This window comes from Panthera uncia, chromosome D1 (genome assembly GCF_023721935.1).
Source record: "Panthera uncia isolate 11264 chromosome D1, Puncia_PCG_1.0, whole genome shotgun sequence".
NCBI classification, from domain to species: Eukaryota; Metazoa; Chordata; class Mammalia; order Carnivora; family Felidae; genus Panthera; species Panthera uncia.
The window spans coordinates 89,743,550-89,795,910 of NC_064808.1; the positions used below are offsets into that span (position 1 = coordinate 89,743,550).

Below are 52,361 nucleotides of genomic sequence, written 5' to 3' on the forward strand. Positions count from 1 at the left end.
TTTTTTTTTTTTTTTTTTGGCACAGCTTGCTATAGTAAAATTTCCAGGAATGCAACTCAAATGTAAATCAAGGGGAAATTATACTTACTTGTGTTTTGGAACTTTAACAAGAGTTGTTCATCACTTGAGAAGATCGCATAACCGAAGGCAGCCCAGCTCGTGGTATTTGAGTTGCCATACAACACACCTGCATGAGCCTGCATTTGTAGCTTTTGCGTTCGTGGCGATTCTAAGTTTAGGTGCAAGCATCTGACTGCTGTACTTCATTATGTATTCTAGTGTAGTCAGCCTGAACATTTGTATATTTAAGCATATGCTGCTTTATTATGAATTACTTTCCATTTAAAATTGGCTCATATAGGATATAAGGTAGAGGTCGAGTATTACTCTTTTCTGATTGGATAATCATTTGTCCCAACACCATCTATGAAATCCTTTACCTGCTGAAGCCAAGCCGACTCTGTCCTGTACAAAGTTCTCATAAATACACGGATCTGTTTCTGGATTCTCTATTTTATTCCGCTGATCCATGTGTCTTTATGCCATATCACACTGTTTTAATTACCTTGGTTTTATAATGTGTCTTGCGGCAGTTGGTAACAAGAAAGGCAAGTCTCCATCCTAGTTCTCAAAATTGTTTTCACTATTCTTGGGCTTTTGCTCTTCCATATGAATTGAGGATCCGTTTTCAAGTTCCATGAGTTCCACAAAAATTTATTTTGAGATTTTGTTTAGAACTGCATTGAACTGATATTGAGATCTTTTAATATTGAACCATTCTGTCCAGGAAGGTAGGTTATTTCTCTGTTCAGGTCTGTTTTGTTACTCTCCTAGGGCCTTTAAAAATATATACCTTTTAATAAAGTTGAACAATTTTTGCTGTAAAAACCATACACACCTTTTTTTTGGATTTATTCCTACTTAAACACACACATATCTTTCTATTACAAAAGTTTCAAATACATTCAAAAGTATAAAAAATATTAGAGCCAACACTTGTGTACTCATGATCCAGCTTCAACAATTACCCCACGACCAGTCTTATTTCATGTTACCTTCCCCTCCCCTCCTCTCCCTGGATAATTATGAAGTTCCCAGACACAATTTTCTGTTCTCTGTGTTATGTGTATGTATGTATGTGTGTATGTGTGTGTGTGTATATGTATATGTATATATATAAATGTGGTCACATGGCTAAAAGATGGTGATAGATAGATGTAAAGATGGTGAGATATATATATATATATATATATATATATATATATATATATATATGTATTTTAGCCATGTGACCACAATGTCACCACAGTTTAACAAATAAATAATTATTCCCTAATACCATTGACTATCCAGATACTGGTCAGCTTTCCCAAGTTGTGACACTTGGTTTGTTTGAATCAGGGTTCTAATTTCTCCATGTCTTTGTCAACACTTGGTGGTGTTGCCTCCTCCAGAACAAAAAGATAACAGATGATTTAATTTTGAACTGTCCTTTCTCATCCTCCACACAACTGTTGACAAATATTTTAGCACTACCTTTTTTGTTTTTATTATTGAAGTATAATTGGCCTACAATGTTATATTAGTTTCAGGTATACAACGTATTGAATCACTGTGACTTATTTATTTCATACTGGAAGTTTGTAGCTCCCCAGCCATTCTGGTGGCTATCTAGAGGGATTGCAATTTGGTTTTCATTTGCAAGTTCCTAATGACTAATGTAATTGAGCACCTTTTCACACATTTATTGGCCATTCATATATCCACTTTTTCTGAGAGAGAGGTACTAAAATCTCCACTAAATTTGTGGGTCTGTCCATTTATTGCAGTGATTTTGGCTTTATATATTTTGAGGCTTTGTTTGAGATTCACATTTGTCCTGAGTTGTATCTATTCACTATGCTCTTTGTGAATATTGCTATTAATACTTTTCAAAGCTTTCCATTCTATTTTGCTCGATACTCATTGTTTCAGTAGATTTTTTTAAAATTGTGGTTAAAAAACACATAAAATTTACCATCTTAACCATTTTTAAACGTTCAATTAAGTAGTCTTAAGTATATTCACGTTGTTGTGCAACAGATCTCTAGAACTTTTTCATTTTACAGAACTGAAATTCTGTATCCATTGAACAACATCACCCCATTTCCCCTGTCCCCTTGTTTTTGTTTTGTTTGTATTTGCTTTTTCAATCTGTTTATTAGCAGCCTTTGCTTTCCTTGCAAAGAGCTGATTTAAAAAAAAAAAAAAATCTAAGGGCACCTGGATGGCTCAGTTGGTTAAGCATCTGACTCTTGATTTCAGCTCAGTTCATCTCATGATTTGTGGGATCTTAATCCCCTTCATCTATTTCACCCACCCTCCACCTACCTCCCCTAAGGCAACCACCAGTTTGTTCTCTGTATTTAAGAGTCTGGTTTTTTTGTTTGTTTGTTCACTTGTTTTGTTTGTTCAATTCCACATATGGTGACATTATATGTTATTTGTCTTTCTCTAGTTTATTTCACTTAGCATAATCCTCTCTAGCTTCATCCATGTTGTTGCAAATGGCAAGATTTAATTCTTTTTTATGGCTGAGTAATATTCCAGTGTGTGTGTGTGTGTGTGTGTGTGTGTGTGTGTGTGTCACATCTTTATCCATTCATCTATTGATGGACACTTAGGTTGCTTCCATATTTTGGCTACTGTAAATAAATGCTGCAATAAACATACGGGTGCATGTATCATTTCAAATTAGTGTTTCCATTTTTTTGGGGTACATACCCAAATATTAAGTCATACGGTCTTTCTTTCTTTCTTTCTTTCTTTTTTTTTTAGAGTTTATTTATTTTGAGAGGTGAGGAAAGAGAGATCATGAGAGCATGAGCTGGGGAGGGGGCAAACAGGGGAGAGAGAATCCTAAGTAGGCTCCACAGTGTCAGCCAGAGCCCAAGGTGGGGCTCGATCTCCTGAACCATGAGATCATGACCTGAGCTGAGATCAAGCATTGGACACTCAACCGATTGAGCCACCCAGGTGCCCCAGATCATATGATATATCTATTTTTGATTTTTTGAGGAACCTCTGTGCCATTTTCCACAGTAGTTGTACCAATTTGTTTCACCAATAGTGTATGAGGCTTCCTTTTTATCCACATCCTCACCAACACTTACTATCTCTTGTCTTTTTAATCCCAGCCATTCTGGTTAGTGTGATGTCGTATCTCATTGTGGTTTTGATTTGTATTTCCCTGATGATGAGTAATGTTGAGCATCTTCTCATGTGTCTGTTGGCCATCTGTAGGTCTTTTTTGGAAAAATGTTTCTTCATGTCCTCTACTCATTTTTTTTCTTTCTTAAAAATGTTTTTATTTACTTATTTTGAGAGAGAGAGAGAGAGAGAGAGAGAGAGAGAGAAAGAGCATGAGATGGGAAGGGCAGAGAGAGAGGGAGAGGGAGAATCTCAAGCAGGCTTGTTGTCAGTGCAGAGGCCAGTATGGGGCTCAATCTCATGAACCGTGGGACCATGACCTGAGCAGAAATCAAGAGTCAGAGGCTTAACTGACTGAGCCACCCAGGCGCCCCTACCCAGTTTTTAATTAGAGTGGGTTTTTTGGTGTTGAGTTATAGTTCTTTACATGTTTTGGGTATTAACCCCTAATAGGACATATCATTTGCAAATATCTTCTCCCATTCACTAGGTTGCCTTTTTGTTTTGTTGATAGTTTCCTTTGTTGCACGAAAGCTTTTTATTTTGGTGTAGTCCCAATATTTTCTTTTTGCTTTTGGTTTCCTTGCCTGAGGAGACATATCCATAAATATGTTGCTGTTGTTCTTTGTTTTTAACTCTTCAAAAAGTGTGCCCTTCTTATCGTTACAGAAATCTTTACCATCAATATTTCCCAGTATCCTTCTCACCATTACTCCTTACATCTCATGCCTTCTTTCTTGGTTCATTTTTATGCTTGCACAGTACACCTATGACAGGTGAGCTCCATTTCAGTCTTTGTATGTCTGAAAACATCTTTATTTTATACCCAGTCTCACAGGAGCCTTGCATGCCGACTTGTGCAGCAATCCCTACGGAAAGGTTTCAGTTGTCTCTGCCGGGCTCTTATGGGTTTCTCACTTTTGGACTGGTTTTATGTTGACCTTACTACTTGCGATTCCCATAGCACTTTGGTAGTATGATTTGAACCCCACACCTGCATGTGGTGTGGGATTAGGAATCAGATTCCTCTTGGGTTATTCTTTTTTCATCCATGGCCTGAGGTCCTTGGCCAACTTTCTTCCAACCTAAGTCAGCAGCAGATGTTTTAGTCCCTATTTCAAAGAGAGGTGAGCCCTTTCAGGGCTTAGCTTTAGGCCTTGATCTTTTCTTATTTTTTCAAATTTTTATTTAAATTGTAGTTAGTTAATGGGGCGCCTGGGTGGCTCAGTTGGTTAAGTGTCCCACTCTTGATTTCAGCTCAGGTCATGATCTCAAGGTTCATGAGTTTGAGTCCTGCATCAGGCTCTGCACTAACAGTGTGGAGCATGCTTGGGATTCTCTGTCTTCCTCTCTCTCTGCCCCTTCTCCGCTCATGTACACTGTCTCTCTCTCTCTCAAAATAAATATTAAAAAAATAAATTCTAGTTAGTTAACATATAGTGCAATATTGGTTTCAGTAGTAGAGTTCAGAGATTCATTACTTACATACAACACCCAGTGCTCATTATAAGAAGTACTCTTTTTCATACCCATCACCCATCTGCCCATCCCCCCACCTCCCTCCATCAACACTCAGTTTGTTCTCTATCATCAAGAGTCTCTTATGATTTGTGTCTATTTCTCTTTTTTCTCCCCCCTCCATATGTTCATCTGTTTTGTTTCTTAAATTCCACATGTGAGTGAAATCTTACGGTATTTGTCTTTCTCTGGCTGACTTATTTCACTTAGCATAATGCACTGTAGCTCCATCCATGTTGTTGCAAATGGCAAGATTTCATTCTTTTTGATGGTTGAGTAATATTCCATCACACACACACACACACACACACACACACACACACACATCTTCTTTATCCATTCATCAGTCAGTGGACACTTGGGCCTTTCTGTAGTTTGGCTATTATCAATAATGCTGTTGATGCCTTGTCTCATTTTCAGTTCTCTGTATCATGGGTCTAAGACTTCATCTGTCTAGGAGAGGACCACTGCAAAGGTCTGCAGCTGGTTTTGGTACCCTGTAGACCTTTGGGCTCAGCTCCTGCTTACACTCAGGCTTTGAATTACACTTTCATTTATAGCGCTTAAGGATTTTCCTTTATTGCTTCTGAGCTCCACTGTGTATTGAATTCTTTTTGCTCTATTTTATTAAGCATTTCTATGTGTTCACCGTTGTGTGAGGTACTTTCCCTGTTAGGTCTGTCCAGCATATCGACCAGAAGTTACAGTCATCTTTCTAAAGCTAAGTATGATCCTATCACCCCCTTACTTGATTTCTGTGGACTTGTTAGCACTGCTTCATTTATTCATCCAACAAATATTTCTTGCTCATAACATCAGTGGTGAGAGCTGGGGATACTGTGGTGAGCAAGAAATAATGTCTCTGCCCTCCTGGAGTTCACCATACTGGCTGGAGACACAGAAAGTCAGCCTGTAAACAATAAGTAAAAATGAGAACTACAGTTAGTGAAACGTCCCCTGAAGGAAATAAGGAGTGATGGAGAGCAGTTGTTTGGGGGTTACTTTAGCGAGAGCCGACACGTGAGACCTCTCTGAGGAAGTTACATTTAAAGCTGAAATCAGGAGGATGAGGAGAGGCCAGCAGTGCAAATACTAGAGGGCTTGTTGGGGGCCGGGGGCTAATTCCAGGTAGTGGAAACAGCAAGTACAAGGAGCCAGAGGTGGGGAACACCTGGCAGTTTAGAATTACTGAGATGAAACCATGTGCTCGAATGGGGGGGGGGGGTGTGCCCCAGTTAGAGAGGCAAGTGGGCCAGCCTCATCTGCTGCCACTCCTCTCTCTGCCCACCCCATTCCTACCCGTCATCTTGCCGCACTGATTCTTCCCCAAAGGGGTCTGTGTGAAGTCACCTCCCTGGTAAAGCCCTCCTCACTATCTCAGTTCCCACCGTACTTTGTCTCCTATCACACTATGGTGTGGAGAGCTGTTCACATGGCGGTGTTCTCCAGGGGGCCTGCAGCTTCTGTCACAAGGTATGTCTTATTTACCCTCATGATCCCCAGACTGTGACACAATGCTTTACATGGTAGGCACATAATAGATGTTGATTGAATAAGTGTTTGTTTGGTTTTTTGACAGTTCATGCTTAGGGCTTCCTTTCTGATCTTTCCAATGCCTTTATAACAGAACTTCTCATAGATCATAATTTTTGTGGTATTTAGACCATCAGGGTAAAGAAAACCATCAACTGAGGAGGAATTTATTTGCTTAAGATTTGTCTCTGATCCGAAGGGGAAGATCGGGGGAGGTGCTATAAGAATCAGTGGAGTGGGTCCAATGGTGGCCCCTGAAAAGATTGTGCCCACCTCCTAATCCCTGGAAACTGAATGTGACTTTATGTGGAAGAAGGGTCCGCACAGACATAATTGATGATCTTGAGGATGAGATCAAACCAGATTCTTCAGGGGGACTCTAAATCCACCATAAGTGTCCTCATAAGGGACAGAAGAGGAGGAGACAGAGACACACAGGAGAAGGCCATGGGAAGACGGAAGCAGAGACTGGAGCCATGCAGCCACAAGCCAAGAGATGCCTGGACCTCCAGAAGCTATAAGAGCCAGGAAGCATTCTCCCCTAGAACCTTTGGAGAAAGCTGGGCCTGGCTGACACCTTGATTTCAGACATCTGGCCTCCAGAACTATGACAGAACAATGTTTTGTTGTAAGCCACTGGTTTGTAAACACATATCCCTTCACCTTATACCTCAGTTACCTCTTCTGTAACGTGTATAATAATATCTACCTCAGAAGCCTGCTTCCATGATTAAATGAAATATGTGTGTAAGGTACTTAGCAAACTGTGGATGCTCAAAATAGGGGCGGCTCCTCTCTTCTTCATCATCGCTGTCTTTAAGGACTTAGGAGTTTGCTTCCTTTTATGAATAAAAACTCAACCATAGAGTGGGACAGTTCTGTCTTATGACTGTCTGGGGAGTCAAAGCTCACACCACAGACTTGGCCTGAGGGCTTCAACTTCCACATTGGCTCCGTAGTGCTTGACTTGAGTCCTGGTGCCTTCACAGCCCTCTGTTAGCATTTTATATCAAGAGTGAGTTCAGCTTGATGCTGTGGGTTGGGGAAGCCAAACTAGAACTCACATACCAAATTTGAAATGACCCACACGGAGCAAAAAGCAACCTCTCTGTCCTCACTGAAAAGAAAGGTTTGGGGATTTTAAATTTCTAATTCCTGTTGAGGGATTGGACATTCCCAAAGACCCGTACTGATGCATCCTATCACACCAGTCATCAGAAGTTCATCATGAGTTTGGACTTTCTGTATTTGTATTTGTGTTTATATGTGTATTTGTATTTGTTTTTGTCTGAACACCATTATAAAAGCAGGGAGTGTGTGGAAGACTGGCAGTACCTGCACACAGAGGGCAGACACTTTATGGTGGTGGGAAGGCCCCAGGGCTGAGCTGGGGTGCAGTGCTTATGCTTCCTTTCTCCCACAGATGGCTGGCACAGTGCTCGGAGTGGGGGCTGGCGTGTTCATCTTAGCCCTGCTCTGGGTGTTAGTGCTGCTGCTGTGTGTGCTGCTGTCCAGAGCGTCCGGTGTAGCGAGGTAAGGCTTTCTCTCCAGCTGAGAGTCCAAGGTAAAAGCAATTAGAAGCGAAATCGCTGATGCTTATTAAACATTTAGAATCCAGAAGACCATTTTTGCAATTACTGGCAGTTTGAATGAATTGTATTTTAACCTGTTGTCATAAGCACTGACTGTATTATTGATGCTTTGAAGCAGAGGTGAGAGAAGGGAAGTGGTGTTTTCTAGTTTTCACGGTAGAGGAGATGGGGGGACACGAGAGATGAAAAGGAAATCTGCTTTTGCTGCCTGTGAATTTCTTGGGGTGTGTGTGTGTGTGTGTGTGTGTGTGTGTGTTTCTTAATTGTTCAGACTTAGGGCACATGCAAGTCCAGTCTTGAGGCTCTAACCTGGGCCTAGGGACACTTCAGGAGCACCAAGGGCTTGGGCTGGCTCTCTCTCGGGCACTGGCCTCAGAACACTGACTTTAACAACGCTATAGAGCTGTGCTCTGGCCAGACAGTATCGGTATGAAGCAGCGAACTATGTGATTTACCAAAGTATTCCAGTCTGAAAACAAACTGAGAGATTGAGAAGAGGGGAGGGCTGCTTTGATTTTTCATGATTATGACATTTTTTGCAGAGGCAAAAATTAAAACTACCAATTCCCATTCTTAGGAATTGGGAATTATGGGAATAAATAGGAATGAATCCAGCTGGGGACCTGTCTAGAAAGAAGGGCTTTGGGATGAAGGAGAGACCATTTCTAAATTCGCTGGACAGTGTGGACAGCAGGTCTCTAGGCCTTGTTAATAGACTGAAACTTAGAATATTGGCTCCAAGGAAGAGCCAGTCCAGACCTCACTGATTAGAGAGGAATCTGTAAAGCGTGCTTGTGACATTCTGTCTTTTGACCCCAGGTTCTCTGTCATTTTTGTATTCCTCGGTGCTCTGATCATCACATCAGTTCTGCTGGTCTTCCCTCGAGCCAGTGAAGTCCCAGCCCCAGAGGTCGAAATGAAGGTAAAACTATTGGTTTTATTTTGCCCTCCTGAGTTATAACTCTTGCTTCTCTCAGTCTAGACCTCCATCCTGCCCTGAGGTGTTCCCCAATGTCAGGTCGGCCGACATGTGTTAGAAGTGTAAAGTTAAAACAAAGGTGGGGAAAGCCGAGAGGGAGTTTTGAATTCCCCTCTCCTTCCACCCAGACTGGGAATCTCACTCTGATTCCCACGTGCAAGACCACTGGGCAGTTATTTGCCTGATTGGAGTGCATCCCCACTGTGCATCGAGTTGAACAAGCAGTGTATCCAAAAGCCACCTGATCCTGTGGGGCTAGAGAGGAGGCCCTGAGTTAGGAACAGGAACAGGGCCTGGCCCTGAAATGAAAGCATCCTCATCCTGGTAGTCTGGGCTCAGGAAGTCAGATCCTGGCCAAAGTGTATGCAGTGCCCTCGGGGTTGCCCTCCCCGTGTTTGATTTTCTCCACTTGTGATGTGAAGAGAGTACTTTCCGTAGAGATCAGTGGGGAAAGAGAATTTCTGTGGAAAGCAGTAATTGTAGAGACAGGTGAATTCAGTACTGACAGTAGTCTGGGAGATCAGCTGGCCCTAGTTCCTGGAACACCATCCGCCAGCACCCACCTCTCTAGGGGGCTTGTTAACCTCTCTCTCATAGCCCTTCTCTGGAGACCCCACCTATTCTAGTCCATTCTGGGCTGGGGCTCTGACTTTACCCTCAGATCTTGGTAATGGCACTGACTTCCTACCTCCCATCTACCTTCTAGCAGCTCCTCCCAACCCCCCATTTTCATTTTTAAAGTGGTAATAATAATAATAGCTAATATTGTTTAAGGGGTTACTGTGCGTGAGGTTGTTTGCTAAACACGTTGTTTGCATGATCTCACTTAAACCTTAAGACAAGCCTAAATAGTATGAAGTAGGTGCTGTTATTATCCCCATTTTATAGGTAAGGACACTGAGGCTATAAGAGGTTAAAGTAACTTGCCCAAGGTCATACATATTTGGGAAGAGGCAGAGCAAGGATTCAAGCTGAGGTCTGTCTGCAAAACCTTCATTGTTGGGGACTCAACAGAATATTGGGGGCCATCCCAGAGAGTTCATGGGTGAGTATTTGACACCAGACAACAGTACACAAAATTATACAACTTCTGAACTAAAATTGGAACACATTTCTAACTCTATCTAGGACTAGTCCTGGCAAAAGGGAGGCAATTTGCACTGAAAAGTCCAAGGAACATAATACCACACAGATTTAAGGAATTATTTCCATACACCTCAGGTGTTTATCAGCATTTGAAAACCACCCTGTCAGTGTAAGTACCACGTGTGGGAGCCAGGAATAGACTCCCACCTCCATTTCCCTGTCTGAAAGGGAGAGAGTGATGAAGGCAACTATATTTCTGGATTGCTGCAGATGTGAATATTCGAAGAAGGACACAGAGCAAACACTGTTTCGAATTTAATCCCTCTATCCTCTGTCATAGGAGTTTCAGACCCAGGAGACAAGAATGAGGTTTGAGCAAAATATGTCCGTCGGCGTGGCCAGCAGAATTGGTGTTCTCATTTTCAGGTTTTGAGAACTGGCCCCTGCAGCAGCCTGGCTCAATACTCTATCAATAATACATGACCTGGGCCTTCTGCACCCAAGGCCTGCTAATTGGCTAATTAAAAAGTGAAACGTGTCAAACGAGCAAACACGTAGCCCGCAAGAGACTTGTTCAGTACTGGAGCCAAGGTCAAAGTTATGTTAAAGCTGTTTTATCAAACTGACCTTTGTTGTAAGTTGGCTGTTGGGGTAATCTCTGGAGCGGCCCTTTTCTTCTTGGTATCTTTGGATCTCAGCAATCAGAGCAGCGCTAGGACTTGACAGGTACTTTGTGTATTGCCACTGTATTAGTTTCCTATTGCTGCTGTAACAAATCGGCAACTTAGGTTTGCAACACAGATGTACTGTCTTACAGTTCTGTAAGTTAGAAGTCCAAATGCAGCTTCACTGCGCTAAAATCAAGGGGTTGGCAGGGCTGTACTCCTTCCTGGAGGTTCTGGGGAAGAATCTGTCTCTTTGCCCTTCCTAGCTTCTAGAGTCCACCCTTGGCTAGTGGCCCCCTGGCTCCATCTTTAGAACCAGCAAGGTAACATCCCACTGACTCTACTTCCATCTTGACATCTCTTTCTTTGACCACCTCTTCCACCTCGCTCTTCCATGTTTAAGGACCCATGTGATTAGACCGGGCCCACCTGGATTGGATAACTCAGGCTAATCTCCCTATTTTAAGGTCAGCCAATCAGCAACCTTAATTCCTTTGCCATGTAATCTAACATATTCACCATTTCTGGAGATTAGGATGTAGACATTTTTGGGTCACTATCCTGTCTACCTCCATTGCCTTTCAAGTATTTGCGATTCTATTCCCTTTGGAAAGCTGTGAAATCACCCTGTCATTTGGTTCATATTCCCTCTCCATTAGATCGATAAATTCAGTTGTTTTTTTCCTGTCCCAATTTAAGCACCACCATTTGGGTCTGGGGAGAGTAGAGCCCTGGCAGTGGACGGTGGACAAGTGGGCAGAGCCAACTCTGAAGTGTAGGTTTTGTCAGCAAAGACCAACAGCTTTGGGGCCTCAAGTATGACTGGTTGCCAGACAGCCAACTGTATGATTAGGGCACGTTATTTATCCTGTAAGGATTTTAGTGTCTCAGGCAAAAGGCCATTTAACCTAACCCTTAGAGTACTGGGTTATGAATGTTAGGGTTCAGGACACTTCTGACGAAAATTTTCAAGAATCACCTTTCCATTTTGAAAATGAGCCCTCCTGAAACAGCAGCAGGTTGATGAGTTGGGGGCTTCGATCTTGGATACAGGGGGGTTTATTATGCTGTTATATTTTTATATATATTTAAAATTCTCCATAATAAAAACTTAACAACAACAAAAATGAGACTTTCTAAGACCAAGGAAGCAAGCTTCTCATGAACTCCTTCAGATAACTGATTTCAGAACATAAAAGAGCTCATCTAAGGTCTTTGGAGTGTTTATGAAACCTCCTATATCGAGCCTTTTTTTTCCCCCCTGTACTTCATTAATCTTTTCTTTATCTTATATTTCCAGCTCAGGGAGTTATTTCCCAACCATTTACAGAAGAGACTCAGATCAGGATGTTTCTGGAAGTCACAAATACAAACAGACTCTGGGCCCATTCATCAAAGATTCCAGATGAGCACAACCAGGGTGCTGAAGTGATAGTAATTTCCTTTTTGATGTTTCTTTCTGCAGATTGTGGATTCCTTTTTCATTGGCCGCTATGTCCTGCTGGCTTTCCTCACTGCTGTCTTCCTTGGAGGCCTCTTTTTGGTTCTCATTCATCATATCCTGGAGCCAATCTATGCCAAACCACTGCGGTCCTACTGAGCACTATTCAAGAAAGCCAAGACCTGTTCTGTCCTTCGCTTTTGATGTCATTAATGAGCAGAAAGGTACTGTTCAGAGCCTTGTTTTGACAGCCTTCATGCCTTAAGATCAGAGAAATATCCATTCATGACTAGGATAAATCTCTTGAATCCTGGATTCCAAAAATGGGGTTGCAAAATTGGCCCTGCAGAGGCGATTCTCACCATCTTCCGAGGGATACTGCTATCTTCTTAGCACTTGTTCCTCAGGTTTTCTGTTTTGACAGGGAAATAAAGATAGTGATGTGCTTCTGGTAGATTTTCAATCAAGACATCATTAAGTGGATTTTGGGAAAAGGAGCACTTTGGCTTCCCCTGTCCAGTAGACAGAAGAATCTCATCCTTTTGATAATACACAAGATTCTTAGTTACAAGGTTGGGATCATTTGGAAAGGAAAGGCACTCCAAGTTCGAAAGCTTATTTTAATGTGATGAGTTGGAAGACTTACCCAGATGTTGGTTGTTGACCAGTGTGCATATGGTGTCACAGAATCTATACAAGCAATGGGTGTCATTTCTCTCTGCTATAATAAAGCAATAAACAACCGAAGGACCGACTTTCACCTCAGACTCTTGGCCAAGACTTTCTCAGTCTATATTCTATATTTCAAGTTTGCTTGGGGATTAGAAGAAGGGTATGGAAATGTTGACTGTTTGTCTTGTTTCTGTGGATCTCTGGATTCTTTCAGGATTTGGTAGCCTTTGTGTGCCTTCTTTAATTACTATAAAGTCCATTTTGGATTATTATCATTTCTTTTCATCTTTGTAGCTCTTTCTGCAAAGCTGGTAAGAAATGTATGTTCCTAGGAATAGATACAACTCTATGCCTATCTGAAATCCTAGATCACCCAAGATTTGTCATTAAATGGAGGGGCTCTGGGCTGTTTCTACTTTGGAAGGCTCTCCTGACTCCCTAGAACTAAATGAAGAAGGATCTTCTGACTTAAAATTAAGAACCAGAAAACAAGTTGGAAGGAGAACTTTGAGCACGTACTTTATGCCAATATGACACTAGTTACCCTGAAACCCAATTTATTTAAATTTTAGGTTTAAAGATTATATATATAATATATATGTTATATATGTAATTATTATAGATTATTATCTATTTTTATCATTCCATTTTAAAGTAGAAAAAAATTAAGGCTTAAGGAGATGAACTAACTTGCCCAGGCATCATATAACATCCAGTGTGTGTGCCCAGGCGTAACAGACTCCAGGGCCTGTCTCTGGACTGAAAAGAAAACACGCTGAGCTTTATGGGACTTTGAGAGCTTGAGGAAGTCAGGGCCACATCTCCTTCACTTTCTCTCCTGGATCCTCTTGTCAGTGTAGAGAAGATCCAATCCACCACCCCAGTGGGGGCTAAGTTCTAAGTTAAAAGAGGAGAGAATGGGTGACTTTTGGGAGTCATGGGCTGGTGAGGGCCAGATATATTTATTTCTGCATTTGAACTGTATCTTATTCAGTTCAGAAAACCTTTGCAGATAAGGCTTTGCCATAGAACCATTCAAAGGAAATCGTCTCTTCATCTAGCCTAGGGCCCACAGGTAAGGAAAGAAGAAATATCCCTCCAACCAGATTGGAGGGGAGAAAGGAGAATGCAAACATATGGAGGGAAGTTGGGCAAGCTGGGAGTCAGGCTTTGTCCTCCTCTCTGAACACTTGCACTGAAGCTTCCAGATACCTGTGAGTCTCTGTGCAGAGACATTGAACCAGCCCAAGTGGAGCACGGACTCCTAACAAGCACGGGCTGCCATTTGTCACCTCCTGAGAGACTTGCTGACAGATCAAATCTGGGAAAACTTGTAGATCTTGACCTTGAATCATCCTTTTTTATTCCCAAACAAAGGTGTCCAACTTTGAGATCAATGGATAATAGCTATGAAGTTTTGGGTGACTGCTTACACAGGGAAAAATGTGTGAAGGTTGGAAACTAAATCCCTTCCCAAATACCACGGCTACCTAACGCGCGCGCGCGCGCGTGTGTGTGTGTGTGTGTGTGTGTGTTTTGCACAGATATAAATGACAGGGGAAAAAATATATACTTTGTACAAAGTATTTTAGGTTGGCCTGCCTCCTATAGATCCCAAATCCATAACTACCAAGTGTGGGGAAATGATAGATTACTCTCTACCTTCATGCTCAGAGCAAATATATACTTTGTACAAAGTATTTTAGGTTGGCCTGCCTCCTATAGATCCCAAATCCATAACTACCAAGTGTGGGGAAATGATAGATTACTCTCTACCTTCATGCTCAGAGCAGTCGTGGCCAACCCCCTGTGTGTGGGATAAGAAGTAGAAGGCTGAAAGGTGAATTTCACTGAGAGTTCTACATGGGCCACCCCTACAATGTCTAATATGGCACCCCTTGTGCCCACTGCCTTCCTAGAGACAGGGCTTAGAGGTCATCTTAATGTCCCATTCATCATTCTTTGATCAATGGCCTTAGAGCAGGTTGTGCTATACTGTTCCTTACCCAGAGGGGATCCTGTAGCCGAGAGACTTGTGGTGATCCCCACTGTTTACAAGTTGGAGAGGGAGAGCAAATCAAGAGTTCCACATAAAAAAGTAGATGATTTCATAGCCTCTTAAAATTGTATCCTGACAAAAGCTAAATTAGCTAAAATTGTAACCTGACAAAAGTGATGCCACACTACCCCACAATGGAGACATTGATCTAGTCTGCTAGGTGGTGCTGTGTGATATATGTTAGAAGTCCCTCAAGCCCCCAAAACACACCTCCTAGGTCATTTTTTGACAAGTTCCTTAAATCTCTCGTTTATAAAAATGGGAGTAATATTAACATTCTTTACTGACACATGGTATCAGCTATTTGATCTAAAAATTCATCAAAATTATTGTACCAATGTTCAGGTACGAGAGAATGCATAGCCATTCAGTCATGCTTCATCCAGCATGCACTGCCATTCATTCAATATCTACTGTGTACCTGTTGGGTATAAAGCATCAGTCCTGGTGGGATAGACTAGCCTAAGAAGTAGCCTCTGAGCTGTCTAGGCTGTCTTCCTAACCATCCCTGGATAAAAGCCGCCAAATTATTTTTTAATGTTTTTATTCTTTTTTTTTTTTAATTTTTTTTAACATTTATTTATTTTTGAGACAGAGAGAGACAGAGCATGAACGGGGGAGGGTCAGAGAGAGGGAGACACAGAATCGGAAACAGGCTCCAGGCTCCGAGCCATCAGCACAGAGCCCGACGCGGGGCTTGAACTCACTGACCGCGAGATCATGACCTGAGCCGAAGTCGGCCGCCCAACCGACTGAGCCACCCAGGTGACCCAATGTTTTTATTCTAACATAAAGCAATCCATGTCTTGTTCTAGAACTTCTCTAAGACATAAACTGTTCCATCAACCATTTCGTTGCTGCTTCAGTTGAAGAATTTTTATTTTACTTTGATTTTTATTCAACATGTAAAGAAACCTGCTGCAATTATTTTACGGAAGAGCAACAGGCAGAGAGGTGAAAGTGATTTTAAAAGTTTCCCTAGTTAGTGGGGCTCAAACTTGACATGGGGATTCCTGACATCTCCCTCTTCAGATAACTTAAAGATCATTTTTGGCTGTCAAACAACTCCTTGTTTCTACATTGGTTAATATTATTTTTTTTAGCTCTTGGTACCCATCTTTTCCCTAACCCGTGTCTAAAAAAGGTAAAACTTTCATTAAAGAATCTCTAGTTAACATCTACAGTATGAATAATAAATATTTTGTCATAACTTCTTGGCTTAAACCTTTAAGTATTTGGCTGTTGTCACATAGGAGCAAGTTTCCAGATGTGGAAACGGTATGGAAATGAAGTGTTGATTATCCTCACAGGAGCACAAAAAGTCAAGGTTGGACAGGATTTCATAGTTCATAGGGTTCAATCTTTATTCTCTGTTTCCATCCCAATGCTTGGAAATATTCTATTCCTCACAGGCTGAAATCACAATTTTCATTATATTTACCAAATGTGTTCTAAGCATTTTCCTAAATGCTTTGTAAATATTAAGTCATCCTCATAAGCAACCCTATGAGGTAGGTACTCTTACTATCCCCATTACATAGATGGGGACAGGGTACAGAGTGGTGAGGTGATTTGCTTGAGGTCACTTAGCTCAAGGTTAAATAGGAGTCAGGATTTCAAATCAGATGGTTTGGCTCCAGTCTAAGCTTTTACATACTTTATATTACACTATCTTGCTCCATAAAATAAAAATAAAGAAAAACGAGGGACCAAGGTCAAGTGATGTAAATCCAGTTGATAGAAATACCAAAAAAGCAGCAACTGAGTCTAGTGGAAAACCCAGAATCTTAAGATTGGGCAAGAGTCCGAGACAAAGAGACAAAAGCTACACAGGACCTCACAGACAAGTGCTCTCATCCACCCTGTGTTTTTGGTGGGTCTTTGCCCTGTTGGACTTGGCTCCTCAGTGGCTGAGAGAGAGATTCAGTGGAGCAGCCCATAGATGGAGTTTTCAAGGACACACACAGCCATCTCTCTCTTAAGCACGGTCCACTGGAATGTTTGATACTTGGGTTGGTTTTCAGAAGCGCCACTGGAAGAATCAAAGCCACAAACCAAGAATGTATTTGTTTCTTGATCTCTCTTTCTAACATCATTATTGGTGGTTGCTGTTTACTCAAGGAAAAAAGTTTCCAGAACCCCAGCCCCCAACCCCACCCCAACACACACCCTTCTTGTCTCAGTTTCTTGGGACCGAAGAAATGACAGGGATCAAAATCTGGGCCCAACACCACAGAACAAGAAAGTTTCTTTTTCTGGTATTCATCACATCATGTTGGGAATCCTGAAGAATGTGCATTTAGTACAGGCCCTGCCTTCAGAAGAACTCAGGGTAGTTAACGTGGGTAGCGTTTATGCTGTACCTAAATGCTACATAGCCATCCCCTCCACTTGTTTTCTTTTAATCTTTGGGGATTTCTTTGGTTTTTCTGTCTTCAAATTGATGTCCCAGTTTTACACTGGGAACACGTAATAACTTCCTACTGCTGTAGTAACAAATTACCACCAACTTGGCAGTTTTGAAGAATACAGATTTATTATTGTACAGTTTGGGAGATCAGAAATCTGAAATAGGTTTCACGAGGCTAATATAAAGGTTTTGGAGGCTCTCGGGGAGAATCCCATTTCCTTTCCTTTTCTAGTGTCTAGAGGCTGCCCACACTCCTGCACCAGTATACCCTTCTCTGTCTTCAGAGCCAGCATCTTCTAATCCGACGACACTCCTGCCTGCCTCTTTGATTGATTAAGGAGCGCACCCTGATAATCCAGCATAGTCTCCCCATCTCATGGTCCTTAATCACATCTGCACTTAACATATTCGCGGGCCCGGAATTAGGCTGTGAGCATCTTTGGGGGCGGGGGCATTGTTCTGCCAGCCACAGAATATCAGGCCCCACCCTCTATGTCTAAGGATCGCTTCCTTCCACCCTCCCCACCTCACTGCCCCCTTATCTCCAGGAGCACTCTCTGGTCCCCAGGGCCCCCACCCCACATCCATGATGTGTTGAGTCTCCTTTCCCCCAACTTCAGTCTTGCTGAAAGCCTCAGAGTGCCAAGGGTTCCCTTTCTTTTCATTACTTCTTTCCCCCCCCCCCCCCCCCCCAACCACACACCACCCCAGCCTCCCAATGGCTCTCTAAAGGAGAAATGCAAAGAGTTATTGCTTTTTAATTACAAGTGCTATTGTAACATCTATAAGGAAGAACACTTTAAGCTTAATTGAGACCAAATGTGAAGTTAAATTAAATGAATAACTAATTAACGTAATGCTCCTGCATTAGCCCCAAGTGAGTGCTGAGGCCCAGAGAGAAGGCAGGTAGCAGGCTTGCGGGGGAACGGGTCCGAGCACAGAGCTGAAGCAGGGCAGGGAACCTGGGACCTGGGAGACGAGGGCAGAGGGACAGATCTCAGGGCTGGGGTTTTTCCACCTTTGGTGTTTCCCCCAAACTCCCTCCCACAGCCCAAGTCCTCATTTCTGAGCCAGGCGTTGAGCTCCACAAGCCTTCTGCTGATCGCGGGTGCCATGCCTACCCTGGGCCCAGGCACCAGCTGGCACCTCTTGTTTCTTTTCCAGTCCCCATGCTGCACTTGTAGGGGCTTGCTCTATATTGGCATTAACTCCCTTCCTCTTCCAGGTCCCCTCCAGACCTCATCAAACTGACCACCTGCCCAAGTCCCAGGCATTCCTCCTTCTGACACCTTACACATTCTTTCCTCCTGCCCCGGGATCACCCACCCTCCGGCCCCTCTCCCTTCAGGCATAGGGAGGGATGTCTCCGCTCCAGTCACTACCTCCAGTGTTTTTCTCCTATTGTTTTCATATTTCTCACTTACCCCTCCCCCAGACAAGCTCCTGGGGGGGGGGGGGCGGAGTGTGTTGACAACTGACTCCTCTCCCTTCACACCAGTCCTTCGAGGTAGGCAAGGGTAGGACTATTTTCTCTCCATGAGGACACAGGCTTAAAGGTAGCCAGTGGTGGGGCCGGGGAAGCGGAAGTCCCCCACCACCAGAGGAGGTCTCCCAGGACTCCTACCCCGACCTGGTGCGGTGGAAAGAAGGCCGAAAGTTGGCTAACGAAGCACCCTCTGCTCCCGCCTCCCCATCTGGAAGCAGGAACGGTGTGTGGCCCATGCCAGGCTTTGCCGGGGGATGGTGGCACCATCTAGCGTCTGCTCTGAAAGAAGCATCTGAGAATGCTGGACGTAAGGCCTGGCCCTGGGGCTCCCGAGGACAAGGTCCCTGACTGGCTCCAAGTCAGGGTGAGCGGCAGGCAAGTCGAAGGCTTACCGGTGTGTCACCGCAGCAGTGGGCGCCACCTATCTCAGTGCTGCCCTGGCCCAGGCGTCCCAGTGAATGTGACAGCTGTACCTGGTATGTGGCTCCAGCTCCCCATTTGACTGGCGGGTCATCAGTGTGGCCATGAGCATCTCCCCAGGGAATGCCCGCTGTAAGCAGCCCCAGTACACGAACCCCGTGGTCCCAGGACCCCAACAACCCATGCGACTGGGCCAGGCCCTAATAAGGGCGAGCACAGGCACAGTGGGCAACAGGAATCTGTACTGTGCTGATGGGTGGCTCCGGAGGACAGGGAGAAATGCCAAGAGCTGGCCTGGCAGGCAGCATTCCAGGATTGGGGCGGGGGGGGGGGGGGGCTGGGATAAGTACATGGGGAACATGGGGGAGAAAAGGCAGGCTGCAGAGAGCTCCAGGCATCTACACATGTGACAGCTGCGGGAATGAACCACGCAGCCTTCTTTCCTGCTAGTCTCGTCGCGCTGGTGCCTGTGCTCAGGGCAGAAGTCCTTGCTCTGTGTCCACCGTCTGCTCCGTTCCTGGAGTAGGGCTAGCAAGCAGTGAGCACTCTGCAACTACCATCCACACGCTGGTGTTTTCAGTCATGCCTCCCTCCCTCCCCAGCACTGCACTGGTGTTTGCTCTTCCCCTGGGGACGCAGAGGGCTGGCAGGAGACTGAGGCAAGGGAGGCCTTCACTCTCCAGGGCGGCACAGGCCCAGGCCCAAGCCCAAGAGTGATGCCTCCCTAACTTTTGCACCATTGGCACCTCCCTTGCGTCTCCCTAGTCCTGGCCCCGGAGGATATAGCAGTAACACTTTAATCGACTCAGGTCAGGAGTTAGAGACAGAATCAAATGCAAGGGAGAAGAGGTTCCAACGTGGGGGAATACACGAGAAAACCGGCTGGTGGATAAAGAAGCCAAGTGAGGCTGGGCAGCTCCGAAACAGGGTCAGAAACCCACCGACAGGTACAGGCTGGTCACAGAGGTTCAAACTGAACACGGGAAGGAGAACACACCTTTGCCAAGCCTTGGTCCATGTCAACCCTCTGCCTTCGGTCTTGGAATCTGAACAAGCTAGAGTCTGAGCATATCCTCCCCTTAGCAAGCTGGAGACACCGCTCAGCTCTGATCCCCATCCTTTCTGCTTGCGGCTTCCAGAGCGCAGGCCCTTGAGTCTTCCATTCCCCATGTTGGCGGTCCCTTCCCATGGAGAATCGCCTAGCCCCTTAGCAGCCCTGTGGGCTGGCTGGTGTTAGGTCAAGAGGCTTCCATCAGCCATCGCTGGCAGTTTCCATAGTCTTGCCCCCGGTGGCAGGAGGGGGAGAGCTCTTTGGGAATCAGCTGGGGCCCTCCGTGCCTCTCTTCCAATCAAGGCCTCATATTTCTTTATACCTGCAGGAGAGAGGGGCAGTGGAAGAGAAAGTGAGGCACAGGTTAATAAGCCAATGGTCGGAGCAGGGAAGATGGGTTTGTAGGGTCCCTTAATAATTGCCTCTCATCCCTATTCTCTACCATTAGGGAGCCCTCTCACCTCTTCAGCAAGCCAGGATAATAGCGAAAACCTTACAATGTTTGTACCACATCTGACAGTTTTACAAAGCAGTATCACATATCCCGTCTCATCGCAGCCTCCTATCCATCTTGTTGGGTATTTAGGGATAAGCATCTCCATGTTATACACATAAGGATGTGGAGGCTCAGAGGATACGCCCAAGGTCTTATAAATGAAAGTGAGCAGAGAAGTCAGGATTGCCCAGGGATTTCTGGTTCTAGGCCCAGTGCTCCCTCTACCCTAGTACGTTCCTCCGCTCCCCCACACACTGGCCTTCTGCAGACAAGGCCCAGCCTAGGATGGCAGCAGTACAGAGCAAAGCAGACTCTGCTGGGACAAGCTGAAGGCCTTACGCACATTCCATGAGTTCTGAGCCTCTCATCGAGAGATCAGAGAACCAACCTCACGGTTGCTGAGAGATAAGTGGGGATGTCTGAAGTCAGACTCAGTTCCAGGCACAGAGCAGATGCTTACCAAGTATTCATCCCCCTTTCCTGCTTCCTTCTTCCTCTCCCAGCCTCCCCTCAGCCTGGCCTGGGGAAGGCAGAAGGGAGGAGCACCGATCCCCTGCCCCTTCCTCCAGGGCAGGCAGATAGATACTCTGCTAATGCCTCCTGCTCTCAGTTCCTCTCCCCCTGAACCTGGAAGATGCCATCCTTAAGTGGGAGTGCTTCCCCAGAGACGATGCTGGTCACCATGACCCCAGGGGCTTCTTCCACACATTTACCATCTAGGACCAGGTCCACGGCTCCGGCCAGCTCATTAGCCAGAGCCTCCTGCTCAAAAGGAGAGCCAGAAAGGCCAGAGAGAGCATTACCCTCAGCACCAGCACACGGCCCAACCTCTTGCTGCCTCTGCCTCAGCCACTAGCCTATCTGTGCGGCCTCCACACCCGCCACCACTGGGCAGTACAAAGAGAACACACCAGGCCAGCCACCGAGACTTGATCGGAATTTTCTCCCAGAGGCTTTGATTGGTAGTTGCTTTTTTCTGTACACCCCAGGCAGAGGGGCCAGATGATCTCGGTTTCTGAACTTCAGGAGGTACGTACGGCTCAGAGTCCGAGTTCAGAGGGAAAACTATTTCCCTGGATCCTGCCTCTGTCCTCGGGGTACATCCAAAGCCCTAAGGAGAGGAGTCTGCCAACCTCTATGGCAGCTCAGGCTCCTTAGGAAACAGATCCCAAGCACCATGCTCTGCTCGGAGAGAGAGTCTTTGGAGTTGGCCCCCAAGAAAAACAAAAAGGAAGTTGGAAAAATCACAGTGGAGGAGAGAGGATTTGCATGCAGGCCCCATTCTAATGGCACATTAGTCACCGACTTGAAGAAAATACTCACAAAAGTCATGGGACTTGAGGAAAATACTATCGCGGGTGGGTTAGGGCCAGACTAGAGCTATGGAGACATATGGGGACAACAGAGGACACATTAGCAGGGTTGGAGGTAGGGGTGGGGGGGCCACGGAGCACATCCAGGGTCTGGCTCCACTCTGGGCTACAGGTGGACTCAGACTGGGTGCTGAGCACCAGAGCACTGGTTTTAATGCCCACAAGAGGTAAGGTTGGGGATACAGCTATAGCTGTCTGGAGGACTCACCCTCTGTCTCTGCCCAGGGATGACTTCCAGGCTAGGATCTCTTTGTACACCAACCGGCAGAGGAGCTGTGGGGAGTTCGAGTACCCAAGGGAAGGGAGGGAAATATTAGCAATGAACACATGGTTAGTCCCCGGTGCTAGGTGACCAGGGGGCTGGCAGGAAGGAAGGGTGTGGGCACAGTTTCACCTGGCAGGGGCTCACTCATGGGAGGAAAGTGGTTCTGAGTGAAAGGCAGCTGTTCTCATGTTCCAGAGCCCCTCACGGCCAACGATTTGGACCTCCCGGGTTCTAGCCTGGCAGGACAGGACATTCACTCCCACCAGTGCCCATGTGTGTACCCCAAGAACTCGTACCAAGCAGGCCAGGATGTCGGCAGAGATGAGCATGTAGAAGACATTGTTCCAGCCTGTGGGTGAAATAAGGCCAGCCAGGAGGGGCCCCAGAGCCGCACCTGCAAAGAACACAATGTCAGAGAAGGGAACCCAACAAGGGGCCCTGAACCTCCCTGCCCACCTGTGGGCAGCATTCTAAGAAATGTGCTAAAAACAAGGCTCAGGGCTCAGCTGCCAGGAGCCAAAAGCTAGAGTCACAGACCTATGGACCCAGTGCCGTCGATGATGGCCGTGACGGTGGAAAGTGCCTTTGCGTTGCCTTTCAGGCTCTGGTGAGTTCCCTGGGGAGAGAGAATGAGAATGGAGCGGGGAGGCCCAAATGGAGAGGCAGCACCAGGCAGGACCAGGGCTGGGAGTGGGGCTAACTTGGGGAAAGGCAGCAATTGGGCTTGGAGTTGAGAGAAAAGGCCAGGGGCCGATGGCAGATTCTGAAGGACTTTGAAGATCTCATATGCCAGGATCTCTGTGCACTGGGAGGGGGTAGGGATGTTGAGAAATGGATCTGGAGCCCCCAGGCCCTGACCAAGCCCCCAGAGTCGTCCCCGGCCCCAGGGGGGCAGCCCGCTTACCAGGTCAGCAGAGACTGCAGTGGTGATGAGCGCATAAGGGCCATTGACCAAGGCCCCACAGATGATCAGCATTACTGAGGCAGTAACAGAGACAGCTGGTTAGGGATGAGGGACCGCCACCAGCCCCAGCCCCAAAGAAGGTGAGACCACCCCCTCCAGACATCAGGCTGAGAACCTCCACTTCCCTGTGCCTCCCACCGATGTCCCCAAGCCAGCTTCCTGGGGTCCCCAATGCAATGCTTTTCCTGTGGGCTGCCAGGACTTGAATTCACGCCCTCACCTATGGAGTTGATAATCCCACTCTGACCAATGAAGTTATACAGGAACATCTGGGAGGGGACAGGGGAGAGACAGTCACGTCCAGGCTTCCTCATGGGCTGCCTGGGTTAGATGGAGCCCAGAAGTCTGGCACACTCCCTCCTGCCAGGGAACCTCAGAGGTCACCTTACTCCTTTTCTTTCTCGAACCCAGACCTCTTGGTCTTTAAATGTCCCAGGGATGGAGGGTCCAACACATGGTAATATACTGTTGCCCCTTTTTTCACAAAGATTTCTCTCTTACCTAACCTTAATTTCCTATACTCTCCTTGACCAAGAACTTTAGCAGCTGGCCTCCCCTTTCTCCACCAAGACCAAGTCGTCATTAATCCCTTTCCAAAATTCTCATTCCAAATCTCTTTCCTGTGTTCACCCTGGCTTCTCCCCCGCCCCTGGGTGTGCACAAGGATGGACACACACGCAAAGAGACAGGCGTGTGCATAAATGCCCGGGTGTGCACACATTTCAACAGCCCGCACGAGTCCACGTGAGCACATGTGCTTCACTCTTGAGGTTATACACACCATGGGGGCAGCCAAGATCAGCATGATGCAGCAGGTGGTGGCCCTGCCATTGGTGTAGTCAGAGATGAGCCCCGCCATGATGCCGCCTAGAACACAAACCAACTCACACGTTGCTGCCCCAGGTATGGCCACAGCCTCCCACTACATGGCACCCCAAGCTTTGCCCCATCCTCTACCTGGTGCTAGCTTGGGCATCCAGAACCAACAGAGCTTCCCCCTCTCAAGCCCTCCTGGCACCCATTGCTCATGAGAAGATCAAACTCAAGAGCCAACTTTCTTAGGGCCACCCAACTGGGCAGGAGCTGCCCAGGTCATGTCGCATTGGCCCTGTTCCGTCCTTCTGCACCCCCACAAGAGAAAAGGAGAATGAAGCCTGAGGCAGAACAGGGAAGGGCCTTACCCATGATGCCACCAACATCGAAGAGGGTAGACAGGTCCCCAGCCTGTTTGGCATTGAAATGAGCTATGCAAAATACAAACATGTGGTCAGACCTGGGGGCTCGGAGCAAACGTCCTGGAGTGCCACTGCCATAAGAACCCCTATAGAGCACCTGATTCGGTCCACTTCCTCCTTTTTCAGATGAAGGAGTGAAGACTCACGGGGAAGTCATTGGCCAGGGTCACAAGTAAATTTGCAGCACTTTTGGACTGGATACCCTTTCTGCCCCTCCATCCCATCCTGTAATTCCTTCTCCCCCTGCAGGTTGGCCTTGACCCCTTGGAAAAGCCTTCCCCTGAAAGCACTGGGATCTGGCCCATAAGAACCCTGTCCCACTGGGCCACTTTTACCCTGGGGACACAACTCTCACTGAGCCGCAGCTCAACCAGCCACATTCCTGCTCTGCTCCTGAACAACCGGCCTCCCCTGCCAAGAGCCTTCCCACCCATTTGAGGCCTCTGCTAATAAACAGAGCCAGGAAGGAGACTCACAGGCAAATGGGGACCTCAGGTCTTAGCCCTTGTCCTAGGATTAGAAAAAGGAATGTCCAGAAGCTTGAGTTGTAGCTTAACCCTCAAGGTTGACTCATACAAGGCCACAAAACAAAGAGTCACAGTGTCCACGGAGCCACCCTGATGCTCTACTTCTATCTTTGAGAGAGGCCCTATGACAGGGCTGTTGGGCAAGATATGAGCTGGGATTTGGCCTTGCATAATCTGGCCTTGCAGCATCCCGTTCAGAGCAAGTACGGTGCATGTAAAGCAGCCTTGGCCCTCCCACAGGGCTTGGAGGGAGCAGCAAAGCCCTGGAGCAGAGGGCCTCAGCCCTGCAGGGCTCTGCGGTCAGGGGCAGGGGAGAGGGGGCCCAGAGGAGGGCAGTGCAGCTGACCCAGGCACAAGCCATCCATCCCAGGAGGCTCCCGGCAGCCCCTGGGGTGAGAAGAGCAGGCGGTGGGTAGCTCACTAGGCCCTCTTCCTGGGGTTTGGGGAGGCATTCAAAGGCAGATCCTTCCTAGCACCATCTATCCACTCATCTGGGAGCCAAGCAGGCCTGAGGTGGGTGCTCCTGTACTTAAGGCTAGAGAAGTTAGGCAGGATTACAGAATAAAACTTGGGTGTTCCTAATCTCCAAGGAAGAGAGGTGGCTGGCATTGGGGTCTCCGAGGCTGTGTACAAGGTCTAACTTCCTACTTAACCAAATTTTTTTTTAAGTCTCCTTTTGCCCTACGAGAGGTTCAGCAGACATCCTGCCCATACTCTGGAGTCACGCACATCCCATGACAGGTTTCCTCTCCCTGCCAAAGATGGCCTTGGCCTCCTCAGAGACCCCCATCCTCACCTCTTCTTCCCCTTTACTTACCCACATTGAAGATGTAGAGGGGCAGCCAGTAGAGGAAGGTGTAACTGACCAGCTTGGCAAAGAGCAGACACAAAGAGAACTCGACCACACCCTAGAGAGCATAACAGAAGGCATGAGGGAAGAGATACAAGAGATCCCTGGCCCAGGGTAGCCCCAGGGGCTGGCTCAGCACCCCAGGGCTGCCACCGCTTAGCCACAAAGCAACCTCAAGTACACCTCCATCCAATCCCAGTAAAAGCGATGTGCCTATGCTCCAGTGCTGTGTCAAGGCAAGCCTCCCATGTTACTCCCCCCAAGTTGGCTATTCACCCTAAGCATCTCATGTAAAGAAATTCTGGAAGCCATAGGTCACCCCGAGCGTCCCCCCATCTCCTGACATCCAGCAGAGAAATCTAGAGAGCCTCTCTCTTCCCTCCATCCCGCAAGCTTCTCACCGGGATCCGGAGCGCCCCGAGGAAGCTGATGGCGGCAGGCTGAGCGCTTGGCTCCTTGGAGCATCTGGCAGGGGTCTCCAGGCTGCTCTCCTTGTTAGTGTAGGGACCACTCCCAAGGTCCTCAGGGTTGTGCTGGTTCTCTTCCAACCCATCCTGAACAGAGATGAGCCCTTGCTGTGAGCACATTTGCGTACCGCCTCCCACCAGCTGGAGGTATAAGCCACGTGAGAGGTAGGGGTTCCCAGGCTGGAAGAGGTACGCGCCCCTCTCCTGGACTGAACTACCATCCGGCGAGGCCCAATCAGGCTGTCGGGGAGCCAACCTGAGGGCCTGACACTGAGCCCGTGAGGTAACCCACTGAGCTCGTGGGTGCACGAGCCCCTCCTCCAACTCCCTAGTCCCCTCTGGGACCTGTCTCTGAGGATGGATTGGCAAGGTGGGGGTCGGGCTGGGGGCACTCACACTCGTGTGGTGCTGAGGAGGCGTGCAGTCCACATCTTCGGGGTCTGAAAAAAACAACCCGCTAAGAAGCTTCCTGGCGGGCCAGCCCCCGCTCCCTAAGGTGGCCAGTCTACTTCCCAGCGCGAGGGAGCCTGCAACCCAGGCTCGAGAGACACATTCTAGGCCTGGCTCCCCTAACAACCACCTGGGTCACTACTGCCTTGAGGACTTCCGTTCTCTTGCTACAAAGTGGCCACCCTGCCCGGCCTAGCTCTGTCTCCGAAGGCTGTCAGGGAATGGGGAAGAGGACAGGGAATGGGGAAGAGGACAGCGGATGGGGAGTGTCCCATCACCCCCACTCTCCCCTTCTCACACTTCAGAGTCAGCTGGCACTTGCCGAGCACAACTACAGGCCGTGCGTCCCAACTGCACGTCTCACTGACACCTTAACCAACCCCTAGCCCTAGGAAGTAGATGCTATTATTCTTAATTTACAAATGAGAAAACTGAGGTCCAGAGAGGTTGTCTGTCCCGGGCCACATACAGATCCTCCAGCTCCACGACCAGTAATCCTCCCCCTCGAGCCAGCTGCCTTCTCTCAGACCCCGAGAGGAGAAGTGGGAGGCTCAGTTCTGAGCCCTGTGGGGAGGGAGGGGTCCGCTCACATTCGATCAGGAAGAGGAAGGTGATGACACCCATAGCAGCGGTGATGATGCCAGGCACCACAAACGACAGGCCCCACTGCTCATTCACCCAGATGCCAGCGATCAGGGAGCCCAGGATGTTGCCCACAGACGTGTGTGAGTTCCAGATGCCCATGATAAGCCCCCGCCTGGAGGGGAGGGAGCAATGGCGGGGAAAGGAAGGGGAGGAGAGTAAATAAATAAATAAATAAATAATAAGTCAGAGAAGCACAGGGTTCATCACAACTGCCCTGGCCAAGTGCAAAACGCTGGCTGCCTCCAGCCTCCAAGCCCAAAGACAACCAGTCAGGGAGGAGGCGGAAGGCTTGCCTAGTGTCAAGCAAGTGACAGCAAGGCCTGGGGTCCTGCTCCCCTCTGCCAGCAACCAGAGGCAGCACACGCAGGGGCTTCCACATGGAGCTCTCCCTGTCCTGAGGACATCAAGCCCCCCACCCCCACCCCCACCCCCTTATCCTATGGCTGCTGGTCCTCCACCAGGGTCACTCTGCCTCCAGGGGACATTGGCAAAGTCTGGAGATTTTGCACTGGCCCAGCCCCAGGTGTGCTACTGGCATCTAGTGGGTAGGTACTGCTAAACCCCCTACAGTGTGTCAGGTGGCCCCACAGCAAAGAATGATCCAGGCCCGAATGTCGGTAGAGCTGAGCTGGACAATCTCTCTGCTCTAAAGCAACATTTTTTTTTTTTTTTTTTTTGCACGAAAGCCAGTTCAAGTACAAAATAATAACAACAACAACAATAATAAAGTTTTAACAGTCTCCATTTTTATCTTCATGCAAGATGAGAATTTGTCTGTTATGAGGCGAAAGCATAACTAAGGTCGCCTGTTTTTATGGATTAAAACCTTATCAAGGAGCAAATCAGCACTGCTTTTTAGTCACCAAATGTGACTAAACGTGAAAGTCAGCAAGACAGACACAAGGTTCTAACCCTTCTCCCTGAAATTATACCGGGACCGTGAGTGACCTCCTCACTCCCCGCAGCCCTCCCAGGGTAACCCCCCTCTCCTCCTCCCTCGCCACACTCACTTCCCCTTCCCGAACCAGTTGCCAACGCAGGTCACCACAGAGGGCCAGCCTGTGGTCTGGACAAGCCCATTACAGATCTGCAGGGAGACCAGAAGTTAGTGGGACAGGCCTGGGCCGGGCAGCAAACTCCCAGCTCTGACCCCTCCCAGGCCAAGGGGCCTCCACGGCCCGCACTGCAAGTGCCCTCTTCCCTCACACACACCCTAATGCCACAGGTTGGTTTCTCCTCTGGCCCAAGATCCTTCCCTGCAGAGACCGAGCCCCTCAGGCATCTCAGGGACCTCGGGGTAGTGCTCAGTGCAGACTTAGGGAGGATCTGTGTGATCCTGAGAAGTGGGAAGTAGGACCCCAAGGCTCAACAGAGGAGCACTGGGCTGTGAAGAAGTTATCCCCAGCCCAAATCTGCCACCACCTGGGGGTGTCTGGGAAGGACTAGCAGCCTCCGCAATCCTTCCCATGATGGAGCGGAGGTCTGAATGCAAGATGGAGGCTCGTACCTGGATGAGCACAAAGTACCAGAGCATGTGGATGTTCCAGAAATATCCTAGGCCAAAGAGTGAGGTGAAGAGGCCACTGAGCAGCATTCCAGCTGAAAGGTAATAACGGAGGGGGAGCCGCTCCCCAAAAATCCCGCTGGAGAAGAGAGAGTAGGATTTGTGGTTAGTCACCATCTGCACTCCTCACCTCTGCCACATACTTCCTCCCCCGCCACACCACTGACACAGCTCTGGCCCAGGTGACCACCAATGACCTCTGTGTTGCCTGCCACACGCCAGGGATGCTCTCCGGCTTCCGCTCACTGGACTTCCCTGCCTTAGCTGCCACTGCTGAACATGCTCCTTGAAGTGTCTCCGTGGCCTCCTCCCCTCGCTCCCCTCGGCTCACCACTGGACATTTACTTTCCCTGGGGCACAGTTTCCTGCATCAGTTTTATGGTTGTAACTACCACCTAGATATAAAATAGCTCCAACCACATATTTTCCATCCTGATCTCTCACCCTGCAGGATCACACCCAGGTGCCTTCTGGACATCTTAACTTGGGTACCCCCAAAACATCTGCAACTCAACACTCTGAACTCTCCCTCCTCCTTCCCCACTCAGTCCCTTGGCCTGAGCCCCTCTTCTGAGTGAGTGTGGTGAGTGAGTATCTTCTGAGTGAGCCCCTCTTCTGAGTGAGTATCTTGAGCCTCTCCAGCCAGAGACCATGGAGCTTCCTGCTTCCTGCCTCCCCTCCCATGCCTCGCAATTCAGCCTCCAAGACCCTACCTCTTAAATAGTTCTCCAGGACATCAGCTCTCTTCAGCTCTATTACTGCTGTTCTAACTCAACTTCTCAAAGCTCATCTGGGCCATTGTCAAATCTGTTCCTAAGTGTGAGCGAGCAGGCCTTCAGTCTCGTCCTCCATCTGTACTATCTTCCATCATGCGCAGAATGATCTGTCGGAAATATCTGGCTATATCCGAACATGACACCCCTGGGTACCACCTTCAATGGCTCTCCTGTGCCCGCATCTGGCACACAATAGCCATGTGTGCCCCTTCAGCCTCTTCAGCCCCATCTCCTGCCACTGCTTCAAATTTTACTCTGTTATTAAAGCTCTTAGGAGTACACCCCCAGTCAGATCGTGCTGTTTCCCACCTGCCTTTCTTTGCCCATGCTAGTCCTTCTGCCCAGCTACTTCTCCACTGCTCTTCCTCAGTATCATCTCCTTCCAGAAGTCTTCCCTAACCCCTCTTCTCTAATCCCAGCTGGCATGAGGTGACTACCCCTGAGCCCCAGATCGGCCTGTAGCCACCTCCCTCAGAGAGCCACCATACTGGTTTGTAACCAGCTGCTGATGAGTTGGGCACCTCCATTAGGCTGTGAGCCTTTGGAAAGCAGTACCCTACCTTTTCATCTTTGGTCCCTGGCAACAAACACCAGGATTGCTATGTAAAAGCCACGCTCGTTGGGCTAATTTAGGCCCAGGACAGGAGAGTGGTATTCCTTGCCATCTCTGTGTGCAGGGCTACCTTTGAAGGATCCCAGTTCAGGACAAGCCGTATTTGTCCAGCCACACCACCACCACTGTCATCTGAGAGAATAACCTCAGAAGGAGCATCCAGGAAAGACTTTCGAGGAAAAGAAGAGTCTGTCTGCCAGGTGACGGAGGAGGCCGGGTGACCATGGTAAGGAAATGAAGATGGCCAGGGGTTGGTGGTATGTGCCCAAGTCTTGGTCTCATTTCCACCTGGGGGGGGGGGGGCATCGGCTTTTTCACTTCAACCCTGCTGCCTACAGGTTCGTCAAGGGGAGGCAGCAGCTCTGATCCCCCCTGACTCGGGGACAGTCACAGGCTCTGCCAGTCTCTTACCTGATAAACATGCCGATGGCATAGGCCACAAGGAAGGCATTGTCCACGGCCCCCAGTAACTCCTTGTAGTTGTTCTTGTCTGAAAACAGATGGCAGAGACAGAAAGCTGGTGCTTGGCTGCCCCTGCAAGAAGTCCTTACCGGCACTGGACAAACTCTTCCTGGGGAGGGGAGCTGGGGAGTGGGGAAGAGCAACTTGCCCTGTTCGTACCAAAGGGAGCCCAGTCGCACCACGTAGTGTCGTTGAGACTGTGGCTGTCATTAATGGGCTTGATCAGCTCCGAGCAGTTCTGGTGCAGACGGCTCTGAAAAGGCAATAGGATGCGTGGGTCAGGGGTCATCAGCAAGCAATCTGCCTCCCCAACCACACCAGCACCACTGTCTCCCCACTGGGCTCCATGCTCCTTCGGCTGGCATGACATCCTGCTTCCCGTGACTGGTTATAGGCCAAGTGGCCACATCAGGCCCTCAGTGAAGGGGAAGAGGAGTCTATGAGCAGAGCCCATAGAGCCCAGGGTCCCTGCCCTCTCATTCCACCCACAGCCAGCAACACTGCTGTCAAAAGGAACACACAGGGTAAGTTCCATAGGAAGAATAACTACTGAGAATGGGGCGTGGCCATGGGAAGGGGTCGTCTCCTGACTATGGTTGAAGGAATAAGGATGGTTATGGGCCAAGTTCCAGACCATTCTACCAGAGTTTATTTCAGCTGGGGCCCAGCATCTCCTGCATTCTTCCTTACCACCAGGCCAGCCTCACCTTGACGACACTGATGGGCTTCCTGGACATGTGATAACAGGTATAAATGAAGAAGGTGAGTAGCAGGATGAAGCCTCGGAACCTGCAGGAAAAGGCAGGCATCTGGGTCAGCAGGAAGTTGGCCTCAGCCAGAAGCTCAGACACGGTATCCCCACGGGACTTGCTCTGGCAACTCCAGGGCCTCAGCACCACCAACTCTCTACCTTCAGTCTCCCCTCCAGACAGTTCCTTGGACAGAGGCCAAGGGGAGGGTAGGAACAGATGCCTGGGGTCCAGGGCACTCAGGGAGCCCTATCTCTCTGGTCCCAACTCCTGAGGCTCTTCAGCAGAGCTGGCTCAGTACCAGCACCCTAGACAACACAAGTTACGCCTGCCCCCTCCCCCCACCCCCAATTCTTGTCACCCCCCACACCTCTATTATCCTTTAACCTCGCCAAGGTCAGGACGCCTCTGTGTCTGTCTGTATGAGACATGGTGGCAGCGAAGTAGAATTGTTTTTAATAACAATACCAGAAATGGTGGGAGCAGGTGGGAGGCTGACACTGGAGAAGGTCTGTCTCTAAAGTGAGCTCAACTCCTCTCAACCCTTGAACACAGCAGAGACAGCACCTGCTGCAGTCCAGTTAGGGCAGTAGCCAAAAGTGGGAAATCTGGTGACACAATCCACGTCCTCTTCCCAGGCCCGGTCTGGTCTATCCCACTGGACAGAAGGATCATTCTTTCCATCTGTGGCTCACACACCACATGTACCCTCTCCTACCCCCACTTCTCATCCCAAGGACCGGTCTGGAATGGAAAGAACAGTTCATCCAGGCACCACTGAAGTTTCCACCACACGTCCGGCCACTGCCCTTCTCCTGAGAGCCTGGGAAAAGGGCCTCGAGGTCCTCCTGAGTCAGCGTCTGCGCCCCTAGCAGAGCATCAGCTGAGCTGAGTCAGCCACCAGGAGCCAGGAAGTACTTGGAAAATAGACCTCAAAACGGACCCCCAACCCAGGAGAAAAGGCTAGACATTAGGAAAGAGCCAGAGCCTTGGTTTATTCACGATCTCATGGAGAAGGGTGGGGAAGGGTGGGAGGGGCCCTGAAGCCCTTTCCATCCCTCAGTTCCATGAACCCGAAGGGCAGGACACCGGAGGCTTACTCTGCCGTCTTTAGAGATCTGCCTCCAAACCCCAAACTCACTTCCCCCAAACATGTCATGAAGGCTACCGCTTGTGAAATACAAGGGAATTTCAGAAGAACCTGAATTTAGGTTGGGCTCCCAGGACCCTTCTTACCTCACCCTGGACTTGAGCTGCCTACCTGGGTTCTCTGACTCCGTTCTCTCCACTACCTCACAGTGTATCTTCTGAAGAGAATGTAGTTACACACCCTCTGTCACCTGGCTACACATTTTTTCAGTGGCTCTCCGTTCTGCTAAGAGTGAAGTTCCAACTATTTGGCCTGGATTTTATGCTTCTCTACAAACAGGTCCCTCTGGCTGCCAGTTTCCAAGGTAGCCACAGAGGTCCTTCAGGGACTTGAGCCTCAGGGAATGTGGGGTTACTCCAAGTGACTGTTACAGTGACTGACATCGGAAGGCTTAGTGGCCTTCCAGGTCCCACCAATCGGCATACGCTTCATAATTCCTATGAGGGACTTGTTAATAGTTCCAAGTTCAGGGACTTGTAAAATCTGGGGGAAATTCTCTGAGAAGGTGGCCTTCTTCAAAGAGTAATGGATGAAAGAAAACTATACCCTGCAGATAACCGGTCTAGTGCCCCGGCTGGGAAGCTACTTGGTTCAGGAAAAAAGCTAAAAGCTTTGAGTGATGCTTCTAATGTATTGTGTAACCAAATGCAAGTTCCTAAATCTTTTCTCCCTCTGGTTTCCTCATCAGCTGCACATGGATGATGGCACCGACCACATCTATCTCAAAGACGGGTGAACACAACATGACTCTCACCCTAGTCCCTAGGTCCCTGTTGTACCATCTTTAAGATCCCCACCCCCGTCTGCAGGGCTCAGCTGAGCCTATCCTGGCTGCTACATGGATACAGCCACTGGCCATGGAGACGAATCAGATTTCCTCTGGGTCTGAGAGATCCTTGTAGCCCCACTGAGGCTCCCGACTCTGTTCTCTCGTGATAGGCCCAGCAGTGAGGAAGGCCTTTGCCAGCTAGAGAGCCTGGTGTTGCCTGGGAAGCCCTCTCAGGAGCTGGTGAGAGCCAACGAAGGGCCTAAAGGTCTAGCACGGTTTCCAGCCACACTGCTCTTCTCACACGCACTGCCCACTATCACTCTGCTTCAACTCCAAGCTTGTGACGTGATGGAGCAGAGACTCTGGCCTTCAGTGGCCTGCTCATGTGCTCCCTTGGGAGTGGATCCAGAGGATCCGCAGGGGCCCACACTGGTATCCTCATCTGTGAGATTCCAGCCTGCCCCCCTCCAGCGGCCTGGCCTGCCCCTTCTCCCAGCTCTGACCCCAACCTCCAGTAGAAAACTGATACCCAAGAGAGCAGAAGGGCATGATTCTGGGGGTAGGGGGGACAGGAGGTGGGACAGGAGGATCAAACGTGTTGTGATGCCAGGCCCGGCATGGATACCCTTTGGAACTTCCTTCCTGGACTCCAAAGAGGCAGTGGGATGAGCTCAGAATCCCATGGCTACCCGGGCAGAGCACCTGTTCACCCAATCCATCTTCACTCCACAGTCTTCCTTCCGTTCCATTCTGCTTTAGCAGCTATTCTGAGGAAAAGGCCAAGGTGCCACAGTTCAAAGGGGACTAGGGTCATCAATCAGGTGAAGGGCTGAGCTAGGCTGAGGCAAAGGCTGCCAAACTCATAGTCTCCCACAGGAAAGATGGTGATGGTCGCTTGGGCGTGAAGAAGAAGTTTCACTTCTCTTCTCTTGAACCGTTTCTTCAGAATCAAGAGGCCCCAGGAAGGGAGCGGGGAAATATACACAGCTGGCCTGGGGGGGGGGGGTGTGAGGGGACGGATGGCAGCCCGGGTGGCAGGCCAGGCTGGGCAAACATGCTAGGCACAAAGGAACGTGCACGGTGAGGCCCCCATACTGTTCCAGGTGAGGCTGGATGTCCCACCATCCTCTAAATCCTTGTTAGCAAAAAGTGGCACTGTTCAGAGTCCCACCTCCCCCACCTCCCAACACTGGACGCTCAGTGACTGGGCTAGATGGAGAGGCTATCGAGCTATCTCTTAACTGCTAGCTGACAGTCCAAATACTGACCTTATCAAGACTTTGCACTAGGATTTCTTCTGAGGCAAGGACAAGGAACAATGTGTCCCAAAGCAGCAAGGGGTTAAAAACAAACAAAAACCTCAAAGGACCTATTATCACCACCAGCACAAGAACAAAAAACTCCAAGAAACAGCACAGCAGGGGGATATTGGCCTTGGGAGACGGTGGAAAGGAGCCCCCTTTCCCCAGTAGCTACCCAGTCAACACCCCACCCCCACCCCCACACCTGCATCCTGACTCCTTGCTTTGCGACCACATGGCTACCCCCCTGTAAGGCCAGTCCCTCATCAACCACTCCCGACCTCCCCCTGCCTCAGCCAGGGGCTGCTAGTAAGGGTCTGCTCAGGTAGCCATGTGACAGGCTGGGCTGGCTGTGGCTGCAGGTAAGCTTGGCACTTGCCCTGAGGAAAGGGACTCGGTGGCCTGTCCTTGGAAGTGCCCTGTTCTGGGACTCAGCAAATCTGCAAAGGATAGAGGCTGGGAACAGTAAGAACAGGCCGATGGCGAGAGTGCCACCACCCACCCCCTGCCAAATCCCCCACTGCCACTGGGAGACACCCTGGTAGGGGGAGGCCAGCCTGGAACAGACAGCATGGGGCAGAGCCCTGAGCCAGGCCTCCCAGCACACAGGATGGGACAGGAACAGGCCACATCTGGGAGGGCCTGTCAGGACTGAGGGCACAAACCCCTCTTGGGGGCAGAAAGTCAACCCAAGGAATCCTCTACTTGTTCCCCTTCCCCCAGCTGGGTCTCAGGAGCTTGTTCGGAGAGATCAATTTGACTCAGGGCTTGGTCCCAAGATCCTTTCCAGCCATTGGCAGGTAGCCACAAGAAGCCACAGGAGTTTATAGGATAAATGAATAGATAAGATAATGATCACTTTAAGGAAAGAAGAAAGCTTTGAGAAGGAAGCTCTGTAAAGGAACCCCGAGTGCTCAAACAGAATGAAAAGACAAGGCTTTAAGCTACAGCTACAGCATGATGTTTTATTTGGGCAAGTGGAAAACGTGGAAGAGTGTGAGGGTTGGAAGGGTTTGGAAGAGGTGGTCAACACTATGCAGACAGCACAGATGGAAATGTGCTGATGGTGGAGGAGTTGTGGTCCTGCCCAGCGATCTTCCTCTCAAGATTCTCTACGGGCCTAGCCCCACGCCTCACCCTCATCCACCGCTCTCCTGAGCATGAAGGATCCAGGGTAGGGGGCATGAGCCGGAGGCCAAAAGGAGAACAGCAGTACAGCCCCTCCCCCACCACAACCCAAAGACCAACTCAGGCACAGCCAGATGGGGGAGTGGTGGGCTTCGGGGACTCTACCCCTGGTGTCCGTCCTCAATTCTGTTGTTACTTGGGGACAGCTCCACTCTGATCTCAGCATTCGGTTGGTACAGTTTGAAGAAGAAATAAGGCCTTGACAGACCATTCCAGACCAGTTCCCGGGCTCTAGGTCAGACAGCCCCGCCCAAAGCCAGGGAGGTACCAATCTGCTCAGTAAGAAGGGAAAGAGGAAACAGCAGGGAGGAAGAGGAAGTAGAAAGCAGCAATCACGAGTGGTGGTGGGGAGGGAAGGCGACCACCACAGGGTCATGTGCTCTCAACCAGCTCTGACCCTGAGGGGCCCAAGGGGATGGGGTGGGAATAGTAATTTTCCCTCCAGTTTCTCCTCCTGGATCTCCCATTCCTTTCCAGAGTGGCGCCTTAGCACCACAGCTCATTTTAAGCAGCCCTTTCTGCTGCCCTTCCCAAGCACTTCTTTGCAGTTACCAGGAAAATCAGACAAGACAGCTGCTTTGCAGCATCTGGGGCCCCTGATCTGAGGCCACGACGGAATAGGGAAAAGAAAGTCAGACTTAGACCCAAACAGGCTGAGTCCTGCTACTTGCTGTGGCCTTGGGCAAGTTGTTTAACTCTCTAAGCCTCAGTTTGATCTTCTTTAAATAAGATAATAAGCTCCTGCACACAAGATTGTTATAGGATTAAATGAGATGTAATGGATGTGGAAGCATCTGGCGTACAGCGGGTTCTTGGGATGCATTTGAATGTCTTATGTGTCTACTAAGGGTGGGCTCTAGGATCTGGCAGTGTGAGCCCTCAGCAAACTCCGGAACGAGAGCCACTCAGTTTGCAGCCACCAGGCAGCCTCGGCCTCCAGCTCCCACGGGAAGGTTAGGGTGTGGGGAAAACAGTGACGTGGGAGTTCACAGCTCCGGCCTTCCTGAAGCCTTCCTCCTCCCTGTTCCTGCTCATCCAGCCGGGCCTCCTCCCACAGACTTTTCTTCTCCTTGTCTCGAGCGGTTCCCCCTCACAGGGCCCCAGGAAATGGGCCCAGCCCCGTAAGCACCAGCCACAGTCATCTCTGGCAAGGTGCCCACGTTGCCGGCTGCCCCCAGACATGCCCATGCAGACGCAAAGCAGAATTCTGGCAGGGCACCAGCCCTGTCCAGGGCTGGGATGACTCTTTCAGCCATGAACAAGTTATCCACCCCATCCTGACACAGAGGGGGAAGGGCAGTAGTATTGGCTTCCTGGGCAGAGACCTCTCAGTCTCTGACTTTTGCTTGCACACTTCCGGCTGCCTGTCTCTCTCAGCCTCGTCTCCAGGGACTGCTCCTTCCGCACCCTATGCCCCTGCCAGCTGCAGTCACACGTTGTTAGTCTTGAATAGACAGACTGTCTTCACTTCTGTGCCTTTGCTGGCTCCACGGCCTCCAGACCCAACAAGTCCAATGCTACTTTTCCCTCCTGGCGAGGCTGGATCCATCCCTCCCTCCACAGAACTGCCCAAGCACTTAGCAATGACCAAGGGCTAACTGTATGCCTGGCACCGGGCTAAGTGCTTTAAATACCTTCTCATGTAATCTCACCCAAACCCCGTGGTATAGGTACATCGTCATTTCCATTTTGTGGACAAGGACCTGGAGCCTTTACATTTATTTATTTTTGGGAAACAGAGTGAGACAAAGCACAAGCGGGGGAGGGGCAGAGTGAGGGAGACACAGAATCCCAAACAGGCTCCAGGCTCCAAGCTCTGAGCTGTCAGCACAGAGCCCGATGCGGGGCTCGAACCCGCGAACTGCGAGATCATGACCTGAGCCGAAGTTGGACGCTCAACCGACTGAGGCACCCAGGTGCGCCAGGACCTGGAGCCTTTAAAGGGTTAAAGTGATTTGTGTGAGGCCAAAAGGCCCTGTGATCTTTCCCCTCCCTCACTCTCACCCAGAGGGCAGCAGAAAGACCCCGGGCCTGAGAGTCTGACCGACCTGGATGCAAACTCCAGCCCAGTCCCGTCCCTAGCTACGTGGTGTTGGACAAGCCACGTTACTTCTCTGTGCCTCCTTATACGCATACGTTAGGTGGCGAAACGAATAATCGCCTGGCAGGGAACTACAAACAAACAATGTCTGGCACAAAGTAGTAGAAACAGTGAGCAGAATAATAGTCAAAAATTAATGTGTAGTCAATGCTTAACAGGAGCCTGGAACTGGTCTGAGTACTTTACACACTGTACCTCATTTACTCCTCACGACAGTCTTGTGAGGTAGGTATTACCAGTGTCCTCACTTCACAGACAAGGTATCCAAAGCTCAGAGCCAGTCCACCCTCTGGTCCTAGTCTAGGGAGGTCTGCCTAGGTCAGCCTTCTTCACTTCTGCTTAATTGAAATGCCCTCCGAAGGCATTTCAAGTCCGAAAACTGCACACATCCTCTCTCCGGTTTGAGCCTCAGTTCCATCCAGGAAGGTAGGACCGTGTTTTCATCACTGCGGGCCTCAGAGTTCAAAATAATAATGTGCCTCCAGCAGGAAGTACGTTAACGTTTAGTGTTTGATAGAAGTCCAAACCTACACTCATCGGGAAAGAAGTGAAAGAACACTTACTGAGTGCCACTGGAAGTCAAGGATTTTCACACATCATGATTATCCTCAGGAACCCACCTGGCTGGGGGGCGCCTGGATGGCTCAGTTGGCTAAAGCATCCGGCTCAGGTTGTGACCCCGCAGTGCCTAAGTTTGAGCCCCATGTCAGGCTCGGCACTGACAGCACGGAGCCTGCTTGGGGTTCTCTGTCTCCCTCTCTCTCTTTGCACCCCCACCTCGGCACATCCTCTCCTCCCCCCTCAAAAATACAATAAACATTTAAAGAAAAAAAGAACCCACCTGTTTTTTACTGATGGGGAAACCAAGGCTTAGAGAAGTTAACTGCACAGGGCATACAATTTCAATCCAGCTCAGTCTTAAATCTGGGAGATGTTGGAGAACACAGGACATTGCTGGAGTCACACTTTTAAAAGTGTGTAAAGGACACGTGTGGTTGTAGAAAGCTGTGTTATGTGTATTCGTGAGCTCTTCTAAAATGCTGGTGTGGGGGCATCTGGGTGGCTCAGTCGGTTAAGCATCCAACTTCAGCTCAGGTCATGATCTCATGGTTCATGTGTTCAAGCCCTGCATCAGGCTCTGTGCTAACAGCTCAGAGCCTAGAGCCTGCTTCGGATTCTGTGTCTCCCTCTCTCTGCCCCTCGCCCGCTCACGTTCTGTCTCTCTCTCACAAATAAATAAACGTTAAAAAAAATGTTTTAAATATTGGTGTGGGACAGGCTGTTTACCGTTATCTACCCTCCCAACCCCCTTTTCTCTAAAATGTAAGTTATTTGGTTAAAGCACATAAGTAATGTGTATGAATGAAACTCTGTTAGAAACAACAGTAGCAGATAGGTACAACTTGGCATATACAGTGATGAGATGCATTTTTGTTTATTAAGAAGAAAAAAAGGGAAGTAATTTATACAAATGTAAAATGACGGGTCATTCCGGAATAAGAAAGAGGACAATGAGGGATAAAACCTGACTAGATAAATGTGTAGGTTTGTGAAAAGAGAATTTGACTTGCCTTAGATTATAGTATGTGCAAATGATGAGTCTGAACACGAGTAATTATGGTAAAATTTTGTTAAAATCTGGCACAGTTTTTATTTTATTCATACTATTTTCAAAAAGAGGCTCTAGTTCCTTTAATATCAAATATGTCAGTGCAAAAGTAGAATTTGGTTTTTGTTCTGTTAAAATGGCAAAATTTTTTTGACTATTGGTTATTGGTCTGCTCTTAAAGAGAGGTTGTAAAATGTTATGCTCTTACCTCCTGTGTAATCTGCCTACATGGTAGAATTTGTGTGTCTTCACAGAATAATTTTCCACACTTTTTAAAACAAAGATTTCCCGCTTAGGAAATAACTTAAGTTTCCTTACAATGTTACTTTCTATGTTTATTTTTTCATGTATTATTGTCACTTTCAAGTGGGTAGACAAGAACTATTTCTTAGGCACTCATGATAAGCATTCAAATGTCCTAACAACTGTTGATTTTTGCCTTCCCCAAATCAAGTCCTACGTGCAAAATAAAATTTCCTGGATATCTTTTATACGTAAAACTATCGATGAGATGTTCAAGAGGGCCCCTAGAAAATCACAAAGATTTGTGGGGTTTTTTTTTTCACTTTTTAAAAAGAGAGGTGCTACAAATAATTAGGTTTATTTGATATGTTGCTACTGACCAACTGCATGAAAATAACTGTGAAATCAGAAGAGACTCAGCCTTCTCTAGGTTAAATTTCTCGAGGTAAAAGGTTATTATTTACATAAATATTTCACAAATTGCATGCTGTATGAGAAGTTTCTACAGATCTCTCAGTGCCCTCTGGGCCCATGATCTGCCACCATGTATCAGCACCCCCAGTGGTGCTTTGCCTGATGATAACAACACAGTGTTACCAGTCATGGTTTCAGTTATGATTTAAAATGTTACCTGGGCTGCAATCCTACTTTAATTTGAACCTAACATCTGCTAGGTCAGTGGTTTTCAACTCAGGATGCACATCAGACTTTCCTCTGGAGTTTTATTAAAATACAGATGTGAAGGGGCACCTGGCTGGCTCAGGTGGAAGAGCGTGCGACTCCTGATCTCAGGGCCATGAGTTCGAGCCCCACGTTGGGCATCGAGATGACTTAAATAAACAAAATGCAGATGCACAGGACTTACTCCAGATTTACTGAATCTCTTTAGTTGATATTCTTGGTACATCCTTGGTATATTATATAAATTCTGTCTCAGGATTTTTAAATATCTCAAGATTCTTTTCCTCTATAAAAATTGTGTTCGTTCATTTTTATAAATCAGGTGTCATGTTCACCATCTTTGAATGTACCTTACTACGTTTTAAGACATTGTCTAGATTTTTAATTGGCTTTATTTTGTTTTGCATATCTCAGGAACAACCAAATTTCCTGGGTAGCCACATTATTCTTGTCATGAATTCTCATCAGGTTGTTCACTTTTGAAAATTATCGTAGTAAGTTAATTCATACCTTTTAACGTCTCTGTCACCTACAGACAAATTTTTATTTTACTCTGCTGTTGCGGCTGCTGCTTCCTAAAGGCTCTTCAGTCAGCTATGGGCCAAAGGTTTTATCTCTACCAATGAAGAACTAACTGTCTCAGAAAAACACTGCACCAGGCACTTATTCTTGTGTATAGGCCTCCCATGGCACAGCTCACACATCTTTAAGAACATACCAGTGGAGGGAGTCAGGATTTCCAGAACTCGAGTGAAGAAGCAGATAGGTTTATGAGATTGCTAACCCGAGATTCAGTGGAATGAGAATTAATGATATAGGCCTAAATGAACTGATGAGGGATGGCAGTCATTTATGTCTGGAATATTGTTAAGGTTAGAGTGTTTGATGATATGTAAGGAAGCCCTTTCTATTTCTTCTTCAGCTGTCTATAACCCAAAACACTTTAGTACATTCTGGTTTTTGTAAACTGAAATGAAATACTTGCAAATATCTTATTCTCCTTACCTGACCACCATGCCCCCTAAATTCAGAAACTTTTGTTGAGTCTTCCTGCTTTTCGTAGCAATACGGTTATTAGCAAAAGTTCAGTAAGAATCCATCCTTTTTAAATGTTTTCATTTTCACTTAATTTTTTAAGCTTATTTATTTATTTTGAGATAGAGAGCATGAGCAGGGGAGGGGCAGAGACAGAGGGAGAGAGAGAGAATCCCAAACAGGCTCCACAGTGTCAGCACAGAGCCTAATGCAGAGCTGGAGCCCACAAAGCATGAGATCATGACCTGAGCGGAAATCAAGAGTTGGATGCTTAGGGGCACCTGGGTGGCTCAGTCAGTTGAGCATCTGACTTCGGCTCGGGCCATGATCTCACGGTTTGTGAGTTCGAGCCCCGCGCTGGGCTCTGTGCTGACAGCTCAGAGCCTGGAGCCTGCTTCGGATTCTGTGTCTCCCTCTCTCTTGCCCCTCCCCCACTCATGCTCTGTCTCTCTCTGTCTCAGAAATAAACGTTAAAAAGAAAAAAAAAATTTTAAAGAGTTGGATGCTTAGCCTACTAAGCCACCCAGGTTCCCCTTTTTTTTTTTTTTTTTTTTTTTAAACCAGGATGTAATTAGAAAAATTGGTTATATAACCAAGGCTTTGCCTGGGCTGTCATATTTGACAATGATGATCGTTTAATCAGACATAACCAGCCCCATTTAAGGAACGAAGGCTGCCTGCATGGAGCCAATACTAACAAAACCCTCCCAAGAAACCTGGCTTACTGTGTTCTCTTACAGGCAAATAAGGAAGGTTATTCCCTGGCAGGCCCAGGGGTCTTAGGATATTTTCGGGGCTTCGAGTAAAGAGGAATTTGCCCAAATTTATAGGTACAGTAGGCAAAACCTAGTGTAAAGACCAGTGTCTTGGCTTGACTTCCAATCTCAAAACAGTAAATAATACAGAGATAGATAGATAGATAGATAGATAGATAGATAGGGGCTTTTAAAAGGCCAATCTAAGATTCCTTACGAAAACTTCTAGCAAAGCAAACTTAACAAGGTCTATATTATAGATTAACACTATTGTTGCACCTATATACATAATCAGATCAAATTTAATGAGATCAAACTCATTTTGTGATTAAGAATAATCTTTGAGGGGTGCTGGGTGGCTCAGTTGGTTAAACATCCAACTTAAGCTTGGGTCATGATCTCACAGTCCATGAGTTTGAGCCCTGTGTCGGGCTTTGTGCTGTCAGCTCAGAGCCTGGAGCCTGCTTCAGATTCTGCGTCTCCCTCTCTCTCTGTTCCTCCTCTGCTCGCACTCTCTCTCTCTCTCTCTCAAAAATAAATAAAGAATAAAATTTTTTTTAAAAAAGAATAATCTTTGAGACTATTTTTGATCAAAGCAGGGGAGACTGTAGAAAAAAAAATGTTTCACTGGAAAACTGTGTATTATCTAGAGGACACCCCTCCAATTATTGAATTCTATCTAGCCTTTCATTGACTTTGGGCTATAATTCTTTGAAGTGGTAGGAAACTGATAAGTCATACAAACTATGTGTATGAAACGACAGTCTCAGATTAATAGCCTTTTCTCCCTCCCAACCTGTGGAAAAACCAGTTTTGCCTCAATGTTCCTGACTTATAAATGGGCATGCTCTTTGGATACTTCTTTTTAAAGGTTATTTTATTTTGAGAGAGAGAGAGCGCTCACACGGGAGGGGCAGAGAGAGAGGGAGAGAGAATCCCAAGCGGGCTCTGCACTGTCATCTCAGAGCCCGATGCAGGGCTCAAACTCACAGACTGGACTGTGAGATCACGACCTGAGCCGAAATCAAGAGTCAGACGCTTAACCGACTGAGCCACGCTGGTGCCCCTGGATTTTTTTCAAATAGTGGTAAAATGCACAACACATGAAATTTACTATTTTTAAGTGAACAGTTCAGTGGCAGTAAGTACATTCACATTGTTGTGCAACCATCCCCAGCATCCATCCCCGGAACTTCTCATCTTCCCAAGCCAAAATTCCATGCCCGTTAACACTAACTCCCTATTCCCCTCTTCCTGAACTTTTTCTTAACTGATCATAACATCTTCTGGCGCCCTCATTATGAGTAAAATAAAATCTTTACCACATGTTCATTTTTATATCCTATCAGAGTCATGTTTTCATCTTTTTCTGAAAATATCTCTTCACAATCCTGAACTCAAGAAAGATCAAATACATAACGTAAATGAGCGAAAAAGGCTGGAAGTGGTGAGGACTGTCACCAGTGAGGGCGGTCACCGACTGCAAAGCACCGTGGGTGATCAACCATCCCAATTTGCCCAGGACTGAGGGGGCTGGGTATGTAGGGTTTTCCATCTAAAATTGGAATAAGTCGGTCATCTTAAGAGCACCCATGCTCTGGAAAGGTACTCCTCAACCCCTAGTAATATAATCTGAGAATTTAGGCCTGACATCTGTTTTTCCAGAGGAGCCAGGAATCTGGGTATGTCAAATTCTACAATTTGTAAATGATGGCAACTAACCCACTGTTAAAAATAAACACGGTGCAGACCCCCCAAATCGCTCCAGTGGTGGCCTCTGATGAGAGGGGGTTGAAGGCCCTCCACCCACCACACACCCCAACATGTTGTGGCCTCCACAGCCTCCCCCTGTTTGGTCAGGAGGAAAGCTACTGCGGAAGCCCCCGCACTCATTGTTGGGGTGCTAAGGGGCGGCCGAGATCAGAGAGGTATGCCCTCCCCTGGTATGTCCCTTGGGGCCTGGACCCCCTCCCCCACCCCCCCAGGTGAGGTCCCAGGACCACTGAGTTCTGGCTTTGTGTTATTCAAGGAGTAGGAGAAAACAAAAGGGCCCCTCAAAACTCCAGCTTCCCCGGCCTCCGTTCCCCGGCAAGCCAGCCCAGGCCAGGTGTGAGGCTGGCCCCGGAGCGCCCCGGACGCAGGCAGCTGCTCCCCCTGCCCCGGCCCTGCTCACCAGCTGTCCCTGGAGAAGGCGCGGAGGAACCAGACCCCCGGGGCCAAGGCAGACCGCATCGCGCCGGCCGGTGTCCGAAGCGGAGAGGGTGGCCGAAGGAGGGGACGGCGCGGGGCGCGTGTCCTTCGCTGGCAGACTGCCGCGTTTAAATGCCCCGCGGCTCGGCCCGCCCCGGCTCCGCGGCCGGACGCCTGCAGCCCCCGCCCCCTTGCACCTGAAGGCCCTCGGGGTCGGGCGGCGCGCAGACCGCCCGGCCAACCTCCTCCGGCACCTGCATTTTCTCCCGCTCAGTCTCCAGGCTAGGGACCGAGCGCCCTCAGAGAGCCTAGGAGCTCCTCCGTCGGCCTTTGACTTTCTGCTCACTTCCCGCCTGGGCACCGAAAGCGGCGAGCCCAGACTAGCCAGCTGTACGCGACCTTCCGTCCGCCCGCAGCCGGTTCCTGAAGCGCCCTTCTCTCCCGAGGAGCGGCTCCCGACACACACCGGGAAACTGAGGCACGCTGGGAAACCTGACACCCAGTGGTCCCCAGCATTACACTGACCTGAGTTGGGGCGCACCCTCAGAGCAAAGGAGGTTTTCAGGGAGCTATGATGTTGGCCCAAATATATCTCCCAGGCCTGGCAGGGGCTTCCTGTCCCACTCAGGTTCCAGGCTGTGTATTGAGCCAGGCAGGATTCTAGCATTCCCCTTCCCCAGAAGGACTGGCCTTCCACACACTCTTGCGGGGATAATCTTGCAGCCATTCCTTCTCTCCCTTCTGGAGGCGAGCAGCCAGGCAGCTGCTGTGTGAAGGAGCACAGAATTCTGTGCCTTCAAAGTGCTCTGCAGGTAGCCTAAAGATTTCCAGGGTATGTTTCCATCTCTAAAGAGAAGACATTGTGGGGTGAGCCACCTGGGTGGCTCAGTAGGTTAAGGGTCCGACTTGGGCTCAGGCCATGATCTCGAGGTTGGTGGGTTTGAGCCCCACATGTGGGTCTGTGCTGACAGGTCAGAGCCTTAAGCCTGCTTCGGATTCTGTGTGTCCCTCTCTCTCTGCCCCTCACGCTCCCCAACTGTCACCCTCTCTCTCAAAAATAAATTTAAAAACCATTAAAAAAAATTTTTTTTAAAGAAGATATTGTGAGATCTTTGGATACAAGCCCACAGGTGAATTGTACGGGGCGGGGGGGGGGGGGGGGAGAGGAAGCATTCACTTGGAAAATAAAGTTGTTAATAGAGCATAAAATAGAAACGGGTCTGTGCAAATTGGCTTCAGCCCCAACACCGCACTGCCCCCAAGTCCTAGGGGTGGCCAGACCCTACGCGCAAGGTCAGCAAAAGAAGGCAACAATTCCACCAAACAGGTCAGGGCCCAGAATGAAGGGCCTGGCTGTTCCCAGCCCTAGAATCAAGCAAAAAGAGGGTAAGCAGAGTTGTGAAACCCTGTTGATGCCAGGCAGTCAGAGGCTGAGGTCTGGTGGCAGAAATGAAGACAACAAGGAGAGGACAGGAGGTAAAGGGGTGGAGAGAAAAGAGGAAAGGAGGCGGAAGGAGCCAATGCTAGATTAGGTACAGTACAGAGAGGTGAAACACCAACGGGAGAGCATAGCAAACAGCACCTAACTTAACCCCCAATTATACCACTCACTATGCCTAGATGTCCGTTCATTTCATTCTCACAAGTCAGTGAGATGGGCATTATCCATCTGGGATCCATTCTGGTTTACCTGGGATAATCCCAGGAGACACCTGATGTTTCAGAATGTATGACAGACCAGTTCTGGGGTCAGCAACACCCAGTAGACATTAGGCCTGAATGAAAGCAGGTTAAGGGGTAGAAAACAAACTAGAAAAATGAGCTGATATCCCCAGGAAGACAGCTACTTGTTCCTAAGGGACTAAAGAGAAGGATAGAGTTGAAATACAAATGAGCCAAGGAAGCCGCTGAGTTACTCGATGCTATACGGGAGGAGAACATGGACATCACTTGAGGAATGGAGGGGACCATCTCCATGGCTCCAGAGGTGCCACCCAGTCTTCAGTGGTGTGGAACATCTCTTTTGATTTCAGACAGTAAGAAGACAAGTAATAACTCTCGTCACTGCTCGTTTCACATGCCTCTCAGGAGACATGGTGTTTGTGCCTCTTAGCGGACCATGCTTGCCTGGGGCTGGAGCTCTCAGAGAGACATTACTAATATGCCCTCGTCGTGGTACGGCTAATGTGCCCCGAGTGCCAACAAGTAGCTGGGAGCCGGGCCAGTCCTGAGATAGTCTTTGCCTTGTTCCAGTTCCTTCCCTGTGAGTTCCAGCCACATACTCCTGTTCAGGGGCCAGGATGGCAGCTTGGTAATGTCTTTGGTAATAATAGACTCTTACCAATGTCCCTTACTTGCTCCTGTGGGTGAGCGGGACAATCTCCTTATTTCCGGCAGCTTGGGGGAGTGACAAAGAGGATGTTATGGCTCAGATAATCCTTTCACTCACCTACACAAGCTCTCCACTCTTGACTCACCTTCCTGTTCTCTGGCACCCCTTACACTCCTCAAACCCTGCAGGGTGCGGACAGCAGTATCTGATGGCAATAAGAAGGGAATGGATGAGTTACTGAATCTGAAACTAAAGCAAAAGATATCTAGTTCTTATTGTGGATAGTCCTCCATCATTTGTCAAAAATGCTTACTGTGGTTTAGGGGCACCTGGGTGGCTCGGTCGGTTGGGTGTCCGGCTTCAGCTGGGGTTGTGATCTCGCAGTTCGTGGGTTTGGACCCCACGTCGGGCTCTATGCTGACAGCTCGAAGCCTGGAGCCTGCTTTGGATTCTGTGTTTCCCTCTCTCTCTGCCCCTCCCCTGCTCACGCTTTGTCTCTCTCTGTCTCTCAAGGATAAATAAACATTAAAAAAAAATGCTTGCTGTGGTTTAGTATCATGCGCTTATAGGACAGGAGATGGCCTTTTTGTTCATCAAATGCCAGTTCTTACTGCTAACAAGTGTCACTGATCACCCACAAGACTTTCTGGGTAGCCAGTAGGCTGTACTGGCCCTTTTAGATATGGCAACAGCATCCTCCCTGTTTTTTTCTAAGGGACCCGGAGACCCAAAGGCTGGAGGAAGCCTATGAGAAGTGCCATGAGAATAAGCCATTAGGCAACAGAACTCCAAAATCCAACCACACACATACAAGTGTTATTCTCACTGCCCTCCTCCCCACTTTTGTCTTACTAAACAGAAAGTGGCATCATTTTTTATGATAATTATTGTGAAATTTCTTGATAGAATCAAGACCCAGACCCTTGATTAATGGGGTAGGAGTTGGGATATTAGGGGACATAGAGATTATCCAACCTTTCAAAGAATCAATTTCAGGGTGCCTGGGTGACTCAGTCACGTAAGCGTCAGACTCTTGGTTTTGGCTCGGTCATGATCTCAGTTGGTGAGTTCAAGCCCCACATCGGGCTCTGCACTGACAGCTAGCTGCAGAGCCTGCTTGGGATTCTCTGTCTCCCTCTCTCTCTGCCCACCACCCCCACGCTGTCTATCTCTCTCTCTCAGAAATAAATAAACATTAAAAAAAAATAAAGATTCAAGTTCATATTAGGCCTTTTTATTAAGATGCTGAGTATTGTAGTGAAAACAACATAGGCTTTGAGACGGAGTCGATCCTAAGATATTACTACCTCTCTGAACCTCAGTTCTTTCAGCTGTGAAATGTGGGTCATAATATCTACCCTGCAGGGTGGCTGTAAGAATTAAAAATTGTGCATATAAGGGAACCTGGGTGGCTCAGTCAGTTGAGCATCTGACTTTTGATTTCCATTAAGGTCATGATCTCACAGTTTGTGAGTTTGAGCCCCACATTGGGCTCTGCGCTGACAGTGTGGAACCTGCTTGAGATACTCTCTCTCTCTCTTTCTCAGCCCCTCCCCTGCTTGTGTGCTCTGTTTCTCTCTCTCAAAATAAATAAACTTTGAAAATTCTGCATATAAAAAGTGCCTGGCCAGATTAAGTAGGTTTGGTAAGTGGAGCACTGATTATTATATGTGCATGAGATATTGCCTACAATGGACAGACACCAATGGTCACTACAAATGAGAACAAAACATAGGGGTCAAGATTGGAGTCCTTAAAAACCACCAATGAGTATAGCAAATAGGTTTGACTTGTAAATCCTTAATATCCTGTGTGTGTATATGTGTTTGTGTGTGCATGTGTATGTATATGGGTATCTGTGTATATATGACTTTACTCAGTGAAGTTATTGTAAGCATCATGATAACACATGTTGAATAATTTCAGGTTGACAAGGATGGATGTATGGGTTGAGTAAAGTGTCATAAAAAAATGAAAGAAGCTATTATTATTTCAAATATGTCAGATGCTGACATTTCACTAAAAAGAACTGCAGTTAAATATCTTCTAGCTGGGGCGCTTGGGTGGCTCAGTCGGTTAAGCGTCCGACTTCAGCTCAGGTCATGATCTCCTGGTTGATGAGTTTGAGCCCCGTGTCAGGCTCTGTGCCGACAGCTCAGAGCCTGGACCCTGCTTCAGATTCTGTGTCTTCCTCTCTCTCTGCCCCTCCCCGACTCATGCTTTCTCTCTCTCTCTCTCTCAAAAATAAATAAACACTGGGGGGCCTGGGGGGCTCAGTCAGTTAAGTGTCTCTTGGTTTTGGCTCAGGTCATGATCTCATGAGTTCGAGCCCCATATTGGGCTCCATGCTGACAGCACGGAGACTGCCTGGGATTCTCTCTCTCCGTCTCTCTCTCTGCCCCTCCTCTGCTCTGTCTCTCAAAATAAATTAAATAAATAAATAAATAAATAAATAAATAAATAAATTCTTCCAGCCAACACAGTCAAAAGATAGAGACAAGCAAAGTGACCATGTACCCCAAGAGATTTTGTTTCATTGAAAAGACAATGTTCTGGAAGGGTTTGGCCAAGAAAGTTCTAGCCTTGATATAAATGGTCAAAAGTAAGGGCTTCAGTCTCTTCAAGGCAGGACTGATGGATGGTTCATACTGGCCAGAAGAATGGTCTTTAAAGGAGACTACTATCAGCTGAACAAGGAGGCAGCCCTGCTCTCAAATGGTCAACCAGTGATGGCAGCAAATATATATGAGCGTGACCTAAAAGCAGGAAAGGGAGGAGCATATTGAGGAAGCAGTTAAATCATTAGTCTCCCAAAGTCATTTTTTGGGGGGGTATGTGTGCAGAAATAAAAAAAAAAAAAGATATGGTAATGACAAAAGTGAGGTGGCCTCAGGCAGCCTAGTCATGCAAGCTGAGGACAATTTTTGGCTGCTCTGGTATCTGGAAGTAACAAGTCACTCATCTATTCATTTAATAAACACTTGTTAAGTGTCAACTATGTGCCAGGCACAGCACTCTGCTAGAGATACATTGATAAATAGGACAGGTACTGCCCCTACCCTCAAAGGATTTACAGTTGAATGGGACAGAGATGGATAGAGACATAATTCCACCTCAAAGAGCTCCAGTAGAATAAATCAGTTCAAATAAGAAATAGCTTGCAGGATTATGTTCATTCTGCTATGGTGGCACTGAGAAAGGGTCCGATAACTGGGAAAGTCTTGAAAGGCTTCACAGCAGGTAATACAAGAAGCAGAACTGAAGTACAGCTAGGTGACTGCCAAGTAGAGAAGAGGAGACAGGAGCAGCAGAGTGCACAGGCACTAGTGTGTGCTCAACAAGGAAGCACAAAAAAGCAAGACAGATATATTTAAGTGGTGCATGCGAAATCCATGTAGCTGGAGGGTGGCATGTCCAAAGTGTGGAGCTGCAGAAGTTAGGACTGTTATACCTGGCTGTAAGATACTGAAGAGCCTTAAAAGTCCATGTTAAGGGCTTGGGATTTTAGCCTTTGGACAGGATATGATGAGGAGGGTTTTAAGGAGGGTTGAGACATGATCGGATTTATGTCCTTAGAGGAGAAATGGCCACTTGAAAGCTCTTTGTGAGATTTCTCGTTCTGGATCAAGATGGAATAGACTCAATTCTCCCTACTCTCACTAAATGCTGAAAACCCTGGGCATTATATATATATAGCAACATATACATGACTCTGGATGAGCTAGGAAAAGATCTGAGGAGAGACACAGCAGTGATTTGTCTGTGTTTGCTTTTTGCTTCATCTATCTGAACTGGATGTTGGAGAAGCCAGCCATCTGGAAGAGCCAACAGCACAAAGAAAAAGAAAAAAAGAAGAAAAAAAGAAAAGCCAGCTATATCTAGTTAAAGGATCCAGACGGGGGTAGTCTAGCAATAGCCACCCTACTCCCACCAAACACCACAGAAAACTTGGCAGCCCCTTCCCACTCCTACCAGCAAAAGCAAAGCAGGGAGCCTCAACATCCATTTGGGCCTGGCTGTAACGAGGTATCCCCCCAGCCCCACAGTCAGAGTGGTGTAAGGAAACTACAAATGGGAGGCCAGAACTTTCACCAGCTTCCAGTGGTAATGAGCACCTAGCCCCTAACACCACGGTGTTAGTGGAGGACATGTGGGGATCAGTAAGGAGGCACCCTCCTGATCCCAGGCAGGGTGATGTCAGTAGAGAGCCAGAACTCCCACTAACCAAGCGGTAATGAGGTGTCCTTCCCCAACCCCCACCAAAGGGTATCAATGGAGGCCAAGAAGAAAGCTGGATTTCAACCACCCACCTGACAGAAAGGATTAAAACCAGAACCCAACTGCATGCTATCCCTTTCTTAAAAAACTAAACATTCACTTACCATACAGTCCATTAGCGATACTCTGGGCATTTATCTCAGATAAGTGAAATCTTCTGTCCACACAAACCTGTACACAAATGTCCACAGCAGCCTTATCTGTAATGGCAAAATACTAGAAACAACCAAAATGTCCCTCAATGAATGAGGGGTTAAACAAACTGTGGTCCCCATACCACGGGACACAATTCAACAATAAAGGGAACAAGCTATTGATACACACAGCAACTTGGACAGATCTCAGTGTCATTAAGCTGAGAGAAAAAAAATTAATCTCAAATGACCACTTGCTGTATGATTCCACTTATCTAATGTTCTCGAAATGACAAAATTATGGAGATGGAAATGGATTAGTGGTAGCCGGGGGTTAGAGACGGTGGTAAACGGGAGGGGTGTGCGAGTATGACTACAGGGGTAGTAAGAGGAGATCTTTGTGGTGATGGAATAATTTTGTATCTTGACTGTGGTGGTATTTACACAAATCTACACAGGTGGAAATGGCACACATAAAACTATACATACATATTGTACCAATGTCAACTTTCTGGTTTTGATATTATACTATAGTTACATAAAATATAACCATTGGGGGAAACCAGGTGAAGCCTACATAGAACCTATCTGAACTACTTTTACAACTTCCTGTATATCTGTAATTATTTTTTAAAAGTTTTGTAACAAGACAAGTGTTGGGGGGTCGGAGGGGGAGGCAGCTGTTCATCAACTTTTAAGTTCCTTCCAGTAGTTCTCAGCTTGCTAATTCTAGAAACAAGAGATGGGAAAAAAAATAAGAAATTTACCTTTTAAATATAAATTCCCTCTTTTGAGAATATGCCGTAAGTAGCGGGATGAGCTGTCCATATGACTCAAGTTAACATCAAGCAAAATTTCGGTAGTGTTCCTTAGATTCCAAGTTCTTAGTTCTTTTTTTTTTTTTTTTTTAATATTTTTAATGTTTACTTATTTTTGAGAGAGAGAGAGTGTGAATGGGGGAGTGGCAGAGAGAGAGGGAGACACAGAATCGGAAGCAGGCTCCAGGCTCCAAGCTGTCCACACAGAGTCCGACTCTGGGCTCGAACTCACCGACCGTG

The 52,361-nt window shown here is 47.8% G+C and overlaps 2 protein-coding genes across 9 annotated transcripts in view; one reads left to right on the forward strand and one right to left on the reverse strand.

Annotated features, from left to right (window-relative positions):
- Positions 1–12,763, forward strand: part of TMEM218 (transmembrane protein 218) — a 16,446-nt gene extending 3,683 nt beyond the window's left edge. For all 6 annotated transcript variants that reach the window (XM_049654923.1, XM_049654942.1, XM_049654933.1 and 3 more), the window contains 3 exons: positions 7,664–7,773; positions 8,652–8,754; positions 12,028–12,763. In XM_049654923.1, coding sequence (XP_049510880.1) covers positions 7,664–7,773; positions 8,652–8,754; positions 12,028–12,162 — 348 coding nt within the window. In that variant the 3' untranslated portion in view covers positions 12,163–12,763. The remainder of the gene's footprint in view (positions 1–7,663; positions 7,774–8,651; positions 8,755–12,027) is intronic.
- A 5,119-nt stretch (positions 12,764–17,882) lies between these two features.
- SLC37A2 (solute carrier family 37 member 2) lies at positions 17,883–49,319 on the reverse strand. Of its 3 annotated transcripts, none has more exons than XM_049654964.1 (18): positions 47,037–49,319; positions 31,496–31,577; positions 30,948–31,041; positions 30,738–30,816; positions 28,881–29,016; positions 28,384–28,460; positions 27,319–27,485; positions 26,675–26,718; positions 26,213–26,365; positions 25,779–25,869; positions 24,381–24,443; positions 23,981–24,066; positions 23,420–23,468; positions 23,140–23,213; positions 22,773–22,851; positions 22,532–22,629; positions 22,179–22,243; positions 17,883–20,423 (listed from the first exon to the last, which is right to left on the reverse strand). In XM_049654964.1, exons 2-18 carry the CDS (start codon positions 31,523–31,525, stop codon positions 20,408–20,410), a joined length of 1,401 nt encoding a protein of 466 aa, XP_049510921.1. In that variant the 5' UTR covers positions 31,526–31,577; positions 47,037–49,319; the 3' UTR covers positions 17,883–20,407. The 3 variants fall into 3 exon arrangements, with proteins under 3 accessions (XP_049510921.1, XP_049510906.1, XP_049510913.1); XM_049654949.1 differs by lacking the exon at positions 47,037–49,319 and adding an exon at positions 44,543–45,648; XM_049654956.1 differs by lacking the exons at positions 22,179–22,243; positions 47,037–49,319 and adding an exon at positions 44,543–45,648.
- Between the last annotated feature and the right edge of the window lie 3,042 nt (positions 49,320–52,361).

What these genes read in the sequence shown, in the direction of transcription:
- SLC37A2 (XM_049654949.1), bottom strand. Translation starts at nt 44,601, where the DNA reads ATGCGGTCTGCCTTGGCCCCGGGGGTCTGGTTCCTCCGCGCCTTCTCC. An exon ending in GCCTTCTCCAGGGACAGCTG is followed by an intron (nt 31,578 to 44,542) that starts GTGAGCAGGGCC and finishes CTTTTCCTGCAG; the next exon opens with GTTCCGAGGCTTCATCCTGC. An exon ending in CCTCTACATCTTCAATGTGG is followed by an intron (nt 24,444 to 25,778) that starts GTAAGTAAAGGG and finishes TATTTTGCATAG; the next exon opens with CTCATTTCAATGCCAAACAG.